The sequence below is a fragment of the Syngnathus typhle genome, linkage group LG2, assembly GCF_033458585.1.
Source record: "Syngnathus typhle isolate RoL2023-S1 ecotype Sweden linkage group LG2, RoL_Styp_1.0, whole genome shotgun sequence".
Lineage (NCBI taxonomy): Eukaryota > Metazoa > Chordata > Actinopteri > Syngnathiformes > Syngnathidae > Syngnathus > Syngnathus typhle.
In genome coordinates this window covers 8,329,715-8,401,803 of record NC_083739.1, presented here as the reverse complement: position 1 = coordinate 8,401,803, position 72,089 = coordinate 8,329,715, and the positions used below count along the sequence as shown (strand labels likewise).

The 72,089-nt window shown below is 40.9% G+C and overlaps 3 protein-coding genes and 1 long non-coding RNA gene across 5 annotated transcripts in view; 2 read left to right on the top strand and 2 right to left on the bottom strand.

Annotated features, from left to right (window-relative positions):
- The window catches only part of LOC133150249 (EMILIN-3), a 12,659-nt gene extending 106 nt beyond the window's left edge, over positions 1-12,553 (top strand). The window contains exons 1-6 of one of the 2 annotated variants that reach the window (XM_061272664.1): positions 1-433; positions 8,359-8,481; positions 9,501-9,820; positions 9,907-10,253; positions 10,328-10,675; positions 10,874-12,553. The exon at positions 1-433 is cut by the window's left edge and continues 106 nt beyond it. In XM_061272664.1, coding sequence (XP_061128648.1) covers positions 249-433; positions 8,359-8,481; positions 9,501-9,820; positions 9,907-10,253; positions 10,328-10,675; positions 10,874-12,010 — 2,460 coding nt within the window. In that variant the 5' untranslated portion in view covers positions 1-248 and the 3' untranslated portion in view covers positions 12,011-12,553. Of the gene's footprint in view, positions 434-3,786; positions 3,938-8,358; positions 8,482-9,500; positions 9,821-9,906; positions 10,254-10,327; positions 10,676-10,873 lie in introns of those variants that run through there. The other variant, XM_061272665.1, reaches the window with a different exon arrangement.
- Positions 12,554-18,494: 5,941 nt separating this feature from the next.
- Positions 18,495-48,077, bottom strand: b4galt5 (UDP-Gal:betaGlcNAc beta 1,4- galactosyltransferase, polypeptide 5). The gene is made up of 9 exons (XM_061265463.1): positions 47,350-48,077; positions 27,411-27,527; positions 27,196-27,309; positions 26,625-26,752; positions 25,898-26,014; positions 25,232-25,419; positions 25,007-25,129; positions 24,536-24,637; positions 18,495-23,426 (listed from the first exon to the last, which is right to left on the bottom strand). The coding sequence occupies exons 1-9, from the start codon at positions 47,453-47,455 to the stop codon at positions 23,279-23,281; spliced, it is 1,143 nt and encodes a 380-aa protein (XP_061121447.1). The 5' UTR covers positions 47,456-48,077; the 3' UTR covers positions 18,495-23,278.
- A 593-nt stretch (positions 48,078-48,670) lies between these two features.
- slc9a8 (solute carrier family 9 member 8) lies at positions 48,671-61,636 on the top strand. Its single transcript, XM_061272037.1, has 16 exons — positions 48,671-49,027; positions 50,411-50,592; positions 51,132-51,212; positions 51,875-51,933; positions 56,623-56,706; positions 56,805-56,906; positions 57,005-57,039; positions 57,893-58,036; positions 58,217-58,352; positions 58,443-58,548; positions 58,626-58,742; positions 58,823-58,905; positions 58,988-59,099; positions 59,390-59,610; positions 60,072-60,218; positions 60,665-61,636. Exons 1-16 carry the CDS (start codon positions 48,777-48,779, stop codon positions 60,776-60,778), a joined length of 1,974 nt encoding a protein of 657 aa, XP_061128021.1. The 5' UTR covers positions 48,671-48,776; the 3' UTR covers positions 60,779-61,636.
- LOC133149857 (uncharacterized) lies at positions 59,138-60,774 on the bottom strand. The gene is made up of 2 exons (XR_009713686.1): positions 60,635-60,774; positions 59,138-60,381 (listed from the first exon to the last, which is right to left on the bottom strand). It is a non-coding gene; the product is annotated as an uncharacterized LOC133149857 (long non-coding RNA).
- Positions 61,637-72,089: the final 10,453 nt, after the last annotated feature.

The following is a 72,089-nucleotide window of genomic DNA, read 5'->3' as shown; positions in this document are numbered from 1 at the left end:
CGTCCAATGTGTGCACGGTGGGGTTAGTGTACGAGCGGAAAGCGACACAGGCGAGATGCTGCTCGAGTGACATCTGTTTGGATTCCACGTCTCCTTCGGGGCGCACTGAAAAAGACTGCAAAAAGTCTAAGGAACTTCAGCACAGCACCCCGAGGAGCCTAAAAAGCTCTTACTCGTCAGCCTTCATTTCTTCTGCAACCAACCTTCTTTTCCAGACTGTGGGATTAATAGTAAGGCAAGCTAAAACAATGAATGTCAAGTTGCACCAGGTGCTCACGCCTGTCTGTCTCCTGGGAGTGTTAATCTTTGTAGTGGACAGCAAAGGAACTTTCTATGGAGGTCATGTCAATCCTTTTTATGGACACAGATACAACATGTTCAAGGCTGGACTCACTCCTCAGCACACTCCAAGCAAGCCTATGACCAGACACAAGTAAGTGCTCGCCTTTACACATGGGTGTCATTGTCATTCATCTTTACACTAGAACATTGAGTATTTCTTTGGAAAAGTAGAGCTTTGCCATTTATCCTTGAATTGATGCTCTTTTTTGTCCTCCTTTATATTTTTAATACTTCATACCTAATACCAGATGAACATGGGAGGGAGGAAGCAATATTTAAGAGCAACAATGGCAAAGAAAGTCCATGTTTTGGTCTTGCTGGCACATGAGCTGATAACATCTGAAGTGATTCTTCACTCTGCGTGTGTGTGTGTGCGTTGGGTGGGTGGGTGTCTGGGGAGACTCCATTGGATGGACTCCTTAAAGTACAGCTGAGCACCCCTGTGCCAGAAAGGAGGGGTGCAAGCAATCAATAGAAACATCAGGAGAGTGCAGATTACAATTGTTGCCTTGCATCTTTTAAATGAGGTGAAGAAAATTCATTCTTGTCACATGCCTTGTATTCCGGCCTGATGTGTTTTGGGCGGTTGCAGCACATGAGCAGAGAACCATTACGTCAATTTGAACGTCATGCAGTTGTGAGCTGGAACAGATCTGTGATATATGTTTTGTTGGATAGAGATAGCTTATGTTTGGCTTTGTTTTCCTCCCCCTTCCTGTCTCTTTTGCTTGGCTTCCCCTGAGAATGCTTATGGCTTTGGACAGCTCCTCAGCTACCTGCTGCTTTACTCAAACTGCCTCAAAATATTGCCTTCGTCCTGCCTTGTGCACTCACCTCTTGCAAATTGGGACAATGCAGCATCCCGCAACCTGAAGTCAGCAGCATCTAATTGTCATTATGCTTAGGCTTCATCTGTACCTTTCAGAATAAGCCATATTTCAACTTGGAGAAATCCATCAATGTACAGTATTGAAGTGCTAAACAACTTGCAGTCACCAAATATAAAAAACAAACTCAATTAACCAAAAAGCCGTGAATATACGTAGTGTACTTGCCTCCTGACAAGTCCTTAAATAACAATTAGCCAACAATTATGATTCAGTAGATCTTACGAAATGTCAAATACTACAATAAAATCCAAATGCAAAAGAGCTTAAATAACAGTGATACCAACATCCCCAAAAACACAATTATTCTCTATATGCTTTTAGCGTTTGAACAATTTCCATCCATCCATGCAGCTATCCATCCATTTTCTTCTGCTTATCTGGTTCAGTCACCGAGCCAGCAATCTAAGCAGGGAAGCCTTACCTCCAGACTTTCCTCTTCCCAGCCACTTCATCCAGCTCCTTCAAGGACATCCATGAGGCAGTTGAGAGGTATAATCTCTTCAATGTCCTGGGTCTTCCTCACATTGGGATGTGCCCAGAACACCTCACCATGGAGGTCTCCATGAGGCATTCCAACCAGATTCCAATGGCACCTCATCAAGCTCCTCTCCATGCGACTGAGCCCTTCCAGATGACCAAGCATCTGACCCCATCTCTAGGGGAGAGAAACCCAGTTCAGTATTGTTCTTTCAGTCACAACCCACAGGTTGTGGTTTCGAACTCGAGAAATCAAGAACTTGCCGTTTCAGCTCAGCTACTTCTTCGCCATGACAGATTGATGCAGATTCGATGATGTCAGCAGAACCATATCTTCTGCAAAAAAGAGAGCCATAACACTGTCAAACCGAATTGACAAGACTTCAGTTGCGCCTAGAAATTCTGTCCATAAATGAATTAATTATGAACAGAACTGGTGACAAAGGGCAACCTTGGTGGAGTCCAAACGTCACTGGAAATGTTCGCCAAACAGTTGACTGACGATCGCCTGAAAAGAATCACCAAAACTCTGGGTGAACGTTTGGCCAACATTTGCAACCTTGACCAAACTCTGATGAGAATGTAGCATTCCCCAAAACACTCGAAATTGATTGCTGCTCAAAGGGATCAGGACTTGAATATTAATTTACAGCCCCAACTCACTGAGGGCTGGCAAGTGTTACATTCTCGTCAGGGTTCGTTCAAGGTCGCAAATCTTCCCTAAGTGGTCACAAGACAGATATTTGCCCGTACTTTTCTTGTCGTAAAGAACATGGACATGCTTGAAATTCCCTTGCTACAAGAAAAAACACTAAAACGGTATATACTTTATAGTAACAATTACGAGATAAAAAAGTAGGATATTATTGTATATTCACCCCAAATTTACCTAAATTGGATAGTGTGCTCTCAAATCTCAACCTGCCTTTGCTGCCAGAGAGATGACATTCCACGTCCGAGGATCCTGGGATCAGACCTAAAAAATTTCAAATAGAGCTATAATTTTAATATAGCAATTCGACTTATCATTATAATCATCTACAGCAGGAGTCATGAACTTCTTGAAGCTGTTTGGGTACTGATTGGCTCGCAGTCTGACACACACTTCCAAAATTAAAAAAGAATCAAATTAATTTTAATATTATTCTGTTACGACTTGATTTGTCGTGTGAAGACACTGATCACGTTAATGATTTCTGACAAAAGATAAGAAACAGAAAAGATCAATATGCAACACTTTATCATATCTCTTGTCAGTTTTTACCTTTTGAGATGATCACTTCCCCCAAAATCCTCACAAAATGTCCCATCAGTGATAAGCCAATTTTAGAAAAGGCCTGCAGGCTACTCATGTGATCATTTGGAACTGACTACACAGTCTCCGTGACCCCTGCACTAGAGCATAAAATAATATTACTCAACTCTGATCAAAATAGACTCATTAATTGAGCCTGCAAGGCGAACATTTCTTACCTTGTACCTTTTGACACTACCCACTTTTGATTGACAGAGGAACCTAAATTTATAGATACTTTTTTATGATCTATAATAGTCAGTAATTGCTTGCCGTGAGGGTGACAATCCTGTACATGTGCTTGCAAGTCTAACTATAGCCGTTATAAAAGAGGTGTTAACCCACCTTGACCATAGTTGGACCCGAGGACACAACGGAATAATACCACTGCTAGAAATAAATCAGCCATGTTGCTCCTAATGGAAGGGATAGAGTATTAAAAAATAACCCGTGTCAAATTGTATGGCAATGCAATTGTGTGTTACTACTTGGTTACATTGTTCCATTAAAAGAGCATGGTCACATATATTTAAATATGTCTGACCCTGTAAAGTTAAAAAAGATCATTACAGCCACTTACTACTGACAGGAAGAGTGAGGCTAAGAAAAAAAAAGTATGCAGTACATCCCGCTCATCTGTCATCAAGACAACACACCAGCGGAGGACTAAATAAACAACAGGTGGAACATTGTCCCCTGCCTGGTTTGTGGGCCGTGTAGATCTATTAGGATTCCAGCAGATGCCACACCCCATCAGAAATCTAGCCAAGGGCTTTTCATTGATGTATGGGACAGAGACCAGAGGGTAGAACTCGGGGGGTCAACACAAAGGTGGTTAAGGTCAAGGGTTATTGGTTGAAGATGTAAGTTTGTGTTGAGTGTCCACTGGAGAGCAAGAATGGAGTCAGTTTCCAGCGAGAGGTCACAAAGGCTGGTTAGTAAAATTCCCAGGTCACCTCGCAGCTATATTTTATCAAATGTTCTGCTTTCATCACCCTCTGTGTTGATAACATCTTTAGAATTTGAATGAGCTTTGCGGTTAATTTACAACTGATGATGGACAGGCTGTCATGCCCGTACGCCGACATGACACTAGATTGCTGATTCATCATTGTTTGTTTCAAGCCACTGGGACAAATAGGCTATTTAAAGCAGTAAGAGTGTGGGAAAGTTGCCCATAGGCTGAGTTCCTAGTAATGGCACATATGTTTCCTTTAAATTTGAATCTGCGGATCATAGCTCAGCTTAACATAAATAAACAAGGGCTAAAGTGCAGATCTGTGCGTTGCATTGATGTGGCCAGGAAAGTTTTTGTTACCTTTGAACGGAGCTGGGTGAATGTTTCCCCCTCCCTGCAGTTGTTAGGCTTAAGCGCCTCACCCGCTTACTGTATCTTTGAATTTAGTCTGTGACCGACATGAAAGAAGTGGCCTAGTTATTTATTTATCTGAAGCACTACGAGGCTAGTTTTACAAATATATGTGGGAAAGTGCAGATAAAAACAACTTTGAAAATGTCTGGCGCTGATTATTGTCTGAACTAACCGCTTCGTCTACTGCATCATTTTTGGCGCAAGCAATAGGTTACTTCCTAAACAGGCATCATATAAAGCATTGTTTTGTCATTGATATGGGTCAATGTCAGCTGTCCCTCCAGGCCCCCTAAACCCTCTGTCTTTCTATATTCTATATATTTTTTGGCAATTTGCATAACAATGAGCAAATCGTTCCAATATATATATTTTTTGTCAAAGAAATTAACTGTATACTCATACAAGTAAATCATACGTATATTTTGTGCAATACTATAGTTTCAATCTCCAAAAGTTCAAGTCCTGCTTGATTCATGACCAAATGAAGAATTCAAAGCATGACATTCCACCGGTTTTGGTTACACTCCCACAGTCAACACAAAAGCAGTAATCCTCATTAGCAAGTCCAATTTGTAACCTCTTTTTTTTCTAGTAACACAGAGAAGTATTCTTACTCTAAGGAGATTATCTGCTTTGCCAAATGCCTGAGGATAATAAAGAAAAAAGTCAATGGTGTGTGGTTTAAGCATCATATGTTGTAAAGTAGCAGAAAGCTCAAACAGAGAAAAGCTTTGCTGACTCATATCAACTGCTATTATGTAGACCAAAAACCGTATGGAAAAAAGAAGAAAATAAATATACACTGGACAACCTTGATGTTACAAGGTGTACAAACCGACCTTCAATTTCTATGAGCATGTAACCAAAAATGTAAGACACCCAAGTGACTTGATGTATAATCAGTTGACTAAATGATCCTCTTGGCCTTTAAACTGGGTGGGTGAAATGTGTTAACTCGAATCAAGAACCTCAAGAGTCAGCTCCTTATTAATTGTTTAAGGAACCATTAATGATTTATTTATTTTTCAATCCAGACCACTCCTGTTATAAAGCGTCAGGGTTCATTCACAGAGTCAAGAACCCTGCAGGTGAGAGGTGAGGCAATAATGAGGAAGGTGGGCTCTTTGGTGCCAAGCTGTCAAAACACAAAGAAAGAAGCAGCTCAGAGAACGGCAGAAAGAAAACGAGGACAAGAATACCTCAAGTCATCAGACGAGCAAAATGACAAACATTGGTAAAGTCGGGACAAAGTGCATGTGTCCCTAATCAAAACAGGATTGTCTTCAGATTTTTAGGAGGGACTACAGAAATGTGTGGAAAGGGGGGGGTGGGCGGTCTTTGGAAGGTGGGTGGTTTTGGGGCATGCAGGGGGAGGAGGTCCAGTAGCAATATTTGCCAAAAACACTGCACGTGAAAATTCAAGCTAGGAATTCAGTTCTCCCCATGGGAGCCAGCTTACAAGTGTAACGCTAGACTGGAAATATTTACAGTGGGATGGGGCTCGTGGTGAAAAAAAAAGACAAGTGACGAAGGACAATATTTTTGCATAGGCCTCGGAGACGAGGGAAACCGGGAAACGTGTTTCTCCTGGCGTGGCAGAGGGAGGCAAGGAGTGTTTTTTTGTTGATTGGAGTTGGAGCCAGTATGGCCTGCCATGGTTGGGAGGACAGTTTCCCTCACTTGAGAATTACTTTTACCATGAGGTCAGTTGGGTGGTTCTGATAGCGTACGGACCTGGTGTTTTTAATATAATAAGAGGTACAGGCACATTTCTAAAATAGTGAAAAGTCAAGTCTTGAAGGCTTGTGTGTTGCTGTAAATCGGTAGACTTGCAGACCACAGTGGGGCCTTAAGTGACCCGATTTATGAAATCTTCAAGTTGTCCAATTGATTCTTTGCTTTGACTTGAGAGCTGCTAGCTCGATGCTAGCAGAGTGAGACATCACCTTTGTGGCGGCAAATGTTTGAACGAAAAGGGTGCACAACACAACATGTAGACAGACAATATAAAAATACTCACGTGCATATATTATTTATCCTCAATGAAAATAACTAATATTTGTGCAGTTTGCTGAGTCACAGTGCAGTGAGAACAGCAGCTCACTGTTAAGCTTTTGTTTTACTTTGTCTAATGTAGTGGGACTAAATAATGAATAAGATTTCCCCCCCAAATAATTTAAGCAACTTTGTCACTTAAACAATTGCATAATAAATTGTGAAAAAGAAGTAGCTGCCAAATTCCAAAAGTCTAGTGACCCTTTTACATCTGACGGATTGTTCATCTGACGTGTTCCTTGAAAGACACAGTAAATTATCAATTACTTCTGCTTTCCCCAAATGGATCTCTTGTGTGTTCAGTCACTACTGGCAAAGAGAGAAGTGGAATAAGATCCCGCTAGACAGTTTAGATCATTTCTAAACAGCAGCAGTTATTTTTAGTGTTTATTAGGTGAACTGACAGCTTTTTTCTACAAGCGTCCTGAAGCCCCCCCCATCTTACACAGCACATTGCCAGACCCAGACAATAAATTGAGAGTTTCTCCATGCCTTAGTTTTTTACACTTATCGAATAATCATATGCGGCCTCTCATTCTCATTTGTCACCCGTGATCACAAACCCAAATGTCATATATACTTTTGAACAGCAGTCTCCTTGAGCTATATTAGTTTTGAACTCTTGTATGAAAATAGCTCCCAGAGTGAATTAGCTTATATCCGTCCTCATATACATCTAATCTTGGATCATTCCGGATAAGGGAGGTCATCTATTCTCCCTCTTCACCGAAGCAGACAAAATAAGAACATTAAGAATGATTTGCTATTTGTAGAAATAAAGCATGTATATCCTGAGATAGGAAAATACATTGTGTGCTTACACCTGTTTGTGCATGTGCAAATAATAAAAGTAGGATGTCTCTCTTTCTGCAAATGTTAGGGCAAGACAAGTTTATTTAAACATCTCTAATCATAAAGTCCCCTCAAAGGGCTTCCCAAACCCAGAGTTGACAAAGATTCCTGGAGAGGGATCCCGCTTCCAGCATGATCAAGTTGTAAAGGCCTCTATACAAGACACAACAATAAAATACCACCCACAGATGCGAAACACTTTGACAGATGCGTGAAAACATTCAAAGAGTTGTTGCGCCTGCTCCTAATCAGCGGTAAGCCCAGGGAGGTATTTTGTCAACCCGCAACCACACACACATACATCACGATGTTTCTTGTTGCTGTAAATCTACACGGACAGCTGATTTATTTGCATGGACATACTTCCGATGACTGTACTCCTGGCCATCACTATAAAATTGTGTTGGATGAGATCTAAGGCAGTGTCTTTGCATCATATAAAGCATTGTTTTGTCATTGATATGGGTCAATGTCAGCTGTCCCTCCAGGCCCCCTTTTTCTGCACATGAGATAATTGAGGACACACAAACACTGTCAGCACAGTTAGTGATTAGCAGGGAAAATGTTCTCGCAGATTGTAAAAGGCAATCCTGCCTGTTCACCCTCTTAACCTGTTAACTCAGAACATGTTGGGCCTGCTCGGCCCCCGTGTTCCTCTCTGCTCCTCCAAAAACACGGCCTTCCTGCTCTGTAACAGCTGCAGAGCAATATTAAGGGCCACATGTATTGCTAAATACTCCCCATTGACTGAGAGAAAGTGTTCACATGAGAGTCTGAAGATTGCAGAAAATAATTTCCGATGCTGCACAAAGGATCATCTGGGTGTTGGAATCGCTCTTCTGGCAATGACGAGGGAAGGAGAGAAGGTTTTTGGTCCAGCAGGATACAAAAACTATTGGAAGTACTTTACGGGTAATGACTTCGTGATGGGACAAATCTAACTAGTCTAAGAGCTGAACTGTAGATGTACCGAGGAAGACATAATGTCATCACATAAAGATGGAAAGGAAAAATGACTTTTGGATTTATCGTATTATGGAATATTAAATTCCAATTTCCCTTTCCTCTCCCTGCAGAAACCACTGTGCCTATGTGGTCCAGAGGAACGTCACGTGCACGATGCAGGATGGAGTCGCCACATACGTCAAGGCTGAGTACACAATCAAATGCATCTGGGGGCAGAAGTGTCCTGTTATCATGTACGTTGACACGCAAATGTCCCTGTCAAAGAAAAATGTGCTGAGTAACATTACATCCATTACCTAACATGAAAGAGTGACAAAAAAAGCTTGGGTTTGTACTGTATCAAGGCTGCCCTCTGGTGTCAAAAACCTATTCAGAAGGCAGAAGAATATTGACTACTGTACAGTTTACGGACTATTGAATGCTAGTCTCAATTATATACAACTCGTCCCTCGTACAGTATCTATATAGATATCTATATATCTATATAGATATATAGATATACATATCTATATATATATATATATACACATACATACACGTATATACATGTGTATATATATATATATATATATATACACATATATATTATATATAATATATAATATATATATATATATATATATATACACATATATATTATATATAATATATATGTATGTAAAATATAATATATATAGTGTTTGTAAATAATATACACCAACATTGAATAAATTAGGAGGCAAAGCGGTATCTGACTCCGCATGCATATTGTTCGTGAGTAAGACTTTTATTTGCCCAAAAAGGCTCATTTGTAATAACATTCTGTATCTCACAGGGGAAATTAAAGGAGTGGGTTTTCCCTCCCAAAAAGATGACTCACATCAGTGTGTGTGTGTGTGTGTGGGGGGGGGGGGGGGTACGTGTGTGCAAGTTTGTGATGAGACAATATTGAATCCAAATTGAACGATAAAAAAGAAATGCAATCTTAACAAAAGGTAACACTAGCTTCCAATAAGGACTCTGGTTCAATCTCTTAGTCCTAAAACCACATCATTTACATTACACTTCTGACTAATCTCTTGATCTCCCCCTTAATCCGTGTTTAATCCCACAGACAGTGACTACATCCTGTTATCTTTGCCATGCCCTTCTCGTCTTTCTGTCCTCCCCTGACTCGCTTGCAATAATTAGTTGAAACAAAGACTGAATTAGTAATCTGAAACCACATGACAACATAAATAATGCCTGAAGGTGAGCTTGTTTCTCGTTTTAGGTACAGGACATTCCACAAACCAACATACAAAGTGGGTTATAAAACGGTGACTGAGCTGGAGTGGAGATGTTGCCCGGGTTACTCTGGAGACAACTGTTATGATGGACCCACCTCACTGCCTGACGTGACACCTCCTTTCAAGGGAGCAGCTTTGCCCCATCGCCCTGGGATTACGGGGGTTCCCCAGGGTCCCAGAGTCCCCGTTGACCAGAAACCTGGAGGAGCACAGCTGGAGCCAGGCAAACCTTACCCCGACCTACATGATCACAGACCGATACCCAGTGGACAGCTGCCTGTCGGAAATGGAAAACCAAACACTGGTGAGAATGAAACAGGATTAAATAACGTTAGTGCTTTCACATCTGACCCACTTTCTTCTACTGTTCTTTCATGAATGGAAATACAGGTAACAAATTTGGGATTTCTGGAGTGAGCGGCGAACGTTTGGACCACATGGAGGACAATCTACGGCGCCTCACTTTGGGTCTCAACACTCTCAATGGGGCGGTGGCCGGCCTCGAGGAGCGACTGCGCACGTCTCTTCGGGAAGACACCAACAAGATCCTGGTGTCGCTGCTGCCCGGCACGCCACGCAGGCCGGACTCAGCCATGGGATTTGGGCTGCTCCCAATAGGGACTCCGGGCGTACTGGGAGGGGAGGAAAGCTTCAACGGATTTGGAGATCTTGCTGGGAGGGTGACAGAAGTCAAAGATGAGCTACGAGCCAAGACTCACATTTTAGAGGAGATTCAGGTTCGTGCGACGTGTTGAATAGTTTATCAATACTATACCTTTCCTCGATCTCATTGAAACGTATGCCTCTTTAGGGAATGGTCTTGGGCCATGACGGGCAGCTCAAGAGCCTGCTGGAAGGAGCAAGAGGCAGGCCCATCCCTGGCCCCGGTTCAATTCACCTGGACGGCATCCTCCAGGACAAGCTGGCTGGGATGCAGGCTGAGATCCTGGATGGATTTGAACAGCGACTCTCTCGCCTTGAGAACCAGTGCGAGGAGAAGATCGGGGCTGTGCAGAGACAGTGTCATAGGGAGCACATGGATGGCCAAGAGCAGATGCAGCAGTCCCTTGATGGGAGAGAAACTGGACTGAGGGCAGAGTTGGGCTCTTTGCAGGCTCAGATCCAAGGCCTAACGCTCACAGAGAGCTGCTGTGGACAGGTAATGAAAAAGAAATTCCAAATTAATGTTTGATATGAATGTCCTTGATTTTATGTGCAGGATGTGCAGGACATACCTTACTGGAGTTACGCCTGATAATTAAAGAATATATCCATTCCTTATTTGTTTTCTTGACAAGACAAAAATATTAGATTCAAATTCAAAAGGTTTTTGACAAACAGTGATTGATCATTGCAGGTGAACAGCCTCTCTCAGCGTGTGCTGCTCCTGGAGGAGTCCGTTAAAGGGCTCACAGAATCACAGCGACAGCTTCAATCAGCACTCAGGGAGCAGAACATCCACGTAGAGACGCTGATTGAGACCCGCTTGGTGGACCTGGAAGGCCGCCTAAATTCTACGGTGAGTGAAGCGGATGGTGTGTCGAGGCTGCCCGGTGGCCTAGATGGCTTCAAGAACATGCTGGAGGACAAGTTGAAGATCCTGGAGGAAAGGGTGATTGTGGCTGTGGAGGAGCTGAGCAATGCCACGACACCAGCGCTGTTGGAGGGCCAGGTGGTGCCACCACGGGAAACAGATATCGAGTCTGTGAGGAGAAGATTACATGGAAATCTGGATGGCATTGAAAAACGCCTAGTCGACCTGGAGCTCCTCTGCACCTCCTGCTCACCTTCTACTCCTCCAGCAGGGCGTGTCAGAGTTAGTGAAGTGGAGTGTGAGGACATGGAGAATAAGATGACCAATCGTCTGGACTTTCATTCAGACCAGCTGGACCGCCTGAACAGTACACTGAAGAACCTACTCTTGCGGATAGCCCAGGAAGAGGCAGGCCAGTCCGTCTATGGCGAGATCACCCTTCTGAAGGTCAACATCAACTCCGTGAACCGCACTCTCAAGGGACTAAAGGACTCTATTCGTTTGATTGCAAGTGAAGTGGGCCATGCCAATTCCACATGGGAAGAGCGGGAACAGCAGCTCGTCAATCAGGTGCAGGGAATCACCAAACTAGTGGGCCACCAAGCCTCTCTCCTAGGGGCCGGGGAGAGGCGCCTAGCCCAGCTGAAGGGAGAACTCGTGGCCTTGAAGAGACAGCTCACGGGCGGGCTTCAAGGCTGCCGGACCACAGCGAAAGAAGTTCAGAAGGAGGTGAAAGACGTTGATAGCAGAGTGAGCCATGTGGAAGGCCAGTGCGGAAGTTTAGGGGAGCTGGCTGAGCACTTGGAGAGGATCAGGGCAGAACTTGAGAGACACTCGGACTCCTACCTAGCTCAGGTGAACGGTGCGGTCGACGCCCATTCAGAGCAGCTTGCTGAGGTGAAAGGGGAAGTCAGAGACAATGTGCCAAAGCAGGGAGCAAACCCAACGGTAGACCAGTAGCATCTGAACCACAAATGGCTTTAAAAGAATCAATGTCTTCTGCCTCTCCCCATACATGCAAAATAATCGGAGAGGTGAGAGCAATTTTTTGTAAGTCCGCCACCGCAGTGTCTCCAGATGACCTGCTTACGAGGAGAAGCACACACATTTCCAAGACATACCTATTTCTGTGGCGCTGGACCATGTTTTAATCTCCACGGCATTTGGCTACAACGTTTCCCGTCATTTTAACTTATATGAAGTGCATATTGTTAAAACTCTTATCATATGTTTGTATGAGACGTGTGATAATGCTAAACAAAATGGGCAACCTGGGATTAATAAATTGCACCCGTGTTGGCAATTGTGTGGTCTTTATATTAGTGTGGTTGCTATTTACATATCTGTAAACATCTGATTGTACACGTTAAAAATATCCATTTTTCCAGTGGCAGTTGTATGAATTTGTTTTTGATTGCTTCAAGGCTTTAGCGAACTTCTGCAATGTACTATAAAGATGGGAGACAACTCATTAATGTCTGAGAAATAAAATCCCAAACTCCCCAGCGTTGTGCAGCTTTGCGAACATTGGAGCGTGTAAGTGTTATTGTCTGATTAATGAGGGTAATAACAGCAAGCAAAATGTGGGCTGTAGTTACGCTATTTAGCTCATTATAATTTTATCCATCCCCAAGGCCAACAGTTGAGGGACAAAGCAGAAATTCGGTTCATATTAGATTTTAAGGTTTTGTTATGGGATTGTTTTGCCATGTCTTATTATGATTTTATTAAGGAGCAATATTAAGACTAAATAATCTTGCATTATCTCTTTGCATGAAAGGAAACAGGGTATTCATTGATCGGTATTTATGAATGTACATTTGAATGTACCACAATATAGACCGCTATAATGCATATTAGTAGTAGCATGGTGACTTGAAATACGAGGGGCCCGACTGGCACATTAGATACGAGATACTTTACGTTGGTCCGTCCGTCCGTCGAGTCACAAACATAGTCATGGAACATACTGTACTCGTTTCAAGGCACCAGTGTATCGTATGAGAGTTGTGTTGCTTATCAAAGTACAGAGCCAGTCTTAACACCTGGTTTAGTGACCTTGGATGTTGTTTCCACTCACAAAACAAAAACACGAAGCTCAATTTCCAGGCAGTTCCATGACCAGGATAATGAGCCAAGATTTGGATTGAATACGGCTGGCTGGTGGACAATGGTTCTCAGGAATAGGTTCAATGCACAGAACAGTTAACAAACATGGCTACAGAGATACAGCCGGTCAATAGTACTACCGGTACAGATTGTAAAAAAAATATATGCATAATTAATATATAATGCAAAATGCAATTAAAGTTGTATATACAGAGAGCACACATTATATATATTTTTTACAAATTTATATTATATGGCTACAGCAGGACTGTGTGCAACTAAAAGTGTGTCGGAGCGCATTTCCTTTCACTCTTTCTTGCAAAAATGCTTCAAACAAGTCACACTCTGATGACCTCCATCTCCTGTGCACAGCCCTTCAGGTCACATTTTCATCTCCGCTCTGGCTAGGCCAATCCAAAACTCCAATTTACCTCCACAGGAATTGTTGCTGATTTTGACACTTGGGTCATAACAAAATATGAATTATATTTATTCATTTTATTTCACCCGCATTTATCCAGCTAAGCTATGGAATTTAAAAGCATATTTTCGCAATGCCAACCTGGCTGCAGACAGCCGAGTAAAACAAAGCAAATTAAAAAAAAGAATTTGGATACAATCAATACAATGTAATATTCTTATATATTCACATAAACTACTTGAAATCATAGCATATGGTGAATAAAAAGTTTAGAACAGGCTAAAACCAGGTGTGGGCGGTATCAGGAGAGGAAGCCTGTGAACCACCACTGGTACTCGCGTCGTAACACATTTTCAGTATCACTAAAGTACAAAATCCATCATTGACTAATCAATAATATTGGAATGAATGAAGTAAGTCCAATCTTTTGTGGCAAAAATCGAAAAGACAGTCGACCGACTGAAGGAGGTGGTAAAAATGGTGAGCCAATAGCGTGCGATTGGCGTTAGTGTCACGTGAGCGAATGCAAAGATGGATGACTTGTGAAACATACATATTGCTAGAAAGTAGACACATTACAGATATTATTCCTCCATCTGTTTATGGGATATAACCCCCATGATAAACGGTAGTGTATTACTAATGCTAGTCCTCCGGTTAAGAACAGTAAAGGACAAATCTGGATGATCAGCTCTCAAGTGAAGGATAAATGTGGACGATTAGATTTTATGGTTATGGAGGTCAGCTTCTTTGTGGTTTTGCTAATGTTCAAACATTTCTTATTACCCATCTTATTAGGTAGATGTAAGAAGATGATTCAGTTGACATTTAACAACGCAATTGGACGAACATCTGCCCAGAGAAAGTCATTCAGTTTATTGAATACAAACATGACGTTTCCTTGTGCGAAAATCAGATCGCTTTGCCAAACATGCCGCTCACAAGACTGTAGTCACAGGGTGCGGTCACATGACGGTGTGGGTCATGAGGTAAAGGCATGGAGGATATAAGAGTGTTAGAAGAGTCAGAGGTTAGGTGGAGCCATAAAATGAACAATTGGGGGAGAGCGTTTGACCTGCCAACACAAGTGCATAGTCAGCTGGTCTTCTGTTTAGCGTCAGGACATTGTCTCTGAGAAGTTCTCTTGAATAGAGAAGGGCGTGAACAAAACTGAACACTGGATTAGAAATTACAAAACGTTATCAGTATTTTAATATAAGTATTATAATTTCAGGATGAACCTAATATTCAAATCCAACTTTACAGGTCACTTTACTTTGACCTTCCCTGAACTTTTCAATGTGCATTTCAACAGCTCAGTGTTGTTAGGACTTGTTGCACAATTTGCTAGTCTCTCACAAGGAGTCCGAATTTCCAAAGACATCTACACACTCAGCTCAGTGGCATTCAGTGGCAACTTCCCGTTTGAAGCCTCTCAGTGGCGAGAGGCTATTGTTCAATTGCAATGTGTCATAGCTTGATTTTATGATGTCAATTTTGGAACAGCATCATGAAAAAGATACCCAATCTACATGAACCGGGACATCTATGTGTATTTAAACGTTTAAAATTGAAAACAAGTTTCGATTGTTTTACAGTGTATCACAATACAAATTCTTATTCAAACTTTTTAACCGCCTTTTTAACTACAAGCAGTTTACAAACACACGCATACACACACACACACAATGAATGAGTGCAGCTTTCACAGCGAGTACGGAGAGAAAGTGTGCAGACAGAATGGCTTGCTGAGGAGGAACACTGGCACTGATTGGCAGAGATGTGACAAGGGCAGGCCCGCCAGAAGAGATAAGGATGGGCAGTCAGTCAGTCAGACAGTCACTGCAAGCAAGAGAAAGACTAAGCACATGTTTTTACAAGGGAAAGCAGGCCAGAGTCACAACAAAGCTGTGCAACGTTTACACGTTTCTGCCTCCTCGCACAGGAGGTGGCGTTAAAAGTGTCACTAGAGGTGCTGTGCAACCCTGTATTTTTTGTGACCTGATGAAAAATCACACTAAAAGTGGAAAAACAACGACATAAACCTCGAGGTAGCTTGAATGAAACCGTATGCATTTTATGTTAACTTTTTTTTGCTTTGACTCGCAAGTTCAGATTTGCGAATTCACTGAATTCAATTAGTGAGCATTCATTTATTCATCTTCCGTATCACTTTATCCTCACGAGGGTCGTGGGTGTGCTGGACCCTATCCCAGTAGTCTTCACACAACTATTCACACACACACACAATCACAGAAAATTTGGAATGGTCAATCAGCCTACCATGCATGTTTTTGGAATTTGGGAGGAAACTGGAGTATCCGCAGAAAACCCACGCAGGAACTGGTGAACATGCAAACTCCAAACAGGAAGGCCGGAGCCAGAATTTAACCCACAATCTCAGAAGTGTGAGGCGGACATGCTAACCGGTGTGCAACAATGGTCACCCAGGTGTTGGGTAACTAACCAATGTAGCACAGCAACGCCGCCCTATATATACAACCGAAAACAGCAGTTACATGCTAACAGTCAGAATTAATAGTGGCAGTTTAGAACCATTTAGGATATTTGTACACAAACGGTGGAGCAACACAAGTAGACATCATTTAACAATATTCACAGGAATATACGGATACGGTCTATGAAAAATTATGGATAATGGAATGTACATACTGTATAGATGATATAGCCTTGGGTGTGGACTTGCTCCTATAATCTCTATTCGTTACTTGTGGCAACGTCGGTGAAGGGATTCTGAGTGGATCTGTCATTTCTGTGTGGGGGTAACGTATTTCCTGAAAAATAAATTAAGAAATTCCCTAAATAGTAGTAATAATAATGCATTGGATTTATAATGCGTTTTTCTATAGGCCAACGCTAAAATCTGGGTCGGTTATTATTGCACACTTCGATGTTGCAAAATACAGATAAATTAGTAAAGAAGATGAAGAACAAAAAGAAGAAAATGACAAAGACGAAGGCAATGAAGAAGGTGAAGAAAGCCAAGAAAGAGACGAAGAAGCCCATTTGCAGTCAGTAGATGCATGCGACAAAATATTTTCATCAGTTTCACGCACGCACACACACGCACACACACACACAATTTCCTGTAAGGCACTGTTCCCTTACTCAAACCTCTGATTTAACCAGATATGAGCGAATGGCCCCTTCAGTGCATGATGTCAGAGCTTCATATAAAAGGTACACACAAAGCTAAAAATTGTCACAAGCTAAAGGGCATACATCTGTGTGTGCGTGTGTACAAGCACTGAGGAGAGACGCACAAACAACTATAAGCTCCCAAACTAACAGAAGAGGAAGCACAGGTGAAGAGAGACACTGATCTAATTCTGCACCAGTGAAGGCCACAAATCCAATTGTTCCCAATCTGTTTCCCGATGCAGATTTTGCTTTAAGGCTCTCTGTAGAGTGATGTGTACCACGTCAGACACACAAGCAGCAGAGGCGCCTTCAATGACATCAAAACCAGTCAGTGGCATGCCACTTGGATGCATTATCAACAGAGATCTATGCTTGTGTCTGTTCATACGCACAAAAAATGCCACTTTGAACTAATGTAGTGAGGAGGAGGATGACATTAAAGTGGCCAGCAAAGGGAATTTAAGTGAAGCCAATAAGGTCGTCTGTTCCTGTCGATGAGGTGTTCCTTGTTCATTTTTCAAGGCTTAGGCAACCCTACCTGCGTTGGTCGATTTGTTAAAGCCCAGATTATAAAATGACACGTGATTTGCTGCATGTCGGATGTTCGTAACAACCCAATCCACACCGAAGCCGCTAAAGAATTCAATGAGTTATGGTCTCGTCAGTTAGATCGTAAAAAGAAACATGCAAGCTTACCCATCCAGCCATCGCCTAGAAAAAAGATTGGAAAAAATGCTAGATTCTACCGAAAGTCTCTTACCGGAAGTTGCGCATGTTTTTCTCCATGAGGAATAAGGTGCCGAGCTGGGCTTATTAGGGAGGTGGTCTTTCCAGGGCTGAAGTTGACTGAGGCCCCTTTGTTGATTCCCGTTAGAAATGTATGATTCACTGATCGCTTTTACATGCTCACTTGAATCATTCATATCACCACCATTTCTTGCACAGCCATAATAAAGATACATGCCAAGAGAGTTGAAAAGCTCGCCTGCGTGCGTGAGTGATGGCCAAGTGGCAGTGGTCTCAGCATACCAAAGAGTTTTATTGCCAGGACACCATTAATGTGGATACTCCAGCTACCCTGCATCAATCTTGGGCATGCACTGGATGATTTTCGCAAATGTCAAGTTTCCAATGAGTGGGATATGTTGTCGGGTAGACTAAATGAGAAGGAAAAGAAAGAGGGAAGCAGTCATGGCTATATTCTGTGTAGTTTGATCCCCCCAATGGACTACTAGATCTTTCTCTCTGCTTGTTGCACTACAGGCTTTTAGTTTTCAGGCTCCTTCAGAGAAATAACATTAAAATCCAAACAAGGTCATTTTAGAGCAGCAACCAGACTTGAACTTGTCACTAGCCAAGACTAACAATTGAGCCCTTTTACTGTATGGCCTGTGATTTGCTTAAGCCCCAATGTAAACTCTTCAGTGGCCAACCAGCGTACATGCTCACGTTTGCTGTGAAAAGTAACCAAAATATGAGGAATACCGTAATTTTCGGACTATAAATCGCGTTTTTTTTCATCGTTTGGGTGGGGGTGCGACTTATACTCAGGAGCGACTTATATACATATATATGGTTTTTTTTCACTTTTTTGGGCATTTTATGGCTGGTGCGACTTATACTCCGGTGTCCGGTGCTATTTATAGTCCGAAAATTACGGTACTTAAAAATGGAGTCACCAACCACATCGGGGTGCCTCGGCCCTTGCCAGTAAACGATGAGCGGTGCGGAACATAAAGACAGAGCCGCTGCATCTTTACAAGTTTTTTTTATTGGTGTACTTCGACAATAACGATGGTATAAAAGAAAATCCCCATCATACAAATTTCTATAATCAAAAGATAAATATGCCAATACACAAACAGATCCACGTAAGGCTGACATCAACTTTTGACAAGTGGTTTAAAGTGACTCTAATTCAGGGACCATGTCCCGCTTTACAGTCAGGGACAATATCAAGTCAATAATTTACTCATTAATAATTCAGTGGAGTCTGTTTCTTGTCATTATTGGTTCAAATTCATAGAAAATGAATCCTTGGATATTTTGGAGCAGATTGCGTCGCTGGTTTGGGTGCCAGTATTTTTGTCGCATTTAAAGCACATGGTGTTTTTGGCAGACGTCTTTGCAGCCTTACAGTGACGCCCACACATTTACACTCCAACTGCCGTCACCCTTGGAGATGTCACGAGCAGAAAGAAAATACAAAGGCAGGTGCCCACTTCTGCCGTGACACATTACGTCAATACCAGCATCTTAAGTGAGGGAGGCCACTTGAATGTAGAACACATCTGCAAATGTGAGAGGAATCAAAATTTGGGGAGGAGAGGATACTGAACTTTTTTTGAGGTTAAAAAAAAAAAAGGGATGTGCTGGGAAGCAGAGATGCAAAGACATTGATGTAGTCACTATGTAAGCTTCACTTGAATGGCACCCGTACCAGCCAAACCCACTCCAAATCCTTGTTCTTTATGCTACCATCTGTAGTAAATTTAAGACCTTATAGATTTTCTAAAACACTACACACAACAATATTTACAATGGATAACTTGATATGCACTTATCGAAATTTAAATATTTTGCTTGTAAAAAAAAAAAAAAAAAAAAAAAAAAAAAAAAATTGAGTGAAAAACACTGCAATAAATTAAGAAGCTTTTAAGGCTGCCAGTTTTATCAGATGCCCAAGTATGGTTCCTTCATTTAAACCAGCATAGAATGGATCAGAACAGGTGAGGTTATGGTATCATGAGCAGCAGGCTCCGTCTGCCTGAACTGAGACCAGTTACAATATATATATATATATATATATATATATATATATATATATATATATATATATATATATATATATATATATATATATATATGAGAAGAATGAAAAAAAATAAAAGAAGAGGTACTTGACTGGCCAGCATGCTCCTATCACCAACTGAAAAACAATCAATTTCCTGTTTTGGACAAAAGCATGAGAGTCATAGGAGGAAAAAAAAAAAACATTTTTAATTCATCAGCAGGCAGATGAAGCTGCTTGTTCTACATAATCGAAAATGAAGCCCAATACTGACTTTACACTGACAAATCAGGTCTCTTCATATAGCGAGCACCATCCGTGTCAAATCCTCATGTGAATGCTCCTAACCTTAACCATTTGGTTCTTTCTATATGTCCATTGAGCTTTTAATTTAAATCAATGATAAAGTAAAACATATACAGTGTTTCATGTATAAGTGTCAAGAAAATAAAGAACCTGCCGAATTTCACTACCAGGCCCCTATAAATCATTATCAGTGCAGGAAAAGAAAACTACAAAATCTCAACTCTAGTAAGAGTGCAGTTCCACCTCTGGAGGGTTCCACCATTTCACTCAAACACGCATGAAGAAGCTTTTGTCCTTTACACAAATTCTGTGACTATCCACGACTGCCACTGAGCATCTCTTCATAGTTTGGTTCGGAGGTAAATACGACGCTGAATCAAAACAAACAATCTCTTGATGGTTGAATACAGTAGAAGACACATTTCCACATGTTGCCCAAAAACAAGCAAGCACAGTGAAAACTCGGTTTTCCTATGTCCTGGTATATGTTAAGTATTTTTGACCATTTTCTACTCATTAAGTTAAGTTGTGTGGGTTATTTGACAGCAAGGCGTATTCCACCAAGTAAGGTTTCAGTAACAAATCAGTAGCATTAACCTTCATGGTCCGCTCTCCAAAATCTAGAAAACATGTCCTGTCAAAAGCCAGACTTTCAAAATAAAAATACAGTCGAACCACATTTTCTTGAGCAACATTAAGGAACAGTCGTGCTAAAAAAAAAAGACAAGCACAGAATAGAATAAATACACCACCAAAGGGCCGAATTAAGCATGGTGAAACATCTTAAACTGTCGCACTTTGTTTTGAAGGCCTGATTTTTGACAGGATGTTATGCCATTAGTTTTGCCCCAACTTTTCCAGGGAGCCTTGTTATTGTTTTGAGTAGTTAATTAAAGCTTGATATTGACGAATGCTCCTTGCCATCAGTTGAAGTTTCATAAAGAAAACGAGTAACACGACAATCCAATAAAGGACAAGCTTTCTCGTTGTAAACATTCAACCCGTTGAAAAGTTCATTCAGCCACTTCATGAGTCATTTTGATTTATCATTTCACATTGTTTTAGGATATACCGCAGAAGATATTTACTTACTCGAGAGATGATATTATTTCCTGTGTGAAATCTGACTGAACTGCCAAATAGATTTTTTTTTTCCCTTCATTTTTAGATGAAGGAAGAGTTGTAGTTTTACAACTGGGATTAGTTAATAGGAATGATCTGACTGTTGGAAATTGAAGCCCCATCCATGTTCTTGGAATAGTTTCGAAAGAGCGCATGGGGAACTTCTGAGAGAGAAGCTATCAAGCAGGTCAGCGCCATTAACACTCTAAAAGGAGGTGCTCAATGAAAGCCATGAGGAGCTTACACGTAATTGGCTTTCTTGCTCTTCCAGCGGTTGTCACACAAAATGGCGTCCTCAGACGTGTCTGCTGAACAAATCAACACACACCATCTTAAACGGGTCCCGGTCGACTTGGTCAGACCTTGCGTCTGGATGAAATAAAGCTGCTCCCAGGTTTAAACACAGGATCCGAACCACACAACCCCCACACAAATACACATGACTACAAGATTCAGTGCGTCTAACACGGCCTGTCATACATCTTGTCATAATCAGCACACATCAAACGGCAGAAATTAGAATAACAAAAACAATTACAGAAAATAATCCATAAGGGATCAAATAAATAAAAAGAGGTCCAGCCTCACTGTGGGAACAACAATAATTCATCGCCCACCCTCCTCCCACAAAATAACCCACATACATCTTAAATGCATACAAGGTGATATGAGTGAAATGGAGTAGCTTCGTGACGAGACGGCAGCCAGTGAGAGCGTATCTGTGCGTGTGTGTGTGTGGTTTTTTTTTTTTAATGTTTAGATTGAGATGGTCGATTCAGAGCACACTTAAATAAAAAAAGGGCAATTACTTGACAGCTGTGTACTCGTAGAACATCAGGGATGTTCGACTCGCAAGCTGCTCGACAACACAACCTGACAGGGTTGGTCATCGACGGTATACAAGCTGATGCCTTAAATATTCAGATCTGCACGAAAGAGGACTTTACTTTTAAAATAATATTACTGAAGGCAGGCATCAATACATTACTAAATTTTACAGTGGGGGGGGGACTATGCAATCAGACAAATAAATCAAAAGCTTCTGTAAACACCATCTGGACAGTGACAGCAATCAAGTGTGATCTAGTTAGATCGTGAAAACTGAGGCGATCACAAAGAAAAAACGCCTGTGATTACGCCCGGCAAACAAAATGGGGTCTGAAGACAATCCTGTCACTCCGACTCTGATGTCACGACAACTTGATCCATCCGAGCCATTTGCATAGGCTCTCGCTCGCTAACACACTCCCAGACAAGCACGCGGTCATGCAGAGGTTCTGAGAAGACGCCCTTTTTCCATCGGGTGGCGTGTTGACTTAGCCAAAGGTGCGCTGACCGCAACCTTTGCATACGCAGTCTTTCCGCCTCCGTAGTCCAATGCGAGTATACGCTAGCACCCGGGCTATTGCATCTGTATCATGAGGCAATCGGGTCCAAAGTCATCTCTGTGATATTACAGCTTATTGCTAACAGGACAAGCGACGCTTTCCCACCTACAGCCACTCCCTCGCTGGCAGCCACGTACACCCAAAGCGACAACGCAAACACAAATATCACAGTCTTCAAATGGTACGTTCACAGGGTAAAATATAGCTGTAAGAAATTAGCAAGGTATTTATATACTCTAAATTTAGCGTAAACTATCTCACGTATAGATGATTGAAAACACTTCATAGTTCTCTTCATTGGTAGATTTTGGCATATCTTTTGCAGAACCAGCTGCAAGCTTCCATGTGGTAAGAGGTGTGTGTATGTGTGTGTGTGAACGCGCGCTCGCATATGTGTGTGTGTGTGTGTGTTTGTGCATGCAAATGTTTTCACAGGACTACTGCATTCATGTAAGGAGTAAGAAGTGCAAAAGCAAAATAATAGACCACGTCATCACGTTTTAAGTCAAACTGCTGCGCACGTGCAAGAGTGGCAAGTGTGTCTCATGGCCTACTTTATAGAACTAATGTAAACTGAAGTGCAGGGATGAGTTAATCGCAGATTCAATGAAGGAAATTAATGACTTGATGGGTGTTGAAGGCCAAAATGGTGCAAAAGGCATGTGGACACTGAAGACTAGATAATCCCAGATGAGTGAAGTGGTAGACTGTGGCACAAACAAGTGCAGCGTTTATCCTTATTTTCTTGTATGATTTAGCCAATGCGTATTTTGAGTCTTCGTATTTTTTTTCTTTTTTGCATACCCACAAAAGAAACAAAGCACGAACAAACTAAAAGACTTTTCAGCAGTGCCGCAACTGGTGAGATATGGCTGATGTCCCAGAAGACTTTTGATTCCCGGGTGGTTCTCAGTCCAGCTCTGCCTACATCAGTAGTCGGCTACAGGTGCAAGATTTCTGCTCAAGCTGACCGTGATGTTGGTGTAAAGAGGCCTCTTGGACACTAGGGGGGAGTAGTTTAAGTTGTTCAGGCCATCCACTTTCTGCCTCTCCTTTGAATGGCGAAGAAGACTATACCTGCGAGAGCAATCAGACAATTGATCAGGTTGGTGGGTTTCAATATATTTTTCTTCGACTACTATAGCGACGCCTTGAAACACCAGCGACCCAAGATTTTCGAGGTAGGGGCTGTCATTTGACAAAATCTCACTAGACAACTTTGAAATGGCTTTATGTGTCCCTGAAGATATTTTCGAAAATGATTTCCAGAAATGTCGACTTTTGTTCCAGCACACCTTGAGATAATTCCTTTTTTTTTTTTTGCTTTTGAGTTTGACTTATAAAAGTTTGTGCAATACAGATTCTGCCATGCATTGTAATTTATAGCTATGATTCAGAAAAAACATTCCACCTGCGACTAAACCTCACCATAAATATATTACAATTATATTAATAAATATGATTATATTACTTGTAAATATTATTATTATTATAAAACACTGACGTGCTAGAGAGAAAAGAATGGGGGGGCAAATATTCTTTATTGTATGAAAAAATAAACTAAAGTTTATATAGCTTACTGAGGTACTTACAGCAGTGGTGAAGCTCTTCTTGGTTTGTGGTGGAATGACTGTATTATACTGGCCCTCGGTGGCCAAGTCGTGCACACCATAAGGAGCGTCAATAAATTAATCATGATGCATAAACTGAAGAAGATTGCATTAAGTTTATTTCTTACGTGCAGTTTTATTATTTTATTGTATTCTTGAAGAAAAAAAAAGGGGGGGTTTACTTCCCCTTTTAAAAAACGTTTTTTCGGGGTGGGTTGGAACGGATTAATGGCATTTCCATTCATTTCAATGGAGAAAGATGATCTGAGATATTAGTGTAGTGTATGGACCGAATTAAACTCATATTTCAAGGCAATGTATTGCTAGGGTAAAACGGATTGGTGGACAAATAACATTTACAAACAATTTGAATGAAATGAATGCAACTTGAAATTTCCCAGTGAGGATGACTGTCCCGAGCGATTTGAAATATGTCACATGCAAAGTCTTGAACCGACAAGTTGGAATTCCCTTCAAGTCATTGCTCGGGCTTCTCATGTGACTGGCTCACATGAGCCTAAGCTTCGTTCCAATTAGAGGGTACCATGCCAGAGTTTAGCATGCAACGGCACTGACCTCCCCAGGAACTGGACCTCTCCGCGATGGTGGTGTGGAATGGACATGTACCGCCCCAGATCTCCGTGTGGTCTGCTTACGGTGTAATTGGCAAACAGCACTCTACAAACACATTTGGTGCTCATTGATGCATAAATGCTCCGTTGGTGACACTAATTACCATATGTTCATAGTATGCCTGTCAAGACTATGCACGCAGCTTGAAACATAATACAGACAAACAAGTAGAGTACACGATTGAAATCGGTGATAAAAGACCAGCGCTGTGTGTGTACAGCTACATCTGATCAAAGCCAGTGGAAAGACAAATCTGTGTGACAAAGGTAAATGGAGAGGAGGAAAAAAAAAAAAACACTCCATAAGCAGATTAGGTGGTACGTTCAGCTCTTGGACATACTTAATTTTAGATTGACAGGTTGCCGCAATTGTAGACTCTGATAGGACATGGTCTGTGTGTCTCTCTGTTCTTACCTGTTCCAAAGGTCATCATCCTCTCCTCCCCAGCCCCAGAACGCATTAGGAAATCCATTAATCTTATTGAACTGTCCCACTCTCAGGCCGCTCACACCGCCAAAGAACTCATTATACGGAAGCCTTTGAGGAACAATTAAACGTATATTAAATGAGTATCAAACATGAGCCGCACTTACTCGAGACCCCCACCCCCCCCCTGAGGAGACCGTATCTGGGACTCACATGTATGAGTACTTGTCAAGCTTGACCGCAAAGTGTCTGGGCATGTCTGTGCAGCCATAGTAGTTCCTGTCATTCTCCATGAGGTGGTCCACATCATGGAAGACCAGACAGTCCCAGTCCAGATCCTTCATGGCCTCCTTGTAGCCCACATTGAACAACATGGCTCGGTTGAAGGGCTCTGTGCCGGCCTGAATGGGGGATTGTTAAATATTTAAGTGGCCAAGGAGCATATGTGCATGGTCATTGTGGGAGGATTTATAGCAACCTGACTAGTGGCTGTCATCCTCGTGAAATTTAAATGAAGGCCTTTGAAATCCCCCACAAAATGCATTTAGCCATAAAGGTCAAATGACTGAACCCAGAAAACAGGTTGGCGGGCTTCTTGTGTATGCCGCCGTAACTAGCATGACAAAAGGTTGATGAGAAGATGGTCAATGATGACAAGTAATTAGGTTAAACTCTTTTACTCTATATTGAAGGCAATTTGGACCAAATTTGATAGAGCGATATAACACTATAGGAAAGGCCATTATTTTTCTAAAAACAAAATTTCTCCAGAATCGATCTTCCAATTTTCAAATTCCTCTGTGTCATTAGGCAAAGTATGCATCATTTTGAGAAGTCTTATCGCATTGCTAAATGTTTGGTAGTAAAGCTGAAAAATACCTGCTCTATGACATAAAATCCAAACTGGAGCCTCTGTTTCTGCAGCACTGGCACCAGATGTCTCAGGAGGATAGGAAGGTGCTCGTGTCGGTTCCTGAATGGGACTAGGATTGCCACCTAAGGCAACCAAAGAGACATGACTTAACATGCAGGTGTGCTTGCAACAAGAGAAACATTTGAAATCTCATTTGTGCATATGAAGCAAGGCAGTCTCGGTCGAAAACTGCGTTATTGTTTGGACATGGGTTTGCAGGTAGGTACTATTTAGAACTGCATTTTGAGCTTCCTTTGAAAATGAATATAAAGCAAACAAAAGCCACATGAACAAAAAGCACTTGTTGGCTTGTTAGTTGAGAGAGCCAAGCTTGTTCAATTGGAGAGTGAATGTAAAGATTTGTTTTTCGTACACGCTCGGGGCAAATTAATGAATAGAACAGACGTATGGCATGCAGGATTGCTGGTTACAAGCAAATAGTAGACCTCTTTGTTTCATCAATGGAAAAACCCACTAAAGCAACGAGAAAACTGATTGATCGAGAAATCGCAGAGAAACCGATGACGGGGATGAACAAAAAATATTCACACGCACATGTCATTCTTCTGCATGTCAACTTGTTTGGCTTCAGATGAAATTATCATTCAGAGAAAATCAAGTGTGCTCATCAAGGGCCGACTATTTTATGCATGCATTTTGGTGAATGCTCCCCCGCAGAGTGTGGTGACATACCTTCCAGCGAGGTAAACAGTCTTTGGGCTTCCAGTGGCCTCCTGAGGCCAAAGTTCTTTCTTCTTGCAGCAGTGATCTCTCCACATCCTCCAGTGACACTTCAGTCATATTCACCTCTAACCTACCCTCTGTGTTTGCAGGCAAAAAACAAACAAACAAAAAAACGTTTTGTATAATATGAAACAGTGGAAAGAAAAACGAAAAACGTTAATGATTACAAAAGGTGGTTAGTGAATGAGCACGTAGGAAGGAGTGAGAGCAAAGTGATTGAAACGCTTGAGCCCTCTGAAGCATAATCAGGCACATTAAGTTATTCCATGCAATGACAACATTTGTATTAATCATCAATCAAACCTGACATTAAAACACTATAATGGCGACTCAATAGAGAAAAAATGTTACAGTGTTCAAGAGGTATTTTCTAGAGAGAGTAATGAGAGCTGATAAGGAAATTGATATTCATAACACTCAAAAAACACCAAAAAGAACGGATTGGGCTAAGTGGCAAGAAAAGATAACCCGAACAATGTGTGTTTGAGGAAAAATAAAACAAACTCAACAATGAACTTACTCATGGAGGGCAGCTTCTCAGGGCAAACTTGTGAGGGGAGGTACGTGAAGCCCTCAGGGAGGTATGCAGTGGGAGGAGCATCACTCTCGCTCATGTTGAAGTCATAAGAGTAATCTGGAAAAAGGCAAAATTGTCAATCCTTGTCTTTACACAATTATTCGTGCATGGGTCGTCCACTCCTGATGGGCTTCAGGGGAGAGAGATTTGTCAAATACCTGTGCCATTGCTGTAGGCACCCCTCACCACCTGCTCCAGGACCTGAGCACCGATATTCTTCACATTTTCTCTGATCCGGATCCCTCTAGCTTGGACCATGAACACGTACTCGTTCACTTTGGAAAGAGACAAAGACAAACTTTAGGTTTGAGTTTCCAGTCCATGTGTTTAGTCTTATCACATTTTCCAAGAAATGATGCTGCCGTCCCACAGACATCAGAAACTATATACATACAGTATTTGATGTTTTCATTTGTTAACATTTTGGCAGGTAGAGAAAAGAAAAACTCATTCAAGTTAGGAACTCATTCGGTCACAATAAGGAGGAAACTGAACTCAACACAAATTGACCGGCTCCTTTCGTAATGTATTGCAATGTGGTCCCTTGTTAGACAACACAGTTCATCTGACTGTGAGTCACCAATGATGATTTATAATGGGAAAAAAACTAACTAGAGAAAAGACTAAACATTTTTTTGTACATTTTCACTGTAAATACTGCAAGCGTGAAATCATCGTGCCAAGTGGTGGAAAAAACAGGAAGGCAGGTCTTTAGTCTTACAGGTGGATCAACAAGGAGTAAATCATTTACAACGGGGGCACAATAAGGAGGAAACTGAACTCTACACAAATTGACCGGCCCCTTTCGTAATGTATTGCAATGTGGTCCCTTGTTAGGCAACACAATTCATCTGACTGTGAGTCACCAATGATGATTTATAATGGGAAAAAAACTAACTAGAGAAAAGACAAAACATTTTTTTGTACATTTTCACTGTAAATACTGCAAGCACGAGATCATCGTGCCAAGTGGTGGAAAAAACAGGAAGGCAGGTCTTTAGTCTTACAGGTAGATCAACGAGCAGTAAATCATTTACAACGGGGACACCTTCCTCTCTTGACTCTTTATGACAGGTTGAATACATGATGTTACCGTGACTGGAAAGTCACCAGACTGAGTGAAAACTACCCTGGCAAATTGTTAAAGATTCAGTGGAACAGCAAAGTAAGAACTTTTCGTCTCCGTCATCTGAATTCCAATATCAGATCATCAGCATCTTATGACTAGGTACTACATGACTTTCTCAAAAACAGGCTCATAACAAGTGGGAGCTGAGACCTCTTGGCCACAACTCTTTGACTCATATTTTGACTTCTTTTATTTGTTGTTTCACTGGGGAAAAACATGCTAGCACAACACTGCTGAATTGCTTCCTCTGTGAACCTGCGATTCAGCACAATCCCTCCACCACTAATCCGGACCAAGCAATCCCAACATGATGCACACCCCTCAATGAATGCGAGTCCATGTATTTGTGCATGCGCGTGTGAGTAATACCGCTGAGCTATAAATCCACTGGATGTGATTTGTCATCGGTAATTGTATTACCGTTTCCATCACATTCATCTTGTTCAGCACAAAGTACCTAGCTTACAGGACTAGACACTCATGGTTACACAGTGAATTTAGCAGAAGCTAGCAGCATTCAACGGGTATCAAAGAACTCCTATGAAAACGAAATCATTCATGACAAACTCCTTGAGCATCACCGTTAAAATGTCTGATAATGGTGGTCTCTCTGACATGGATGCGTGCAATCTCTCTCGCTGATGACACTGTGGAGCCATATGATGGAAAATTGCTCAGAGACTTCTGGCATGTGACCCAGTCCTGCAGGCACCAACCTTCTTGTCCTTCCCATGCTTGTGAAGCAAAAGGAGATAGTTCTCCCGCTGCTAGATATATGTGAATGCTAGGGATGGACACTTGGCATTTTACTCAAGTTTGAAAATTGTGAATACGGATATACAACATTGTATGAATACTGTGCGTGTAACATTTAAATGTTGTGTACTTCCGGCGCTCGCGCATTAAAGTCTTGATGGGTAAAATTGGAGATTGGCGAAATCGTTAAGATTTTGCATGTTGTGATTACCGTATTTTCCGCACTATAAGGCGCACCTAAAAACCTCCAATTTTCCCAAAAGCAGACAGTGCGCCTTATAATCAGGTGCGCCTTATATATGGACCAATACTGAGCCACTACAGCAGGCGTGTGCAATGTCCGGCCCGCGGGCCAAATGTATATATTTTATATATGGACAACGTTTTAAAATGGGCCATTCATTGAAGGTGGGCCTTATAATCCGGTGCACCTTATATATGGACCAAGTTTTAAGATGGGCCATTCACTGAAGGTGCGCCTTATAATCTGGTGCGTCTTATAGTGCGGAAAATACGGTAATTGATCAATTCCACAAATCTGCCATAATTCTCAATCGTCAAATAAACTACAAATAGGTTTTAATGTCCATTTCTAGTGACTGCAGCTACACTGTAAGCAAAGCAAAAGGCCTGGTCAGTGTAACGTTGCCTTGAAAAATTGTGGCTGCTCCTCTCCAGAAGGACAGTGACTGTATTCTTTCAAGGGTCGGTTGAGATTGCGGGAAATTCTCTTACTGCAGACAGATAGTGTCAACATTTGATTCAATTTAGAGCAAAGCAGCAGAGACACATCACCATGGAATGAAGTAATGGAGAGTGCAAGGCATCGGAGGCTACAAACAGTGACAAATGCAATTAGACACAAAAGACCTTGCATTCAGAGGAAGAAAATGCGGCAGTCGACAACAGAAAGTCGCTTGTGCCAGACAGTACTGGTAAACGGATGCGCATGCTTACTACTGTACTCAACATAGATTCTTGACTTAATTGAAGGGACGTGATCAAATTGCATTATGCAATGGCATCTCGGTTTCCGTGTTTTTGTACAATTCAATTTTTCAATTCAGTTCAGATTTTGTAAATTGGCTCAGTTCTTATACAAACACTATGTAACCCAGCCACTCATTTCCTGGAATTGAGCGCCTGCACAAAGCCTCCAATGTGTTCGCGACTCAGTCTGAACCTTGTTTCTCGTTCAGTGAGCATCATTCTGCGTGCTTTTCCAAGGCATTCTGTAATGTATTCCACTGTTATTGCTCTTGTTTATCGAATACAACTGCTAAATAAGATATAATCGGGCCAAACAAAGTGCTGCGTTCCCTTCAATGAAGAAATTTACACACACAGTACGATAGAATCAAAGAAAGAACTTCTAGCGAGGTACGAAACTAGTGTGAACATGTCTGATTTTGGCACACTGTGTGGGAAACCCAGGGTCCCAATCAGTTCCATCTTGATGAAGAAAAAAAATAAATCAAAGAAACTGATGTTGCAGGAGTAAAGAATGAGAAAAGAAATGAGATCGCAAAGTGAGGAACAACAACAACAAAAGAGTTAGCTAACTGCCGACATCAATCAATACATAAAGCCTTTACTGTTTTATGTATGCGAAACTAGCTATTCATGAAAATATATACTATATTCAATACTTTCAGAGGATTCCCTTTTTGTCAAAGTTTGTTGAAGTCATCTTGAAAAACCGTCGTCCCACTGTGCTACATGATGATTGACTACACAATCCTATCTCGCATAAAAGTAGACCTTGAACGACCTTGCGTGCTATAGCTTGGACAGAACACACAGTCCACATGCCAAAGCACCACTCCACCTGTCTGCCCATCCCTTCTTTATCACTTTTATCGCCTTCATCTCTCTCTCCTTCGCTGCTTGCGTAATGTCATTTCCAACACGTTGTAGTAAATCTGTTTGTACCCACATTGAATAATCTAAAAGGATTGGCCGCTGGTTTACGGCACTGCGATTTGCGCTGGAACAAGGGTTCATCAAAGACCGAAAAAAGCCAAACTACCAGGAAAACAAAATGACCCCTCCCCCCACTCGCTGCCCTGCAACCCCACCTTTATTTTTCCACTGAAAGGCAATTAACTCCACATTGATAGCTCAGCAGTGCTAGGTGATCGGCCCCACTCTGCTGGCTCACTGATAAGAGCTGAAAGGCACTTTTTCCTCCCTGCATGCAAACATGCGGTGACACAAGCACACTCTCTATACATGCACTCCCAGGTTTCAGGGATTAAAGCTGTCACTCTGAAAAACGGGCCATTTTTACCGCCGCTGGATATCAGTGATGTCCACGGACACCCAGGAAGTAAAGCAACATGACTGTCACTATTCCCAGTGAACACTGAATGGGTGTTACATCAGAGTCAAACCTAAACTTTATATTGGCCACATCCTATTTCAATATCTTACGGGAAAGTAAATCGTTGACTACGCAACACATGAGCACAAAACTCCTAATGTATTGATCTCCAGAGGATGTTTAGGATATGTTGTTCTGCATTTCTGACAAAGCTTCTTTTTAAACAAGCACATGAAATATGCCACCATTAGTCAGAAATGAACTATTATTAATCTTCCTGAAAGGAGACGAGCATGTTATTGCCTCCTTTAACCTTCTGTAAGTGATGTCGAGAAAGTCTGAGGCTGGAGTGAATCGATGTACACACACACACACACACACACACACACACACACACACACACTACACACAAGCGTGCGCGCACACACACATGGATCAATGTAAAAATGCACATAGTCTCCAATTTTGCTGAAGCAATCAATGATTGACTGGCAAGTTATGATGACCGAACATCTATTCAGCATAAATACTTTCAGGTATGATTCAGCCAATCAGATCTGTTAATTGTCCAATTTTTCATGACTTAGCATCATCCAGCTATTTCACTTGCTTAAAACCAGAAAATGGACGTTTACCGAACAGTTCCTTGCTGCATCGTTAAAAAATGCCCATACTGTATCTGTTGGCCAATCAGATGATATCATATAATATAGTCCTGTTATGTTACCTTGATTCTGGCCTTTGGCGCCTGCTAAATTTGAAAAGTACCAAGTTCACCGTCCCCACCCACAACCACTGTCACAAGTAACGTAAAGGTTATGTAAGCATTTACTGTGCAGATAAAGCATTCCCCAGGGAGGCATTGTGCGCTTACTTTGGGAGACATGTGCATGAAATGGCATTAAGGGTTCAAGTCAGCCAGAGGGGGAACAAGTCTTGAAATGTAATGAGTTCAGAGGGGAAAAAATAGAGCAAAAAATATTAAAAGAAACATATAAATATGACCAGGAAAACTAATGCCACTTACTGTGTTTACTTGAAATTTAGGATGTGTCAAAATCTGCCAATTAAAAATTATTTCTATATATATATTTTTTTGTACTTCTTCACTGGGTTTCACAGGAAAACAGAAGACTGCCAGTATTTCAAATTATTATGGATAGAGAATAGAGATAAATCAGAAAATTTGAATTGACCCCATTGATCACGCAATAATCACAAGACACCAGTCACAAAGGAAGTCTATAAGTAATTCTTTCTTCATGTGGTTAACATGATATAAAGGAAGTAGTCGTAATAGTAGTCACATGCCAGTCATAAAGAGATCATGAGAGTCCTTCTGAGACCCTTCAGCACTGGGCACACAGTCAAGTACGTTAACTAAACTACGGTAAAAAATTCAAACCAGACTTCTAACAAACCTCAGTCCTCAAATGTTGGATTAACACATTTAAGACTATCGGCTGGAAACTGAATTTCTCTTCAATGATCTTTTAAATGCCTCAATCCATAATTCAGTACCAACACTGAACGCCCAAGCAAAGAGGAAGTGTGTAGTGGTTAATAAGGAACTGAATACTAGTATGCTACAATGGCTAAAGAAGTCAACTTTTGGAGTTATTTTAATGAAAGAAAAACACAACTAAAATGAGTTGTAACTGTGAAATTGTGATTGAGCAAGGGAGACTATTCAAGTCTCAAGAGTCGTAGCTTAAACTTGAAATGACATTTTTCTGAATTTTGGGAATCCAAGAAAATTCTAAATAAGACCAACTTGTAAGTCTGACCCTTGTTACCCTAACAAAATTAAAAAAAAAGGTTGATTAGTATAACATATTTTAAAAGCAATGTTTCCCCAGTTGCCTCTGGTTTTCACCTGTATATACATATAGAAGGGCTCTTCTTTCAAAGGGGAAGTCAACCCAAAAAAATATACACTATATTGTGTTGTATGTGCTCCCACTTGTTCAAACACGGCATTCTGATTAATATCACATTTGTAGAATATGAATAAAGCATAAAAGATTATCCATTCAGCTTCAGAAAACTGGCGAGCCGTGATTGATCGTGACCTGAGACCTGACAACTGCGATGTCATTTTCAGTCGACGGCAACTTCAACTCGGTGGAAACAGTCATGCTCATAGACGCAGCAGAAAAGCATACTTTTGGAGCGAGGACGAAACCTACTTCGTTATTTCTGTGGTGAGTGAAACGAATATAATGTGTTTCATTTATGGTAGAAGCGGAAATGACATCTATTCATCTGTTCAGGCATGTAAACGCGTTATTCCTAATGTTTGAGAAACCGTAATTTTGATCTTAACTGATTGACTGCACGTAAACAGTCATTGATGAGAAAAAAAACATAGCCGGCCCAATGGCGAAGGGATTCAAAAGCACCGCAATTACATAAACATTGGCGGTCCAATATATACAGGCGATAGAGGAAATTAAAACAAAGAGACGGATACTCTGAGCAGATGTCCCTTTAACAGGTTTGAAAGTCCAGATATGACATCAGCACTTATCACAGTCTCTGGCATCAGGCCTGCTTCCTGAGAGCCTCCAAAATATACTCATGCCCCCCCTTTTTTTTTTTTTTTTTGCTTGCCATTTTCTCTTGGCTGGTCACATTCATTCATTAATACAATTTTCATTTATCTAAAGCATCTCGCCCTTGTTCTCTCCCATTGTCTTTAAAATCAACAATCACAAAGTCTCTAGTAGTACGGTCCAGGGCTTTGTCTAATCAAGCAGAACAATTGAAAACTATTTTATATCACCATGTTTGACAAATGCTCTTCATTACAAGTACAGATTTTTAATCTCATTATTCATTTAGTTACCTTCTCCACTTCAGCATTTGGCTTTTGGACTAGTGAATTAAATGTTTGAACATTGTCGCATTGCTATTTAACCTGATTTGTCACCTTCCTTGGTGCTTCCACTGAGTTGAGCAAAGTACCGGACCCATGAAAGTGCTGAGCGTCATGTTCTAGTAAGCTTCTGACACTATCACGTGCATTACTTGTGTGTTTAAATGAGTAGTTTCAGGGTCATCACAGCTCTAAGCACGTTCAGTGACTTTGCCAGGAAAAATGCAAGCACGTTTGTGGAGTTCCCAGTTTCGTATGGCGAAATATACTTCATGACTCACTGACAGTACGTCATAATCACAAAGTGAAACTGCAGCAAGACTAGGCATTAGAGTTGCGATACAAACTACAAGTTTTACGGGTTTTTCCGATTTGCTTTGCATTCACTTGAGATCGCAAACTTGAGATACGAGCGCTATATGATGTCAGTGACTCAACTCAGATCAGAACCAAAGAAGTTTGGATACTGTGTGTCAGGGGAGCCCATTGAGAGGCTCTACCCAGCCCATTTTATGTTTTCCTCCTCCAACACACCACACCCTGAAACATGTTGGATTGAAAATAACTCAAATTGTGTTAAATACTGCACCAGCTAGGTTGTTCTCCCCCAAATCTATTTTTTATACAGAATAACCCAACAATTGGATGACCTTTTTTTGCAAAACAACCCAAAGTTGGATCAAACTGACTCAACTTCCTGGTTCAGTCAATTTTCAACGAAACAGTTTTAAGGGTGCTGGTTCAAGTAGGCTTTGCAGAAGCCTGATAACGATTCTGATGATTTGAATGTTAGAGGAGGGACACTTCAAACAAGCTAAGAAAAGGGGTTCTCGAGTACCAAACTTGGGCACCCCTCCTGTAGTATGTTGTGATGTAAAGTGCAATTAAAATATAGACTGCAGTGTGATCAATAACAAGCACCCATGAGAGCAGGGACACCGTATCTGCTCAGCCCCCGAATACTCTGCTGCACCACAGTCCACGTGTGCTTATCAGCTTACTGTGTGCATTTGCGACCCCTCCCCTGAGTCATCATGTCTGCTGAGACGTTACACGGCACAGAGACCAGATGCGCTGAAAGCTTGCACATGGACACTGCAGTGGTGCCAGGACCCTTTGTTTTTTTCCTCTGCTGTAAGCAAATGGTAAAAAACAGATCAGAGGGAGGGAGCGTGAAAAATGGAATAAGGTAGACAGATTGCAACTATTTGTGTGTGCGTTAGAGAGCGAGATGGAGAAATGCACTCTCTTTTCCGAGCACAAACTCAAGTCTTTTCAGCTGTCGCTATTGACTGCATCAATGAGCAAAAAATAGCCTGCACCAAGAGATGGGGGCGGGGGGGGGACGAAAAGCGAGGTTAACGGAACCGACAAGTTGCTGTACTCGATATTATTTCTGCACCAATTGAAAATACAAATATATCAAAACGCCTTGTTGCTCTACACAAGTTTTTAAACAATCATTTTGTTTAGAACAGTATAATAGTGCGTTATTCAAATGTTTTTTTTTCTCCAATGATGTGCTGACAAAATCTTCAAAACAAAGGTCATGAAAGGTGAACAGTGAGCGTGGCAACACTATTTAAGCTGGAGTTGCTTCGAAAGACGTCGTCAGACTGTCAAGCTTTCTTCCATTTTCATTTGGACGTATGTAGCCCTGCTTTATTTTTTGTATTCTGCATCCAGCTCTGTACTCTGTTATTCCTTTGAATTTTTGTTTGTATAGACTATTTTTGGACTTCCGTGTCCTGTCTGTCAATAGTCACAGATGTTCATGGCACACATTTACAAAATGTTTAGATACATGTACTGTATGTAAGTCTCCCATAATTATTGATAACTTGGTTACTAATGTCTTTATCTAAAGGGAGACTAATAGTTTGTGGTCAAGTATGTATACTGTGTATTCAATTGTTGGCACAAAGCTGACACTTGAACACTTGTTTAGGCGGAAATAAATCCAATTGGCACATGATCAATTGCAGACATGACACTTTCATTGCACGTACTACTCCATGGAATGTTCTTGTTTTGACTGTTGGAAAAAAAAAAACCTGTTTGCCATCTTACAGGATGGTGACAGATTTCTGGCAGGACTGGGGCCACCAAATAATGATTCATTCTTGCAGGGGCTCTGCATCTCCCATCTGTCGGCTCATTTCCGCTGGCTTTTGTATTTGGCGGGTGGGTACCCAGAACATTCTCCACATTATGGTAATAGCTGGACTGCTGCTACGGTACAGGAAATGCTCAGGAAAGACCCACGGTACACACTGTGTAAACAGACAACGTAAAGAATGTCGTCTGACACATGCAGGTAATGCTCTTGTATTTTACTGCTTGTTTGCCACATGTGTGACAATGACAATAAAGATCTATTCTATTTTGTGGTCAAAATTGTTTATATCCGCAACCTAAATTTCTTTATTCATTCTATATGTTGTCAATATTAAAATACCATATATTGGAGTCTTTTAAAGATCCAAAAATATCCATAGAACTTAATTAACAGTTTGTATCAGCCTCACTAAAAAATCAAGTATTTAGTCAAGTATGAACAAATACAATTGTTTCTTTTACATATACAGCACATTGCAATTGTGGGAGGGCTTAATTTCCCAAGCTTTGCTCCTGTTCTTTCATTTTTTAACATCTTCATAAACTTGTCCTAAAGGGATCATTCAATTGATCGGCTAATCTCAGTTACATTTCTGCTGTGGACACAGAATCGGAGTACAGCAGGTAAAAAAAGTATTTTTTACACTGCGCATTAGAAGTGTTCGTAGGGGAGGATGCATGTATAAAAATAATACAGGAGCTAATGACCAACCACTGAATGTGAATTTGACCATAATGCGGATGAAAATCAGCTTTGTCTATTATTCTATTATGATTCTAGAATTTTCTAAGCGGTCTCCAGGGTATCTTATACATGAATCTTCCAAGAACTCAACTAATTGTTTGTGTTTGCTGCCATGGCCAATACAAGGTGTTGATCTTGTTACATTGCCAGATCCATTCATGCATTTCCCAGCTCTCTAATTTGGATGATTGGGTGTCAAGTCTCCACACCTTCTCCAAACAGTCCATGCAATTGGAAAGTGGCAGGCAGAGTAGATATGGGGGGGGGGAGGGAGGGTAATCTTTTATATGTTTTGTTGCACAACTAGCTCAATGATGCAGCCTCAGCAGAGAGCTCAGAAGTGACTTGTACATATGGAGTTGTGTTTTTTTAATCAGCTCGACATACAGTTATCACATTGCTATCATCCCATGCATTGGGTTTATACATTACTGGCCTCATCACCTGGGATATATGCCAGCTCATTTACGGGTCAGTTTGACCTCAAACACGAGACCACTGTTACCATGGTAACAGTCTCAGTAACAAAGGAAGCTCCAGGCCAAGTCAACAAAGACTGGGATTCTCCTCGGGATGATTAGGTTACATAAATGATTAGAACGTGAACATAAGAGCTTTCAGCCCACCCTTGCACGCCCCCCTCAACTCTACACGTAGACCAGTACAAACAGCGGCCCGCCTCTTTACTGGATCACCTCTAGTGCACTCGGCCACACCATCTGTCTGTGGTAAGAGATCTTGATAATAGGGGTTGGACGAGTGTCATCTTACAGACACTACTACTATGAGGAACTAAAAGATGCTGCAAGGTTGCCTTTGCACAGAGTTGGGGAATTTGGGTTGTAAAACCCGTGATGAAACTGGAGGAAGTTTCATAGTCGTAGGCACATTTTGCACAAGGGGATTACGAGAACGAATGTATCAAACGATTCTTAACGGAATTGAGTAAAAATAGATGTACGTACATACAACTGTGTTTATAGAGGGCGAGAGATCTTTTTTAAATTTAGTTAAATAGGCAAAAAGGTTAGAAGTTATCCAGTGGATATATATATATATATATATATAAATTCTATATTCTTAAAATTTATTTTTCCGAGTATCAACATTTAGAGAGTGTTTTTAAACAAGCCTCCCAATGATAGCAGTAGTTGTTTTCAAAAATATAAGATTTTATTCCCAATTATTATACACTGCAGCGTTTCAAGACGTTTTAGAAGTTTGATAGAACTTGAAATAGTCATCTGTCGAATTTGTACCATTGGCAGGTTGTATTTGCTGAAACGGAAAGCTCAAAAATATGTATCTTAACAGGTTAAGTAACATTTTAACAATGACCTCATTTGGTAGCAGCTTGGTATTTTATTGTTGAATTGCTTCCGTTTGAATTCCTTTCCAGAATGTCCAAATAGCCTCACAGAGTGTCGGTTTACGGATGTGAACTGCCTCGCAACCTTTTTCACAAAAACCATGTTTTTAGTTTGGAAAACAAGGAGTTATTGTTTGGAGGCTTGTTTACAAATATGATAAGTTTAGAAATTGCTGTTTGCAATTAACCAATCACATTCCAACTTGTGTTAAATGGAAGTTACCTCGCACTATTTAAAGGGCTCCTGATTGACACTTTCCAAAGTTCAGTCCTTCTTTGCTGTTTTTGACATTATTTCAGTATAAATCAATTTCCAAAGCATATAATATACTTTATTAATATACCCGTGGAACACAGCAAAGACAGTCATCGTCAAGTGGGGAAAATATGGCACAACAGTAACACTACCAAGAGCCAGGCGTCTCTCCAAAGTTGATGAAAAGATGCGAAAGAAATCTTGTCAGAGAACTGCTAAGAGGCCAACAGCAACACTGACGAAGCGGCAGGAATTCCTGGCAAGTACTGGCTGATTAAAACATGTGACAGAAATCCCCCAACCTTTCACATGTCTGGGCTATGGGGTTGGCCAGCTACGTTTTGTAGATCCTTGAAATTTCCTAAATGGATGAGGGAACTTCTATACATTGTTCAAAAGATGTTTGGCAAAAATAAATCTGATTATCCCCAATATAACTCCATACTTTCAATGGAGACTATTCTTTGTTGGTTGAAACTGGGGCCTTCGTTAAGGTAGGAGGACTTCTGAACAGTTTGACATAGCACTCAGAGTTAGCACAAAACCTTCAAGATTCTGTGAGAAATATATCGATCAGGGGTGTCAAACTCATTTTTTTTCAAGGGCCGCATTGTAGTCGTAGCTTCTTTCGGAGGGCCATTATGACTCTCAACCCAAATAAATGTATGAGCACCTCATATTATATACGGTAAAAGCTACAAAACAAACGTTTTCAAATCAGACGAGTAAAAACTGGTCAAATATTTAAAGAAAAAAATACTATAAGTGAAGACAATTTGCAATTCTAGTAATGACACGAATCTGACGCACAAATTGTCTTCGCGGGCCACATAAAACGATGTGGCGGGCCGTATCTGGCCCCTGGGCCTTTTGAGTTTCACACCGGTGATATAGATAAAGAGGAACTTAATCATTTTGCACGACAATAACCCATCACACGAGTCCATTTCGCTTAAAGCAAACAATGGAAAATACTGTTTACGTGCGAGCACTTCACATTGGTAATTGTGGTTTTCGAATCCTTTAAGGGCCGGATATCTGAATACATTCTATGGCGCCGGTGGTCCCCATTTGGTGTGAGTGAAGCGCAAGTTTCCAGTGTCACCGGACAGTTATGTACCTCATATATCCTTCCGGTTGCGCGTCCATGCACGTGCACGGTCGGTGAAAGGCTTTAAGAGGATTGCTCATGCCTCGGACTGACTCGGAGTGCAATGAACCCGTGCGCTATTGATGTTTAACTCAAAACTGTATTAACAATGAAATTTCGAGTCACGTGTCCTTGGTCTGCGCACATACATTTAGAAGTGTACTACTCCAGCATGCTGTCGTTTAGCCGGTCGCAAAAACAACAATTTAGCTCCACTTTGACAAAGAGCAGGTGAAGTGAAGGTCTAAAAAGTCCAGTTTGCCCTCCTAAACAAGAGGCTGGGTGTTAGGCACAAATGGCTGCTACCGCAGTATCCTTTGGGATGTTTGCCCAGGTCATCATGGGAGCAAGGATAGCAGGTTTCTATGGTTGCAGTGACAAGAAATAAGAGTTAGTCTTCGTTGCGAATAAGCCCTGCGGGAACCATAGCAACTGTAGTGAAAATGTCAAACACTAGCCTTTCATGCTCCAGCCACAAGAATTAGAGTGATTAAAATGGCATCCATTAAACTCACTATGTTGTCCTTTAAAGCCATGTTGTATTTGTTATTAGGGGTGCCATTTGAAATATTTTTATTTTTAAAAAGGCTTCGGTAAGACTTTTGATTACGCATTCCGTACATTATCTCTATTTTGACATTCCTGTGACCATTGTCATTTGCAAAAGAACCTTGTGAGGCAGACGAGAGAGGGATAGCCAGAGGCCTCTGGGCTGAATATGTTCTGCTTGATAAATGCAGTAAGTCATCAGTGTGCCATCATATGAGCACAGGTTTTGCTATAGAAATCTGATCATAAACACTCCTAGTATGAAATGTATAATGCAAACACACCATTTCACCATAGTTTCCACAAGGCAGTAATAACTTAACATGGCTATAAAACTTGACAATTTAAGCAACTTTACAAGGCTATGATTAGAGGTCAAGACTCTACACTGGTAATGGTTTTGGGGGTTTATGTCCTTAACGGTGTTACTCATCAATCTAATAAAGAACCAAAGTTCTAAGTTAATCATTTACCCTCATCAACTAAGGCCAGGTCATTCTAACGCATCAAGACCATGTCTAAATACTTCTGGTCTTGTTCCATTTTCTTCTATTGCGGTGTGAAAACTGAGCAGCCTGGAACATATCTGTCTGATCTTTATTGGCTTGTACTCTTTTAGTAAACAACCACTCCACCGCCAGTGCCAGTTCTTACCCAAATTAGGATTCAAATGGTTTTGAGGACATTGGGAAGGTATTACTTTCAACAGGACAGTCAGTCAGTTATAGGTAGATTAAACAATCACATACCGTATGTGCATAACTAAAGGTACCAATATGTTTTGTGTGTTTAACCAGTTAAAAATAAAAATTGGTAACCTAAAATGAAATATGCCACAAAAACAGCAAATCTGCCTGTAATTTGGATTTTTAGGATAGTGTCGGCACAACCTACAAACCTATTGTTACCACAGCAGTCCATGCTGATAGGGCTTGATAAATCACTGCAATATACCATAAACATCAGTAAACTTTGAACCCAACTTCGGTTGCTTCATCTATGATCCGTTTGTTAGGCCTGCCAAATGATTGCTACTGCTACTTAAGGTTCAATAAATGAAGTCGTTTTTTTCCAGGCCTGACAAATTCTTATTGGCTACATTCTTTCCAAAACCTCTTCAGAAGATTACGTTTGAGATGACCATCGTGGAAAGGAGAAGATTGTTTGTTGTTAGCTAGTTGGGATAGGAACCAGGCAACCAGGGGAGAGGAAAGAGAAAGCGGTGGGCCTCCAACAAGGACAGGAAAACCAGCAGCATTTTCCACACATTCAACAAATGTACACTGTAGGCAAGCGTCACATATTGTGATTCATGCAAGTACACAAACGCACACAACAATTAAAACCTGGCTAGACATGATATTGTTCTTCAATGTTCAGATTATGGTTTAGTTTTAAATTTGCCTTTCCAATTCTGGTTAAAATAAAGTTGTTTTTCTGAAAAATAATTGACTTTCTGTCTTTATCCTACCATAAATCTTTAGTGGTCCATTTTGAACCGCAACACCACAAAATTATTGTTAATTATTTTAAATAAAATACAAATTTAGTTAAGATTTTTTTTTCCACAAATGTATGCTTTTATTGCAAATAAGTTAATGATTTGATTTTAGAACAGATCTAAACCTAAAGGAGGACACTTGATGACAATCTTTTTTTTGTACATAAATCTTTATTTGTAATTCAGATAATTAATCTTCTTCAGTTATAATTTTGATTTCCAATTATTTTCAACCCCAACACTACAAAGAGTCCAAAGGTTCCATAAATCAGAGCCTGATGGTACCGCACTCAGTTTGAAGTCATTTTTTCCCCTTAAAAAAATATTTGCACTGGCTTAAGGCTAGTTGGATGATAAACATTTCACAGGGGGTACGTTATTGAAAAAAGGTTAAGAATCTGATATTGCGTATTGTAATACATACATGAATGTATTGCTTGTGTTTGTTACAAAATGACATGGAAAAACCACCTTGAAATAAAATCATATTAAAGCACAAACGCAATATTGCAGGAGGTAGTGGGGGGTTGGCAATGAGATTAGTTTCTCAAAATCGTTCAGCCCTGGTAACGATTATCCCCATTGGTATTTTAAGGGTGCTAAAATGGTGTCCCTGGCCACCAGCATTTTTACAATAACAAATTCAGATGGGAGTGTCACCTACACACTGCCACTCAATGGAAAGTGCAGCCTGTTCGCCAGAGACAAAAAGGGAGCCACCTGGCCTGTCTCCTCTGCTCCGCTTTCCCCGGATGTGGAGGTGTGTGTGCACGCATCGGTGTTCGAGCCTATAAATAGAATTTGTGTCTTCCCTCGCTTTTGCACCAATGGGATTCTCTCATGTTTCAATTAAATAAACAGCTGCAATCGAACCCAGCTGCGGCCCGCATCACCGGCCTGCATCAGTTAGCATCCACGCTCTGGGGCAACGCAGAGGCGGAGCGGAGAGGGCGCAGTGTATGAGAGTGTGTGGCGACAGACAAATGGAAAGACAAGGGAAGCCCGTAAAAGGGAGAGACAATAGAACTAAGCTGTGAAAGTGGGGCACTGAAACCACCTGACTAACAGGAAGCCCCACTCGGGTTTGCTGGAATCAACTCCCTCTTGTACAATCCGAACTGAAGCAGAGCTCTTTCTTGGCTTTTGTCTTCCTTACATTGTTATCCATTTCTCATAAATTCCTTTGCAATGTCCTCTGACACACTATCAGTCCCTCCCCAATTGTTCACATTATATTGCTGGAAAATTCACAGAAGTCAGTTCTGCTGGATGAGCAAAATTTGGTAGCATGCACAGTACCCCACTCCGCTTGACCTGGCACCACATTCGACAGCTTCCGTTGCTTTTCCATCACAACAGGCGGAGGGCGAGATCAACTGCCCATTCCACACTTCCACCGAGTAGTTCATTTATTTCACGAGTGGTGATTTCCGGCCACTGTTTTTGGGTTGAGCAAACCCATTATGAAGCATTTTCAGTGTCCTTGCTATGACATTCTTTGGTTGAGGGTATCTTGGCGTTTCACGCCTTCACTGGCAGGACGTTGACAACAACCCCACTGATATTTTACGTACGATAATGGCATGATTACTGTTGACTTTCACCCCTTGTTTAACCCCTTGTCTTGCCTAACCCTTACCCTAACCCTGGTCTCTAGTAACAGCTTCACAATATATGTAGCACACGAGGGCATCAATTGTTGATATTTGAATTAAGAAATAATATTCATCTGCTGTGATTTGAAATGTTTTCTTTCAAAAGGACCTATTGACTGCACATGGTTAAGACCTCACCCAATGAGTACACTAGATAGACACAATGAAAATACGAGAGCCTTTCCAGTAAGCTTGTCTAACCTAAAGAAAGATGATCTTACTTCAAAGTAACTAATTTTCTTGATGGGCCTCCGCCTGCCATCCTGGGTGTAAAAAAACTCATGTAGCTTTTAGTAACAGTCGGAGAAGCACTATCGCTCCTGGTTACCATGTATAATTAATCGTATGGTGCTGCTGGTCTTTGTTCAGTTTTGCTCTAACCCCCAGCACTCCACGTGACCATTTTAGTCCTGCACTCAAAACCCAAGAGGACGGAATTGCCTATAAAAATGGGACTTACACAGGCTGTTCCTGTTACTAATGCGTCTTCCATATGAGAATTGATTAGACTATCGATTGCGTTATCCACAGCAGGTAAAAAGCGACAATGGATCTATCGCAATTTTGATGAGTAAGAGAGAAAAGCAGTCACTGTTGCGTTCTCATCAGGGTTCGTTCAAGGTCGCAATCGTTCGCCAAATGATCTGCAGACATTTGTCGCAAAAAAAAGCACTAAAACTGTTGACTAACGTCTAATGAACATTTGCGACCTTGAACGGACCCTGATGAACGCTGACGTGAACGCAGTTGGAGGTTCATTTTTTAAATCAGATTTGGCAGCGTTGCAGAGAACACCTTTCTGAACGCATTTTAACTTTGCGGTGACTTTAAGCACTGTGTTTTTAGATCGATTTAAAAAATTGATGACCATCAACCATTGCAGATGGGAAGAATATTGGACATTGTAAATGCGTGAGCAGGATTGTTTTCAGGCTTCTTTACAGCTCATTAATGAGCGGATCATTTGAATCCGGTTTGTTGCAGGAGGAAGTCATTTGAAACAGGCAGGAGCGCGGCTCTCCAGGACCCGAGCTGAGCATGCCTGATTCAGATGAATGATAGCCAACTAAAGCAGCACAGCTTTAGCAAGAGTGCCTCGTTCAGCCAGCACAACCGGATATCCAAGCGATGCTGACTCAAGCAGTATAAGGCTCTCGCATGTACATTGTGTCTTTCTAGTGTTTCTGCCACTGGTACATTGTGAAAGCATTTTAGAGAAGAACTTCTACAGAAGTGTCAAGTGTGGCATCTGTGTTTCTACATTAAAGAGGAGAATGGGGAAGGTTACAGGCCAATTCAGAGACCAATAACGTGAGAGACTACATAGCAGCTCAGTCAGCTCTTGGGTGAATTCTAAATAGGAGAAAGCGGCGAGCGCTTTCCCGAGGCCTAGCGACCAGCAAGAATGGTTAACGTGAGTGGCGAGCGCTTCCCAGAGCACCCAGTGACCAGCGAGAGAGGCTGACACAAGCGGTGCACGCTTTCCTGAGGCCCAATAATCAGCGACAGCAGCTAACGTTAGCAGTGAGCGATGGCGAGTGCTTCCCAGAGGCCAAGCGACAAGTGAGGGAAACTAACGCGAGTGGCGAGGGACGTCGAGTGCCTCCTCAAGGCCCAGCGACCAACAAGAGTGGCTAACGCTAGCTTCTCAGAGGCTCAGTGACCAGCGAGAGAGGCTAAGGCAAGCGGCGAGCACTTTCCCAAAGCCCAGTGACCAGCGAGAGCGACGAACGCTAGCTGCGAGTACCGGAGGCCCAGTGACTTTGCCGAATCTCCATTAAAATCATGCCACCAAAACAAAACTCTGAACTAAAGCCTGAGGTCGACACCAACATAGGTAAACAAACAAACAAACAAACAACAACAGCAACACAGAGATTCTTCTAAACCAACAACAAGAACATTCTTAAGGTTATTTTCAAAATGATCCGGGACTTAAACAATACAAGACTTGATAATGTCACTAATAATGTCACTAAAACTGAAAGGAACTTGTGCCTCAATAAAATCAGCACGGAATAGAGAATTGACATCGATCAAATGATATACTACTCATATAGTTCATGCCCACACAAGTACACCAAAACAGCAACATGTCCAGCACAAATGAAGAACTCAAAAATAAACTTGTAAATATCAGAATTACGTACTGGCGAGAGAGACTATTACCATGCACTACTGGAGCAAAACAAGAGCAATAAACCAGAAACATGGAAAATATTAAATTCTATATTAATTAAAAAAAAAAAATATTCAGATTATTTTATAACACATAAAAATATCAGACAAAATTATACATATAACAAATGGATGCAATAATGATGTTATTCGTGTTTTGAGTGATTTAGCAAAAGCCAATCAATAAATATGAAACTAGCAAATTTATAAAGAATAACCCCCATAGTATGTTCGATAGTGCTAGAAATGTACAAATATTAAATGTTTTTATATGTTCAATAAAATTTAATCATTCATATCCAACCAAGTGAGTATTGTTGTGCGTGTCTGATATGCATCAGTTCATTGAGTTTCAACAGACTAATAATTCCTCAAAACAGGAACTGGGATCATCCCTTGATATTGCATAAGATAAGGTCTGGACCATGGTCTAAGAGTAGGGAGATGCAGTTCTCAGGCTGCACAATTAATGAAAAAAAGAAATCTATCGCGATATTTTTCGATATATTGTGCATATCGCAAAGACATGCAACAATTTTTGTGTAATTGCATGATTTTATATAAATTTGACCTGCCAGACGCAATCTTAAATGCACATAGCCATTCAATAGTTGAACATTACAATTTATGAGCTAAAAATACACTGAGCTTGTTTAATCCGCCACATCAAAAACTGTCCCTGTCATAAGATAATAAAAATATTTCTTTAGCTACATGTTAAATATCTCAATATCGATATTCCTATTTGCATATCACGTGTTTTCCCCAATACCGTACAGCCCGAGCTGACAGGCGCTTACACACATTGAAAAAATGCAAGCGAGGGTGGGGGGGGGGGGGGGGGGGGTGGGGGTTGTTGTACGTATGATGCACGTGATTTCACGGTTCCTGCAAATGATAAAATTGGTTAGATGAATCTCTTGACTGTCGGTAATATCTGTATCAAACTTGTGCGGAAAAACATCGCTTAGGCCAATGAGTCATGGTATAACCTTTTGAACACCAATATGCCGTGAGTCGCGTTCGGTATTTGCCTAATACACACATGGTCGAATTAGATTGTTTAGCGAGCCTCCCAATTGAAGCCAAAAGCATTTGGAGCTCTGTGATCATAGTTAGGCCTGCTAACACCAGCCGGATTACAGTAGCCAGTATTTAAGTCAAAGTCATCTTTATTGTCAATCTCTTCACATGTCAAGACACACAAAGAAACCGAAATTACGTTTTCTCTATCCCACGGTGACGAGACATATTACATATTTATATTATCAATGTAATCACAGTGAGGTATGCGTTATTATAATTTGTCATTATCATGATGGGTTTGATTTCCATCCAGTGGAGGATCATCATCATCGAGATTGGGAGCTGATGAAGCTCAGCCCATATAGGCGCATGTCTCCACTCCCAACGACACACATGATTTAACCAGCCGAATCCACCCTACAGGATATCATCAAATTAAAAAATAAGAACATATTTAGACTTACCGATACCAGGAGCGGAGTAGATGAAATACAGTGCCGAGGTTGAGAGCGAAAAAAGGAATAAAAGCCCAAGGTATGACCTTCTTCGGAAACGCAAATGTGTCGGCATTATACAGGCAGCAAAAAAAAAGCACACGGTGGCACGTTTGCGTTATCTACACACAGCCAGCAGACAGAGCGGTTCCGATGTGTCCAGGTGCTGGAAGGTTCGGACAGTGGTAGGCTTTTAACGATCCGAGCGGTGTGGTGGTGTCGCTCTCTGCGGCTTCGCCGAGGCAGCAGGCGGCCAAGAGCACACGTCGATTTCCACGGCAGGTTGACAACAGGAGAGGTCCTCCGGTAATCAGTCCAGTCATACGAATTCCATTCCCGACAAGGGTTGTTTCAGCTCTAAATGCGTCTAAAGTCCGAGGTGGAAATCATAAAAACCCATACACACAACACGCGCACACACACGCACGGGAACAACGGACTTTGGCGGTGACAGAGCGAAGCAACCCGGCGGCCTTGTCGTTTTTCAGTGCTGGGCCATTATTTGTCACGCTGTACGTCGATGATGGAACTCGGCCGCTCCTGAGCTCTCTCTGCCTCCCAGCCAGCCAGCCAGCCTCCCTGCCTGCTTTACCGTGCTTGCTTTCCTTCCTGTAATGAGCTTTTTCCCGCAGGAAAATGAGCAGCAGCACCTCAGTGGGCGTAGACGCCGAGCAACACTGCAACGTGCTTTTAGCGTATCCTCCACCGTGCACAGAGGGGAGGGGAGGGGAGGGGGGATTCTGTGGTGGGTGTGTGTAGGGGGATGCATTCACTTGAAACAGACACAATGATTATTATTTTTCTATTTTTTGGTTATTGCCTTCTGGGACGGGTAAGATGTCAAATACATAGGGGATCTCTAAGCAGCCCGTACGCCAATACTCAACTAAGGTACTACATGACAAAACACCTAATCTTTTGCGTTATTTAAGACGCTCGTTTACATAAAGCCCCAAGTTTTCTCTCCATTTGGTGGCAGCATTCGTGAGTGTTCCTGCCTACATGAAGCAATCGGTTTATTACATTGGGCGCACTAGTTTTTAAGGGTGGGACTTGACAACTAGCGCCGTTGCAAAGGCTTCTGGGAAATGGTGTCCATTTAATAAAATCTATGATTTGGAACATGTTTTTATAACATGAAAAACTAAACTCTTAACTACTGAAGTCGACCCTCAATTAATATTTAGGAAAACCATCCTAATACGTATTTTAAGAGCTAACAGCGAATTAAAATACATGCTTCTGTAGTTTCTGCGCATGCGTTTCAAATTAGAAACTACAACTCCCACAAGCATATACTCGGGAATTAGATTATGACGTTAAAAACAAACATGGAGCTGTCGACATGGGGTTGTTAGTCTTTTTAGGGATAAACATTCGTTTTATTGTTTGAACTAATGTTGACAATAATGGGAACCAATAGAGTTCACGTTCTGTGTTCGTTGTTGTCAGTTTTATTTCTTTGCCCGTCCTTGTCAGGTCGAACAGAGGCGGTAAAGTCTTCGGACGTGTATGAGAGAAATGACAAGGGAATGGACGCTCTTCACAAGGATTATTCTCTGTCTGACAGCAAGCTTTCATCAACCAAGCATGACATTGAAGAGGCTCGCGATTTACCCGATAGACCCGAAGACATCGCGGCTGTCAGGTTAGTGTGAGTTCATGGTTCATTAGAACATAAGTGATTGGTGGAGAAGCCTGTCAGTCTCAATATGAAATAGTACTGGGCTAGACGAAACCAATCGGAGGTTTGTCAATGTAATTGGTAAGAAACTGTCCCAATAAATTTGAACTCTTGCATCATTTGCAGAAAACACATCACGTGTTAAAGGGAGAGTAAACGCGAGGATGGTTGATTTTTCACTAACTAGGCATATTTATGTTTTGTTTTTTTTATCAGGAAAATGAAAAAAAGTTAGCATTTTCCATTTTATTTTGGATCAAGATTGAAACATTGAATGCCCTTAAAAACGCCCACTTTTCTCATGAGGAATAGGGCCACGCCCCCCTCCCTTTCGTGTCTTGTTTGATGACGTCACGGAAGGAAGCGCTTGTGGCAGTAGTGAGCCCCCCACCCCCCCCCCCCCCCCTAACTGCAGGCCTGCTGGGTGAACCCCCCCGCCCCCCCCCCCCACACACACACACCCAAAGACCCAGAAGGTCCATGAAACAGCACAGAGGCGATTCGATCCACAGCGGTCAGCCGATGGGCTGTGGGTGGCGAGCCTCACAAAAACAGGTCTCGAGGACCCAGGGTACTCTGGCGGGGTAGATGCAGATGGTGTGCGACGGAGGTCGGCCCCATCCAGGGTCCGACAAGGAAGGGCATGGGTGCATATCTCACACTGAGACTGCGGCCGTAAGAAGAGGGTGCGGCCCACTGTTGGTCGGCCAGGTGGTCACCTGCGTCCAACAAAGGTAGCAGTGCTGGCCAAAAAACCCAGATGAGGCAGCTTCATACCTTCCAGCTTCATAGTAGTGCCAATAAATATGGAGGCCAGTGTAGCTGTTCTTTTCATAGTCCATCCATCTATTTTGTATACTGCTTCATTTGCATTGGGGTCACGCATAAGATGGAACTTACCTGCAAGGCAAATATAGATTTCTTCCTTGTAGACAAGTCACCTTGAAAACCTTAGTTTCTGTAGGCCCCTGTAGACTGTACGCTGTTCATGTGGGTGCCTGGCCCTGGGTTTTTTTGTTACTAGTAGTTACATTAGATTTGTGAAACAGTCGTATTACATAAGTCTCTCTGACGACCCAAAATAGTCCGCACAAGCAGTAATGAATACCTGTAGCTAAAAATATAAGTAGCAAGCAAAACGTATCTCGTTGGAGCAAAGACTACTGATTCTTTTTAACTAAAAATACTCATGTAAAAGTATGTTGCCGTAAAACTATTCTGAATTACATTTTTTAAGAAAGGGTCTTTTCAAAGTGAATCTTGTTTTTTTTAAGAACGATTTCTTTTCGAAATGAATTTTGTGTTACACTCCACTCCCTCATACTACTCTGCTTTTTTTCCTTGTAGCAAGACAAATGACACAGAAATCCACGCAAATGATTCAGTCCACTCCACAGCATTGTCAACCAAGCCAACAATGCCAGCACCCCCAAATCCCAAGGCCATTCTACCTGCGCAAACGGGGGTCCAGGCGCAAGAAGAAGAACAGTCCAATGGGTTGACCATATTCTTTAGCCTTCTAGTCATTGGTAGGTTGGCTTTCATTGTCTTCATCTCTGCTGTAGGTTTATGTAGTAGTAGTATAGGTAGCAATAACAAATAAAAACAATAAATTAAAAAATATAAATATATACATTAAAAAAGGAAATGCAGGTCCACCATCCGGCGGCGTCTCAGGAGGGGGAAGCAGTGCACCGTCAACACTGTTTGCATTACACATCAGTCTCTGTAAACGTAGGACATGTTCCTTTTGCTGCTAAACGTGAGTCGCTGAGTGCATTCTTTGAATTGCAATTCCTTCTAGTGGTAGAATGTAGCAGCAGGATATGTATTCAGGTGTGGCTGCCCTGTGAACGGCAAAGCAGATGCCCAACAACTCCCTCTTGGCAAATATTCGAATCACCAGTTTGAAATACCCAGGATGGTAAATGACCAAATGTCAAACTTGAAAACACCTGGTAACGATTGGCAAGTCGATGATGTTGAACTTACTTGCTTGCAAATGTTTATTTCTTACCAAATCATTGCGACAGATGGTCTTTATCTTTGCTCCATCTTGTCACAACAGGTATCTGCATCATCTTGGTTCATCTGCTTATTAAGTTCAAGCTACATTTTCTTCCAGAGAGTGTTGCGGTTGTGTCACTTGGTGAGTTTCCATTGACACTGACAGAATGTTTTCCCTTCACTTCTATTGTGTAATGTCGTGTTCATCTTTTGATCCGAAACCAAAATGTGTTTTGTGTATGGAACAACAGAAACAAAGGAATTGACCTTACCTTTCCAAAACCTTTGGAGAGGACTGTATCTATCTCTATCCCTTTTTGTCCCTCGCCCCCTGACTGCATTGATATCTCGGCATGTCTAGAGCAGGACACTGCTGAAGAGAGATAACAACGTGTGAACATATCAGGGAGACACTGCTCTTTCTTCTTTATCTCTTCTCTCTCATCCACTGCCCTCCTCACCATCCCAATCCATCAAGGGTGCCGGTTTGATGCTTACACTTGTAGTTTCCCGAGTATCTTGCTCTTGAAGTGCTCCCTAAACTATTTTCTTTTCTCACCGTTTTAGTTAATGTGTTTTCGCTGAGCTTTGTGATGAGCACTAAAGTCCATGGGTACTTTCAATGAGTAAATTATAACAAAGGGAGCACTATTTGGAGAACTGTGTAATATATTCATTAACTAAAGTGTTTTGCTAGTGTTTATTCTTTAACCTCTAACCAGACAGCTTGAAATTGGATTGAAATGTTCTTATATAATAAAAGTGGTACATTATTTTGCTCTCTTGTTTTCATATTCCATCTAGGGATTCTAATGGGAGGATTCATTAAGATCATTGAGTTCCAAGAATTGGCCAACTGGAAGGTACAGTGACCCATTCTTGTATGTATGAATGTTGTTGGTTTAGCATTTGCATGTTCTGCCCATTTATTTATTTATTTTTTTGCTTTGCCTTTAATATTTTGCTCCCTTAGCCTTGTCTCGAATGTTTGTCATAAATCTTCTATTTCCGCTCGCAATACCTGCTCACACTGTGCATGGTTCATTCGTGCTCCCATGGAGCCCTGATTGTACCCCCCCGTTGTTTTTCTTCTGGAGCTTGCAGCCTTTAATTAACATTCCTCCCTCTGTACCATCGAGTGAAAGAATGAATGAACAAGAGAGAGAAATATGGAGAAAAAAGGGGAGTGAGGGGACAGGTTATGCCAGTGTTTTGTATACAAGGGGACCTGTTGTGTTTTTGTTTTGTGTGTGCGTGTGCGTGCTTGCGTGCGCGCGTGTGTGTTGGTAAGTGGGTGCGTCAATATTCTACCTTGGGCCGCTCAGGGTTCTGTGTAGTCATTGACCCCAGTAACATGAGCCCATGGTGCCCATTTGCTTTTCAGAACGTGGGACTATGTTTACAAGCGGCCAATAACCCTTATTAAAAGCCAAATCTTGCCAATATTTGGGTTTCTTCAGACCACAGAAACCCTTCAGATACCAGAACATGCTCTTAAAAGGAATTTTAAAATCAATGTGTGTCATGGGTTCAATCAGGATACGAATAAGTAGCTCTGTTTGTTGACACATGTAAAGAGGTTATTCTTGTCCCCACGGGGGTCGCGGGCGTGCCGGAGCCTATTGCAGCAGTCATTGGACGGTAGGCAGCATACACCCTGAACCGGTTGCCAGCCAATCGCAGGGCACACAGAGATGAACACCCGTCACACTGGCACTCACACCAGGGGCAATTTGGAGTGCTCAATCAGCCTACCATGCATGTTTTGGGGGAGTGGGAGGAAACCAGAGTGCCCGGAGGAAAACACGTCAGGCTTGGCAAAAAACCTTGTCTGGATAAAATGGTTTGGATGGATTACAGACAAATTACAATTAAACCTCTTTGGAAATCTCAGTTTAATTTTTTGCGCTTAAACCATGTTCTATTTAATCCTGTTGCACTAGAAACTTAAACACCAGTTCAAATTGTTTGGAGAGTTTAATTTTACCCCTGGCTGATTTTTTTTTTTAGGTGTATAGTTATCAAATAATGAAGAAGAAAATTATTAGACCGACTTAATCCTCTTGAATTTTATGATGCATTTACTGAGGAAGCAGTTTTGGAGCTGAACATGAAGATTATCTCATTTGTCAGACATGTTAGTGAGAGAAATGCTGCAGCGTTTGTTTGTAAGTTTTTCCTGCAAGCTTTTATTGAGCGGCTACTCTTGTTTTGTTTTTTTTCACTTCGATCGATGAGTTCAGACGGTGCTGAACATCGTCTTTCTTTTTCAACATATTGTTGTATGTCTTCTTGTCTTCTATTTGCTCCGTTAATTCGGCCATCAAGTCGTTGTCAAAGGAGCAAATGTTTAAGCTTCTCTGCCGAGCCATTTTAACGTAGCCAATCACGTTAACAAGTCATGTTAGGCTAACGTATTCACGAGCGAGCAATTATGCCAGACCACATCCCACTGAGTGGCGTAGGGCGAACACCGCTCCATCCGGGTTCTCAAAATTTGATAATGACAAGAAAACCTCAAATGAACTCTGACAAAAAAAAACTTGCTATGTAAATGCTTTTTTCACCGTTATATTCAACAGAAGCAATGTGTTCCTTCAATTCAAAATTTTAATGACTTTTATTTTTTTAACTGAAGGTTTAAACTATAGTTATCCTAAAAGCAGGCGTTGCCTCCCTCGTTCTCTCTCTCTTGCTTTCTCAGCAAGCATGTTTCAAAAGTTGCCCCATTTTACAAACCTATCAAGGCTTCAGCCACAAACCAGCAAGACCCCCGAGGCAGTCGCATCTTGCCTTTCCAGGCTTTGCCCTTGCCTTTCCCCACCAATCTGCTTTCTTTGCCCTTTACTGCAAACTCCCCCATCTGCACTTCTTTCCCCACAGACAGACAAAAAAAAGTCTCTTTTGCACTCTTTTGTATTATGAATACACTCATTTGCCTTGAGGTCCGGAAAACTAGAATGCTGCTAGAAAGTATCTCTGGCAGCAACTTTTAGAACACAAAAACAACCAGTACATTGAGCTACATTAGTGAATACAATTTCCCGTCTCCTAGTTTGCCTCTTTGTCATTGACTCATGGGTTTTTCTATGTGACTGTTGTGCTGTGTTTTAAGCCTCAAAGGGCAGTGGATATTTTTTTATGTTATTCAATCTCTTCACACCAAGAAAATAGAGCAACGCGGACAGAACGGTTTTAATTATGGTTTCGGGGCCCTTTTTCCTCATCATGTGCGGTCACAGGGGAACCACACAGAAATTCATCGAAGTTTCCATATATATTTTTTTATTTGCTTCTTTTCAAATGTAATTATCGCTTCTGTCTGCAACATCTTTAATTTGAACCACTTCACTCCCTCACGATTTCACACGTAGGTCAGTCTCGTAATTACTGACCCTGCATTAAAATTTTCTTTATCCAGGTAGAATAATGAGAATTGTTTCTCATTCACATAGCCGACCTGGCTGCAGACAGAAGAGCATAAGTCAAGGCAAATTAGAAGCAAATCGTAATACATCAACCTGTACAATTAGATATAGTTACATATTTATGTACCAGATTATTCATTATAGTACGAGGTGAATAAAAGGTTCATAGGCTAAAAAGAGATGGAGAAATAAACTTTTTAATCATATAAATGAATGAATGTAGTGCATTTTATTATTTATTGCAAAGTCTTACTGGGGTAGAGAATAAGCTTTTTTTTCATTTATATTTCATTTGTTGCATAATGTCTATGCGTATGTGCCTGCTCACTCCTGCACACATTCTTTTATTTTGCTATTAAACCTGTGCATGCATACAGAAGTATGTCTGTCAAGCTGCTGCATGTAAGGGCTCAGATGTGAATTATGTTTGCCTTGTCACTTTCCCTGTAAGGCAAAAGTGTAGTTGAGCGGGAACATTCAAGAATTTCTGAATGGGCTCTTTTTCTCTCATAAGGAAGTCTGTTTCCGCAACATGTATGCTCTGTATGGAATCCCATAGCTTGACCTAGTTGACCTAGTTTTAAACTGAAGTTGGGGGAGTGTAAATTCGTGTCGAACTTTTGCCGTTGTTGTTGTTTTTTTTTGTTTTTTTTTTATTAGGTGGCCGCTTTTTCATATAAGCCTAAAGGAAAAAAAAAGCTGTTTGAGTTAGTAACCTAGTAGCATAACAATTGAATAAGATCTACTTTGAATCAATACGATCTACCTTGCACCATGTGTAGTTGCTCAGGTATCAAAAACTGCAGCAGAACTATTTTCTCCTTTCACCACAAGGGGTCAGTTTTCCATCTCTGTTCATCATGGGTACGCTGTGCCTGGAGCTGATGACTGCAGACTGTGTTCGCCTCCATCTGCTCATGGGGTCATTGGGGCAGAGAGGCTCGAACAAGCTGTCAAGACTGCTGCCTATACACAAAGGGAGAGATTGTTGACTAGATGGACTAAATATGGACCGGCCCTCTTTGATCTTTCTTACAGAAAACTGATCCAAATGTCCAGTCAGCCACTACCCCGAAATAGATCTATCCTTCTTTTGCTTTCTAATGCACACCATGTATTGAGTTTAACGTGCACTAAAAGGAATCATGGACATTCTGCTGCACAGTTTGTTGCTCGGCTCCTTCTTGCTTCATTTATAGATTTTTGCATCCACCTTCAACCGAATGTTATGCATGGGCAGACGATGCATGTGCGTCACATCCACTTGCTTGTGCGTGCATGCGTGTTCATAGTGCATATACAGTAAATGTGTTCTTGCGAGAGCACATGGTCTAGTATGCACAGACCCAGGGACAAGAAGGGAGCACTGCACGAGCACATGATGCCCACGCCTGACCTAGGCTGGCCCATTTAGCAACAATGATTTCATTATAGCACTGCAATGATCAGAAAGCTAAGGTCGCAGAGACTGTGTGTGTGCGCGTGGATTATTCTTAGGGGTAATTCACGTGTCTTTTTATAGCATGTGTGTTCGAGTCTGTAGTTCTCTGCATGCATGAATTTGCTGGCATTGTGTGCGTGCGTGTGTGCGTGCATGCATGCGCGTGTTATCCAGCTATCTAGAAGCAAACATGCTAATATGTCCTGTCAGATAAAGCACTGTTTCTTGGCTTCTCCTCCTCAAATTCCCTTGTCCACAGCTAAGTATAAAGTCAGCTGATGATTGTTGCCACTATTGTAATGAATAAGAAATATGTGTGGTGGATTTAGTATTAATATGAAGCATGCTTTAGATTCATTTTCTGGTTTGTATTAGCATCACTATTTGGATTTACGCAGGCAAATGTGCACCAGTTCAGTAAAGTAACAGATCCAATTGAAACAACTTCCTAAAATATCCTTCTTTCCGATGAATCTCCTTTTGATTTTGGTAGTTTTGAATTTCAGGATGTTAAAAACTGTTCAAGCTCATTTGCATGTTGAATTTCCCTAGAGCTACTATTGTGGCTTTTGGGGAGCACTTTGTTTGCTTATTCACTGTCTTTATAATTTTGCTTTTCTTGTTGTTGCTCTTTTACTGTGAAATGTTAAATAGGGCCTTTTCTTTTTTTTGTTTTCAAATAGGAGGAGGAAATGTTCCGACCCAATATGTTCTTTCTTTTGCTCCTGCCGCCCATCATCTTTGAATCAGGATACTCTTTACATAAGGTGATGTACAGCTGAATAAGGTGTGATTGATACAAGTGACATACTGAAGTGCCTCCCCACTGAGATCTAACGGATTGCCTCCCTCCATGTGTGTTCAGGGTAACTTCTTCCAGAACATTGGCTCCATCACCCTGTTTGCAGTGATTGGTACGGCTATCTCTGCCTTCATCGTAGGAGGAGGCATCTACTTCCTCGGACAAGTAAGATATGCTCAGACTACATTCTGTCATATAGATTTCCAGCGCTCTGAGTTCAATAGCCTTGCGTTTTTTGTTTTTTTTCTCTCTCTCATCCACAGGCAGATGTGATCTACAAGATGACCATGACAGATAGGTGAGACCTTCCTGTTTCACAACTTTGTTTATTGTAATAATGCAGTGGAGTATAAAGAGTTGTTCCAGCCAGCCCTTACACACCATGTTACACTTGTTTTTGTTGCTGTTAAATATTCATTTTCTGCTGTTTCTTCATTAAAATGAGAATAATAGCAGGTTCAAACACTGTTCATTTAACCAGCGAGGATAGTTGCTTTTTATTTTAGACGTTGATGGGACAGTAGAGCATGTTTTGATTTTTTTCAATGTTTATTAATTTAAAAAAACAACACTAATAACATCAATATTATGCTAAATAAGCGGTTCTATCACAGCAACATAAATTTTAGACTGGAATTATGAATTATGCATGTCCTCTTACAACTGGGTATGTGGCTGTGTTAAGAAATAACCACTCACATTCAAACTCATGTTAAAGTGGAGTCAGCACACACCGGCCGCTACTTAAAGTGCCTCTGATTGACCACAAATAAAGTTCAGCTTGATAGAATTTTGCCTACTCTACCTTTTATGCAAGAACCACACGAGAGACAGTTTGCACATTTTACACTTGCAAGCGGGGAAAGCCATCAGCACCCCTGTGTGGTGCTCAGGTGCTTGGAAGCAGTCTAATTTTCGCCTCTTGGAAGGGAATATTTATTTAGAGAAAGCAGGGTGGGGGTGAGAGTGAACAGGTTTCGGGGGTCACCTCTGCAAACTGGTTAATCAGTGCAGAGGTTCTTAGCTCTTTGTTTTACAAGGTTGTGGAAACAGAAACTAGTGGAGCATTTTAGATAACTAGCTAACCAAGAATGTTTCCACATCATTTGGAAAGTTTCATCAACAAACAATGAACCTTTCTTGTGTTGTAGTTTTGCCTTTGGCTCACTCATCTCCGCTGTAGACCCCGTCGCTACCATCGCCATCTTTAATGCGCTCAACGTGGACCCCGTCCTGAACATGTTGGTGTTTGGTGAAAGCATCCTTAATGATGCGGTCTCTATCGTCCTCACAAAGTAAGAATCCATTTTCTTCCAATTTGTCATACGTCGTCAGATTTTGGTGCCAAAACTTTGGTCGCTATTACAAACACTCGGCTTTGCATTTGAAAGATGGAATTTGTCTGCCCTCTAGGGTTAGTCAAAGGTACAACTAGTCTTGGTTAACATTTTGTTCTCTGTCTGGTGTTTCTTTAGCACTGCAGAGGGCTTCTTTTCCCGCTCCGACACAAGCACAGGCTGGGAGACATTTCTGCAAGCAGTGTCATATTTCCTCAAAATGTTCTTTGGTTCTGCTGCCTTGGGGACCCTCACAGGACTCATCTCTGCTCTTGTATCCACTTATGTTGGGTATGCTACTGTACTGTTTAGTGAACATCTATTTTGCAGCAGTCTTTTCTATGTTCCTTAACTTGCAAACCAGTTCCTAAAACACTTTGACTTGAGGAAGACTCCCTCTCTAGAGTTTGGAATGATGATCATTTTTGCTTACCTTCCCTACGGCCTGGCAGAGGGTATTTCACTGTCTGGTAGGTACATACTTGTAGGTTGACTGATTGATTTTTTTCCCCCATGTATGATTGTAATATCTCATCTTCATCCACAGGAATTATGTCCATCCTGTTTGCTGGAATCGTGATGTCTCATTACACCCATCACAATCTGTCTCCTGTCACCCAGATCCTCATGCAGCAGACACTACGCTCAGTGGCCTTTATGTGCGGTCAGTTAATTCCCACCGTTTCCCATAATTACCCCATCACTATTATAGCCGTTAACGATGTTTTTTTTGTTTCCTTTCAGAGACCTGCGTCTTTGCTTTCCTCGGTCTATCCATCTTCAGCTTCCCTCACAAATTTGAAATATCTTTTGTTATTTGGTGCATTGTAAGTGATTTTCTTATGTTGGCACTCGTGGGCAGTGGCTTATGCCTCCCGTCACCATGAAGACTTTCTCATCTCATTCTAGGTGCTGGTTCTTCTGGGTCGTGCCGTCAACATTTTCCCTCTGTCATTCCTCCTTAACTTTTGCAGAGATCACAAGATCACACCCAAGATGATGTTTATCATGTGGTTCAGTGGTGAGATAAGACGGTCAACAGTAATTTTTGAAAGAGAAACAGGAAGTCATCTACACTTGCGTGTTTGCACAAGATGGCTGATAAAGCGGTTTTCAGTGCATGGTGTTTATCAGATATGGACCACTTCAAAACAAAAAAAAACCCGCAATTGAACACCAAACGTTTATTTTTACACTAGTAAAAATGCTGGCTCAAAAAATTCTGTTTGTAGAAAGTTGACTATTCACATTCTCACCTTTTGGGCAATTTAGTTACTGTAATGTTTGTTGTTTTGTTGTTGCATTTTTGAGGTTTGAGAGGTGCTATCCCGTATGCTCTGAGCCTGCATCTTGGCCTGGAGCCAATCGAGAAGCGGCAACTGATCGGCACCACCACTATCATCATCGTGCTCTTTACTATCCTTCTCCTCGGGGGTGGCACCATGCCACTCATCCGCATCATGGATATTGAAGATAGCCAGTCACGGCGCAAGAATAAGAAGGACATCAATCTGAGCAAGACGCAAAAAATGGTAACACACACTGGTCCAAGCTGTGCCATTGCCTTCATCTTCTGCCATCAGACTGTGTGGTTTCTCTTGAGAGCGAAAAGCATGAAAGGGTTGGAGATGGTTTATGAAGGGCACAAGATTTTCACAATATAAACCACTCTCATGACTGAGTCACACAGTTAAACCACAGAGAAACGTGATTTCTTTGTGTGCAGAATTTTCTTATTTGATGTGTGCAGAATTTTCTTATTTGATGTGTTTCTTATGGGAATCAGCCTTGCATTGCTCTCTACTATTAAAATCCCCTTTGCAGTCTCTTCACTCAATCCTTCAGTGTGATCTCAAAACTACTCGTGTCATTTGGACTTTTTTTCTAATTCTATGGTCCATCTTCTTTTCCTTCATCCCTTTCATCTGTGGCTAGTTAGTCAACCCTTTTCTCTCCGATTATCTGACCCTCACTTTCTTCTTGCTATCTCCAGGGGAATACCATTGAGTCGGAGCATCTATCAGAACTGACAGAGGAGGAATATGAGGCTCACATACACCAGCGACAGGATCTGAAGGGCTTCATGTGGCTTGATGCTAAGTACCTTAACCCCTTCTTCACCCGAAGGCTCACCCAGGAGGTAAGAGATGGCGAGAGACGGACTGAAATCCTCCGCCACACTGGAGGCCGCTCCATCACTTGGCTGGCAATCCTTTAAGCCAATTTAAGTACTCTGCATATTGCTGAATGATGGATTTTTCAAGCTTGTGTATACTCCGCATTCAGTAGAATAAGTGCCAGTACTAAAATACAAAAACAAAGTTTGGACATTAACATTTGTTTAACAAGACAATTTTTGTAAATTGATACAGCCACTCTCTTTTGTATATCCAAGAACTTAAAATAATTCTCGATTTCCACTGGTGTATCATTAAAGACAATAGATATCTTCACACATTTTGACCATATTAAGGAATGAAAAAATCAGAGTGTTTAACTACATGAATAAAAGCCTCCTGGAATTTGACAGAATTGTTAAATGACGTATGTGTTCACCTTAGCTAACTTGGAGCACGTATTTAACAGGACCTGATGCACGGACGGATCCAGATGAAGACTCTAACCAACAAGTGGTATGAAGAAGTTCGTCAGGGTCCCTCGGGTTCAGAGGACGACAATGACGAGGCAGAGCTTCTGTGAAGTGAACACCACACGGAAATACAAAGCGCTCACGTATTCCGTAGCATGTGAGAGACAGACTTGCGTCACATGCACTACCCTTTTTTCTTTTTTTTTTAACTGCCTCCATGATTGTGTGAAGAATTTGCTCTGGGGTCTGTTCCATCATGAGGAAGTTCAGACAATCTGCACTAGCAAACACTGGGAGGCAAACTAATTCTGTGAAAAGGATTGTTCCTTACTTGAATGCCACATTGTCTGCAGCATAATAAACAGTTGATTCAGTTCACTGGACAGAATATGAGAAGTTCTGTGCATTTGCCCCTCGTGAAGGGACAGACTCTTTGAATGTAAAGAAATATAAGGAACACCTTGACTTTTTTATACTGGTTCTGCTTTATTCAAAGTTTACTTTGTGTCAGGTGAACAATGTGCAATAGTGCCATTTTATATTGTATTCATTTATATTTCTGTCCAGATTTCTTCCTTTATATGCACCCACTGATTATTTGAAGCTTACAGAATGAGGATGTAATGTCAAAAGTGCCACAATGCACACAGCAGCTCTTTGGCAACTAAAGAATAAAGAGAAGTGTGTGGGGGGGGGGGGGGGGGGCGTTTCAGGCTCATTAGAATATGCTATAATTTGTGATTCTGGCTCCCAGACGACATGGTCAATGTTTGTTTATATCCCCGGCAAGATTGCTGTACTTACACTGAGCTTTAATTACAACTGGAATTGTGGAGAGTTTACTGTGCATCGTTAAGGTCATCTCAAATGAATGTCTTTATTTAAATGTTTGTGTGTTGATTCTGGGTTTCAGTGCTTTTTTTACAATCACCTCATGGAGTGAGTCAATAAAAAATGTCATAAATCAAGTCAAGGGTTTGCATTCATGGGACCTTTCTTGTTTATTTTTGTAACGGAGAAACAGTTGACGATGGTACTTAGGTGCGTCTCAATAAATTATATTGCAGAAGACTGAGTAGTTTAATCCAAACTGAAACTTGTATTACATAGATTGATTCCACAAATGGTAATCTTTCAAGATTTTATTTTCATAATCAGAGTCATGATTCACCATCTAAAAATAGAATACTATGTGAAAATATTTATAGATTTGCTGCTCTTCTAAAAGTTATGCTCATTCATAAACAGTCAGTTCTTGGTTGGAGACCCCTTTTTTCATGAATCCGTAAACTACAAAGAGCCCATCATGCAGCCTATCAGTCTGGATCTGATTCAGTCTTGACAATACCCCATCAATTGTTGATGGGGTCCAGTGCTGGAAGGTTTTCCGGCTCGTCAAGCAATGTAATGGCATGTTGTTGTTTTTTAAATAGATAATTTTGGAAGTGGTGGCAGGTACCAAGTCCTGATAATGCATGAGATACGGATGTGCCTCCACAAGTCTTGCCACTAGATGGAAGCAAAGCATGTGTGGAGTGCCAGGTCAGTATGGATACATGTATTCTGTGTATTTCTAAAACATATAAAAAGTAGTATTTGATTCAGTTTTGTGTGGTTTCTGAAAAAAAAAAAACATGCAAAATGATTTGCAGGATTATTTTAGGAGGGTGACCATATCAGACTTCACAATATTTGTGAGCGACTGAATGTGGTGTTATAAGTTTCAAGAAACACAATCAAAAGAAAAAGAAACTTTTCCCAATTTGTGTAAAGACTCTAAAGAATGACTTTCACACTTTGAATTGATCTACTGAAATATGCCTTGCCAGTCAAATTAATTGTAACATATGAAACTGTACTGTATATTCTGTAGTTTAAGGTTCATTACAGACTCTTAATTCCCTGTAAGTATGTTAGTTACCAGGTATATAATTGACCTTGAAGGCACTTATCTTTTTGTTTTTTCTTTCTTTTTTTCCTTTTCATGAATAAGTGCGTTATATCATTGCAATGTACTTTGCTTAAAAATCACTTGACTAATTTGGTTATCTGTTCATGTTCAGCGTTCGTGTTCGGCGTTGTCAAATAAATAAGTAAATGTGCGCAGCTTCCCCGCTCGAAAGAGATTCATTCATCCACATTAGGGATTTTATTCATCGATCAAGCAATTCCCCCTCATTCTTTATTTTAGATGCAATAGTTTGACAGAAGTTTCATTCCTTACATTAGTGCCTGGCAATGAGTTTCCTCAAGTGCATTTGCATTTCAATTACATTTAAGACTTGGACAACGTTTCACTTTTGTTCGCAACAAATGAGGCTGCCAGTGCTATTGCAACCTTTATTTACGTGTTGGCTACTAATTAATATTCTACTCCAAATTAGATTATTTGAAATGTTGTTAGTATACCTAAAACATGATCCTTGGGACCAATATGGGATTTTAGGGGATATTTAGCCTGCCGATTTGTAATATTATTTAAGCAACTTTTATTCAGGAATGTTATGCATGACCTCTACCGTTAGTACTAAACTGCAAAGCTCATGTGATTTTTGTACAAAACAATTTCCTCAAGTCATCGTAAGGAAGATAACATAAGCTCATATTCTTGCATATAAATAGATATTTAGCGTTTTAAATTTTCCAGATAGAGTTTGACTGTCGTGGGGATTTCATAATGACCTTGACTCCCATCAATATGCAAACTGTCTGCATGTAAACAAGGAGCATTAATACAACCTAAATAAATAGACATGTGTGCAACCTTGGCTTTTTAATGCTGATTATTTAAAGTGTTCACTGTGGAGTATTTGGATAAAGTAAATCCAGTTTTTTCATCCATAACAAATTGGCCTTGAATAAAACCACCAAGCACATTGTAGGAGGTAGACGATCACCACCAAGAGTGACGCAACGGGGAATAAAGAGAAACACAACGTGACTGTCATGGAGATTTGATCGCCATGTGAAGGCCACACTGTCACCTTCCGTCATGGACACATTCACGGGTGGCATAATCAAGATTAAGCGCTTCTTTTGGTTAACTATGTCCCTCTACTACTACCTTGGGACTATTATATTCTTTTACAGACACTGAATTCAGGTGTTATGGTCTGACTAATGCAGAATGTCACACTGCTTCATGTGACACACTTGTTACTCGGATAAAAGCGAGAGCATCGTATGTGTGAAGAAAGGATGGTTAAGGGGAGGAGATAGTTTTGCATAACAAATTGCTTTCAAATTCCAACAAATGCTTTCAAGATTGATTTGTGCACTCAGACAATAATTGCATTGCATTTGCCATGCTTCTTTAGGGTTTGAAGCATCTAAAATATTTTCCATTAAGTAGCAGTAGATCAAATATTTGAGGGAAAAAAAATCTTGCCAAAGCATTTCACAGGAAAACAAATGATGGAAAAAAAAATCCCAAAAACTGCTTGCAATTTTGAAAGAATGATTTGCTATGGGTTGTCTCCCAGTATTGATAAAAGTCGTCAACGCCCACAGTGACCCTCTTACGATTGTTTACTTTCTTCAGTGACAATCAATGAAGCCCGGGATGGAGGTGGGCGGTTCATTTCTGCTGAGACATGTCCTTGAACATTCTGACAAAACAACAACCTTATCCGCAGCACCGATTAATAACCGATTGTGTGTGCTGGAGTGTTGAAGTAGAACCATGCATGATGTGCATCGTGATTAACATGTGGGACAAACCTCAGCTGCTTCCATTCCTCCAACTCACATCAAGGTCCGTCAAACTGGTCGGCCTCAACATGAGGCATTGCTCACAAGGTTCCAGGTCAGTCACCTACACTTGAATAAAAATGTACGATCATTTTTCATCCCATGCAAGGGATGGTTTCCCCAGCAGCTGGCGAGGCGGTAATGGTTTGATCCACGTGAGGGATCCGATGAATTGTTACATGTAGTAGAAATGAAAAATGAATTTTGTGTTGCAATCGGCTCCTTCATACAAATTCATGCAGATACGCCCCTGGACAGGTGTCCGTGCACGTCATGTTCGTAGGACAAGAAATTAATTGAATTATGTCTTGCAGTGTTGTTGTTTTTTTTACTCCTGTGTGAAGAGACTGCTGTCTTACTTCTGGAAAATGGGCTTCTGTACTAATCTACAATTGCTTTAGATATTAAAAACATCAATGCACTTTATTATCATGCCAGGACATTTGCACATGAAGCGACACAATATTGAAATTTTTACACCAAAGCTGCATGATAGGAATCACACTCATGGATTGTGATCGGTAGTACAAAATACTGATCGGAACGCCCCTCCGAGTTCAGTCAGAATTTCGCACAAGTTATAAGATATTTGGGCCATAACTAGTTCACGCTAGATTTTTTTTTTTTTTTTTACCCTCTTGTTAAATAGCAAGACTTCAAGGGGCTTTCACTAGTTGTCAGTATTATATCCATCACCAATTAAATAGGTCTAAATATCAAATGTGTCATTAGCTACCAAAGAAATTCACCTGAATATATGTATAGCTTCATTTCAATATAGATTTAATTTAATGAATTATTATTAATCTCAATCCCAGAGGTGTTGGCAAATACTCTAAATATTAATTAATAAATATTAACTGACCTTGATATTATTTCGAACGCTGCAGGTCCCACAAATGTAGTGGTTTTGTTCTCAAAGTCTTTCTTTATACATTCATATAAGACATATATAAAACATAATCTCTATTTTATTAAAAATGAATACTATTAATAGTTGAAACCGAATACATATTGATGATGCAATAATGATTGCTGAGGGGATAAGGGACGTAAGAGGACAAACTTTTTTTCTTAACCCTTGATTTTCATGGCATGTACAGACTGTCTAGCCCTGACAGCACCAAGCCTGTCTGTGTAAGCAACTGAGACAAGGCAGAATGCTTCATCGGTCTTCTGCTACCCTCGGGACACCATGTTACGTCTCCTACCCCCAGCTGCATGACTTGTGTTAACACAAAGCTAAAGTGCATGTGGCAGCATGAGTAATGTACAGTAGCTTGTCGGTGAATGCCGAACCGGCAGCATAGCTTATGTATGGAATAATGTCTACAGAGAGATGTGTCGGGGTTCTTGTTTATCCAGCATGTCATTTTACACTCATTAAAAAATTGTGTCTATGAACCAAAGACTCAATCACGTGTCTCGACTTGGCCATTCATAATGGCAGTGGTTTTCTAATTGGAGGGTGCGCCCCCTAGAATGGTCCCGGTGTTATAACGGGGGAGGGAGGGGCAGTGCTACGATGAACACCTTTCATTATAAAACTATGCTACGTGCAGACAAAAAAACATGCTTGCAGTATGTTTCCATATAAAGTAGAGTCAATGCAATTTGCACGAGCAGGCGCTGTTGCCTCACCGACGGCACATTGGAAGTTAATCTCTTGAAGTTGCATAGCACACACTGGCAAATGACAGTGAAGACAATGTGTGTCTGGTTTTGTATGATTTAACTGCAGCATTTGGCTCACAGAAGACTGTTGGCTCGTTCGCAGCACTAAGTGGGCAGTACTGGTGTAGGCCCTATTTGGTTGACAGAATTTTTTGCGTTAGCCTTGGTTGCTCTGAGTCTTGCACTGCCCCACTTATACACTAGTATTGTGTTTTCATTGTATCTGCTGCCTTTGGGTTCCATCTTAACAAACCTGGTATGTAATTCTTTCCATTTGGTATGTGGATGACTGTCAGATCTGTTTCTCGCTGAGCAAAAAAGATGATTCCTCACTGAGGCCACTTTTGTCCTGTCTGGAGGAAATCAAGACCTGGATCTCATCTGACTTTTGGAATCACAATTAAAAGAAAAAAGAGGTTATGGTGTTTATTCCCCGTGGCCCTTGTATGTTCCATGCTGCTGAGCAAAATAAGTGCTGTCTGTTTGGTGATAATATTATCCGGGCCCCCCATGCATTTCATGTGCTCAGCCTAATTCTGCGGTTTGGAGATTAGACTGATGGGGACGTGCCTGCGAGTGCACAATAAATGATTAACACCTTGTCAGTCAGGTGCTCTGTCTCTGGTTCAGTGATTTTCCTGGGGTGTCTTACTTTCTTGCAAATCAAATTAGAGTTCATGATTCATCCATGGTAGGAGTTAAGTTCCAACTTTAACCATGAAACCAATACTCTATGGCACAGGTGTCAAACTCAAGGCCCGGGGGCCAGATACGAACAGCAAGATTTCCCACATCATTCATTCATATATGATATGATATTATTTTTCTAAAATGTCATCAGAATTGCCCAATATCTTTTTTTCTCAGTTTCAACCTGTTCAGTAAGTCTTTTTTTTATTTTTTTTTATTTAACGCGGGTAATATTTTTGGAAATTTCTAACATGTATTAGGGTGGAATAGTTTTACAGGGCTGAATTTTAGGCCCAAAATTCCCTCAACACTTTCATCATTTTTTTTAACAGTAATGTTCATTAACCTTTCCTGCAGACAGGCAAATTTTATGCTGCTAATGTAAAAGAGATATTGTTGTTGCCGCTAAGGTACAGGTACTGCTGAAAATTCTACTTAGGGTTGTGCCAGTTCTTTGCAAATAGGCCTATTGCACTTTTGCTCACTTTAATAATGTGAAATGATCCCAAACTTTGGATATTATCTGTTTGTCATGCACTCTTTCCTCCCGTCTCTCACTTATTGAATCCGTATGATATAGGGAATAATCTGCACTGCAGTGAACAAAAAGTGAATTGTGATAATGCTGCTACTGTCAAGTAATGCCGACAGTTTCAACATTTATTATTTAAAATTTTAAGAGATATCGTGGTTAATTATGTATTTAGTTTTAGAAACATTAACTCTCGACCTTGACAGTTTGTCACAGCTGTGCGTTTTTTGGCCCAGGAAAACGACCTTGAATAATGGACCTCAAAGGTTGCATGGGTGTTGGGCAAACCTTCAGATATCGTACGGCTCTTTCTAAATGCTCTGCTTCTGCAGTAATAGAAGAGCTTATTGAAATGTAAATGACTGCACATAATTGTGCGGACGAGAATTTTGGACAATGTATCTCACTCATCTCTCACTGAGCCTGGTCAATTATGGGGACGGTATATCCGCTGTTCTTTCACAACACTGACCACCCCATCTGCATCTCTCTCCTGCATATTACTAAAGTGTGGTTGATTTGCATTTGCCTCTTTCACATGAATGTGCTCACACTGTTGATGATCACACTGTATAACTACAGCTCATTCACACACTAATGACACAGCATGAGAAGCAATTAAGGGATTCTGTATGCGGCCCTGAGACATTTTGACACTTGAAGTCACTGGAGGATCGAACCAGCAATCTTTTGATTGCAAGAAAGCCGCTCAGCTTCCTAAGTCGCAGCATCAAGGCTTTTGCTTTCCTAACCAGTCGTTCTACTGAGTCACTTTCAAATTAAATGAATTGAGATGAATGTTTGGATTAAGAATGCCAACAGCCTCATTCCCCTGAGCACAGAATCTTCAGAGCTACCAGCATTTACCCCACACTTTGAACTGATCTCTGTCACAGAGTGGAGACTTGCTAAAACTCGAGTTATTCATTCAGGGAAAATATTGTGTCCACCCCTGCGACCCTGAACAGGATAACTGGTGTTGAAAATGGATTTATTTTGTCACAGAACGGGACAAAGCTACCAAATGCAGCTTGGACCAAAGGGTTTATTAAAGGGAAAGGGTTAGTGGAGAACAGAATAACAGGAACCAGCAAGGACAGACGGGTCGCAAACCAGCTATCAAACAGACTGGTAAGGCAACAGATAGGACAGCAGAACCAACTGAAGGCTGGGTGTGCAGGGTAAAAAACAACAACAAATCTTTATTTATTTATTTATATATATATATATATATATATATATATATATAATATATGCTATTTTATATATATATATATAATAGATGTGATAATAGCTCATTTTCTTTGTGTGTGTGTGTGTGTGCGTCATGGGGTTGATAAGAGTTACTTGGACGTGTCCTCTGGACGTCACAATACCCTATGGGGGAAGGTGTCACAGAGGAGGATATCAGGCAGAACGAGAACAGCTTCGCTCTGGTTAGTACAGTCCCAATACACCTTACTTGCATTGGTTCATTCACATTTCCATGTTTGGCTTGTTAAGGTGATATTCCTGTCGTCTGAGTTTCAAATAAAAAAATCTTCAATCACTTTCTAAAATAATGAACAAAATTAATCAATTATAAACATTTGACCAGTTTCGATCTAAATTATGTCATACCATAAAAGTCAGACGGGCTAATCAAAACTAGCACAGATGTTACAGTCAATTTTAAACCCTCAAACAACACAAAGTGTTGTATACTTAGCTTCTTGTTCAGTAACTACTATATTAACAAGGACACGGGAAGCAAGAGTACGTTTTCGATGTGAAGCTCTCGCCAGAATGCTAAACAGCAATGTTTGTGGTTAGGCTGCAAAGGAAGGATGGACAGCCAAAGACTCTTCAATTGCTTTGCTTCAGAGTGGGCATCAATTCCCTAGTTTGTAATAACTTTCAGGAGTCTGAGCTTGCTTGGAGTTGGATTGAATTTATTTTTCCAGTGGCTGTGTGAAGGATGATGAGTCATGAGGTGGTGAATCAAAATGAGTCTACAAGATATCATGTAAATATGTTGAAAATACGTAGACTTTTAACTTTGTTTCGGTACCTAATTTCCCGATCGACCCCAACCCCTCAACTGACACGCTGAAGCCTTTAAAGCCTTGAAACTGAAAAATCAAACCCTATGTAGGATAATTTCACAGTAGATGCACGTAGATATTCTAACAGGAAGGTGCCGCTTGAATACCAAGTCTGCATAATTTGCCCGAATATACGCAGTTCATTCTTTCATGGAAAGAACTATTATTCATTTGTTCTCATTTTATCGTTTCCTTTGCTGCAATAATTCTGTCATTAGGATTCTATATGGAGAATTATACGAATGGGACTTCATGTGAGTCTGTTACTGCTGTTGTCGCTGTCATATTTGAAGGCTTTTAGTAGGAATTCGTAAATGACAGTGACAACGAGACAATATGATACATCACCTACAGGAATTCCTCGAGACAGGCAACTTGCCATCAAATGTTAGTTTGGCGTTGCAAGTGTGCTCCTTTATTCTTTCAGGTCACGGGCTCAGATCCCGCTCTGAACATAAAAACATTTTACATTTCCAACATAACATTTCGGTCTTGTCATTTTAATCCTGCTAGAGAAACCTGATTGTCATAGAGTTGAGGGGACCTATAATGGTGCTCATTCACAAACTGTAGAGAAATTGACAGAGACATGGAATGATTCTGCTGTGGGCAAGCCCCTGTGATCTGTGTCAGCAACGTGGCCCATATGGAGCAATAGGTACTGGACGAAAGGGTGTCGCAAATGGCAAGGGCTGCCTGATTTGATATATTTGCAACAGAAGATGCACAAGAGCCTGGAGTGGAGCATAAACGAAACATCTCAAAACAAGACAAACCATTATACATATATACGCCATCTTTCAAAGTTTTCAAAAATCAATTACCTTGTCACATTCATCACGTTATTTGTTTTTGTTTTACGACTGGTCCCTTCCCAGTAAAGTGCTAACACATAAAGCAGGGCATATAGAAGAAAGACTGGCAGATGATGTATTACGCAAGCAATATCCTGAGAAATGGGCATAAATGCAATGTGCAATTTTTGCATTGACTGGATGTCTACGGTTTGTATAACTAGCATATCACTGTATTATTGTTGTTGCAACTGAATGACATTTCAAAAGAAATTACTGTGAATAAAAACTACGAGTCAAATGTATTTATCTCGCTATTAATCACAAAAGAAAGGGACAAATAGAGAAATATGAATGTACCGTATTTTCCGGAATATAAGGCGCACCGGACTATAAGGCGCACCTTCAATGAATGGCCCATTTTAAAACTTAATCCTTATATAAGGCGCACCGGACTATAAAACGCACCATTAATGCATCATGTCAGATTTTTAATCAAATCATTCTCCATTTTATCTTTTTTATTTCAACTTCAGATGCAACAAATGACTTTATAATCACAAAATAATAATCCACAGTGTTTTTGATTCATGATTCATAGACTTCAGCAGGCCACTTATGCTTGATTTCATGACACATTGCTTCGGGCCAGTTGGAATTTAGGAATTTAGTCCATATATAAGGCGCGCTGGACTATAAGGCGCACTGTCGGCTTTTGAGAAGATTTTAGTTTTTTAGGTGCGCCTTATAGTCCGGAAAATACGGTAATCCTTTTCCATCACTGTGAAAAACCCTGTTTGAAATCAACATCAACATTATGTTTAAGAACTGATAGTAGACATCCCAGGTTAAAATTTGCTCTTGACCAGTTTTATGAATCCGAATAGTATGTGTTTTGGAAAGTGCTTGTACATGCCACAAGTTTTTGCTTTAAAATGTTACAAGTTCAGCCCCCGTCTAGAATAAAGCCTTTGAATAAAACACTAACCATGCTATCCATAGAAATAATGTTGATGTTATGTGTGTCAAATCCAGCCAATCCTGTTTAAATTGACTGATATGGAACAGCACAACTTTTGGCTTAAGCGGCTCTGTTAAAATTCATGCTTGATATCATGAATTAATCATCTCATCTCACTATTTCATAATGTTCCTTTGTGGTTAAAAGATGTCATAGCGACATTATTAAAATCCTACAGACAATTAGCCATTAGTTCATATAATTTAATGCCAAGAGAAGAAATTGTAATAATGGATTCCCAACGTTAGTGTGCCGAACACAGTGGGGGCCTATTTTAGGATTAACCGCCCTGCTAATGTTAATGTTAAACTATTCCCTGCACCATGTGCCTAGATCATGAAAAAAAAAGGTTAACTGAGATACATATATTGTCAAAAACCTACAACTTTCTGCTTTAGATTTCGGGAAATCGTGTTGAATTAGCTAATTATTCTTTCTCATATGCTAATAGTTCAGATGTTCACGTTCAATTTTAACATCCTCCGTCCGTAATGATGTCATTCACTACTTATCACTGTCATGCTGTGCAAGTGTGAAACAAAATGTGAAACGAGGATGGAACATCATTTCATAATTAACTCTGAATTATTGGCTGTCTTGTTGATGATGTTATTTGTCAGGGTGTTGAACAGACAGCATCGAGCCGAGAGTCATTGATGTCAATCTCAGATTTATTGCCACCGGGAATGAATTTGTGAATGAATTTGGCAGTCACAGAGAATGGATTCACGAGATATGAGACAGCACATGATAAATATTCATTGATCAACATGCATTAAACTTCACCAAGATTCAACACTTCATTATCATGCGGTCACTGATAGATCAAGTGCTTCATCTTGCCGGACCTTAACTATTGAACATTTTAAAGTGACG

Bases quoted from the DNA above. Each gene is read 5' to 3' on its own strand.
- b4galt5 (XM_061265463.1), bottom strand. From the start codon at position 47,455: ATGCCGACACATTTGCGTTTCCGAAGAAGGTCATACCTTGGGCTTTTA. The intron at 25,420-25,897 runs GTATTTTTCAGC...TCCCCCATTCAG, and splicing joins GATTTTATGTCATAGAGCAG to GCCGGCACAGAGCCCTTCAA. The intron at 24,638-25,006 runs GTAAGAACAGAG...ATGTGTTTGTAG, and splicing joins GATGATGACCTTTGGAACAG to AGTGCTGTTTGCCAATTACA.
- slc9a8 (XM_061272037.1), top strand. From the start codon at position 48,777: ATGTTGACAATAATGGGAACCAATAGAGTTCACGTTCTGTGTTCGTTG. The intron at 58,549-58,625 runs GTAGGTACATAC...CTTCATCCACAG, and splicing joins AGAGGGTATTTCACTGTCTG to GAATTATGTCCATCCTGTTT. The intron at 58,906-58,987 runs GTAAGTGATTTT...ATCTCATTCTAG, and splicing joins CTTTTGTTATTTGGTGCATT to GTGCTGGTTCTTCTGGGTCG.